Here is a 69,520-nt window from a genome sequence, read left to right as displayed (position 1 = left end):
ACAAGGACTCATGCTTGGACGGATGAACCCTTTGCTGAGTAACTCTTCAATCTTCTCTTTTAAAATCTCATCTTCCTTCGGACTCATACGGTAATGGCGCATGTTAGGTAAGCTTGCTCCCGGGATGAAATCGATATGATGTTGAACGTTTCTAAGAGGTGGTAACTTTTCAGGTAAATCTTCAGCAATGATTTCCTGAAACTCTCCTAATATTTTCTTTGCCGGTTCTGGAATTTGGATTGGCGGTTTAGGGGTTCCTTCTTCTACTGCTGCTTTAACGACTATGGCATAGACTCCTTGCGCCTCCTTTACATCAGCAAAGACTTCGTCCTCTGACCTGCTCAAAGTAAGAAAAGTTTCTTTAGGTGGGGGGGTAGGTGAAATACTTTTAACCTTACTTCCATGGGGCACCATGAGAATTTTGTGTCCCTGCCAGTCGAATGTATAAGTGTTGGCTCGCCCTCTGAATGTACAATCGGTATTCCATTGCCATGGCCGTCCGAGGAGGATATGACTAGCATCCATATCTGTTACATCACATACGACTTCTTGTTTGTAGTACTTTCAGATAGAGATAGGAACTCGACACGATTTGACTATTTTCTTAACATGTCCGGGCTCTATCCAACCAATGTTATATGGTGATGGGTTGTCCTCTACGGGTAACTGTAGATACTCAACAAGTTTTCTCGAAATAAAATTCTCGAAACTTGCGGAGTCAATAATTAACGAACACACCTTCCCTTTGATGGTACATTCAGATCGGAAGATCTTTCTTCGTTGACTACGATCTTCCTTCATTGGCGTGAGTAAAACAGGATGAATCATGCAAGCTACTCGTTCACCTTCTTCTTCGGCATACTCATAACCATCGTAGTCTTCACCATTTTCTCCGTCTTCTTCAGGTACCTTTTCTTCCCCATTCTCGTCTATGACATTCACTGTCCTCCTATTCCGTCCTTGAGGGCAATTGCTGGATGTGTGACCAATTTCTTGACAAGAGTAACACTTAGTTCCACGAAATTTTGCATACGGATTTGGGTTGGTTCCTGTGTTCGTGGGGGGTCTTTGATTAGTATTACTGGGATTGGCCTTTGGTGCACTTCTTTGGATTTCAGTGTTTTCTCCGAGAGTTCCTTTGCCTCGTTCAGTATTTAGTCGGGGTTGTTCTTCTCTACGAAAACCAGAATTCCGACGATCTTTCTCCCAAGCTTCAGCCTTCAATGCTAGGTTGTATGCATCTTGAATAGTCCAAACAGTAACTATTCCAATCTTTTCTCTCAAACTAAATTTTAGTCCGTTCAGAAAACGATCCACTAGAACATTATCTGATTCTGTCACGTTTTCCATGCTATTTCTCTGGGCCAATCTTGAAAACTCTTCGTAGTACTCACCTACCGAACGCAACCCTTGTCTACAATTCTGGTAGGTCCTAAACAAGTGTTGTTGATAATCAGGGGGTAAGAATCTCTCTCTCAGGATTTTTTTCATGGACGGCCAGTTATGGACGGGAGCCATTCCTTGTCCCACTCTTTGACGTTGCAACTGATCCCACCAAACAGCAGCACTACCCTTGAGTCTACATGCAATAATCTTCACCACCTGCTCGCTAGGAACAGTAAAAGAAATATCGACTTGTCGTTCAACCTCATGTATCCAATCAAGGAACTCTTCGATCGGTAAATAGCCATTAAAGATTGGTATTTCTGCCTTGATTTTATATTCATCATAGTCTCTACGTGGGTATATGTGGTTTTGATCATTGTTGCCTTCGTCTCCTTGGTTATTAGCATATTGATGGATTGGTGGTGCTCTTCCTTCGTGTCTATTAACAGCTTGGTTGTGGGCGAATCCCTCAACACGTTCTCTGTTAATAGGTTGCCTAGGGTGTGCATTGACATTAAGGTTGTTAATCATCTCCACCAATCGGTCTAGTCGATGATTCAAACCGTCAATGGCTACCCAAACAGCATCAATACCTCGTTCTTCGTCGAGGTTGGTGTTTCTTGCCTCGTCTTCTGCCATTAAGCCAGGAGAAACCTCGCTCTTGACGCCAACTGACGCAGCGGAAAACTAATAAAAGAGTCTTAGATCTTCGTCTAAAGACTATAGAACCGAAATTGATAACAAGAATACTAAAATACTGAATTTTATTGATTGAATGAATGACCGAAACAACTTCTAAGCCCTCTTTATATAGACCTAGGGTTTCCTAATCTTGGTCAAACTCCAATAGCAACTCCTAATAAAATAAAATACTAGAATAGTAGTAATCCTAAACTGATAACAATTCCAAAAATAGAAAAAAACTAGTAAAAGTTCGTTTTGAGGCACTAAACGATGGAATTTGCCCCTCAAAGTGGGCTTGTTGTGGCAAAGCCACAACGAATGACCGGAACGGTATTTCGCACCATCCCTCAAAATTTCGTCCAATTCCGACACCCGTAGCTTCGGTTTGGGCCGTTTTAGTCTGTCACCTTTGAATTTAGCCGCTTCTATTTCATCCATGTATTTCTCGGCCAATTCCTCTACATCACTCTCTCACTATCTATATCTCTCTCGCAATCCCTATCTCTCTCGCAATCCCTATCTCTCTCGCAATCCCTATCTCTCTTTCTCGCAGTCTCTCTCTCTCTCTGTTTGTATAGATCTCTTTGTGGAAATCACATATTTTGTGGCGAGGCAGTGCGAGAGAGAGAGAGAGCAAGAGAGAGAGAAAAAGATATAAAGAGCAATAAGAGAGAGAAAGAGAAAAGATGGAGATTAGGGGGCAATATTGATCAAGTCAATTTTTTGACTAAAAAAAATATGCCCCTGAATCCATATTTATTGACTAAAATCTTTATTCCTCGGAGAGTCTTTTTTATTCCCTGAAGCCACGACTATGTTAAATTCATGGGAAACAAAAATAAAAAACTTTAAGGTCAACTTTTTTTGCCTAAAACAAAAAAACCCACACTATTTTAAAAAAAATCAAAAAGTAATGAAAATATTATGAAAATAGAACATCACTAAATAAAATTTATCCTTAATTAGTTGTGGCCAGCGCTTTGGGGAAAGCTAAATATTTTTCGGGGTGTGAAATTTAGGGAATATGTAGAATTTTAGAAATTTTCCGGGGAAATAAAACAAAAAAAAACATTTTTTAGAGAGAGAGAGAGTGAAATTTTTTTTGTGGCCACCTCACCTCACTCTCTCTCCACCTCACCTCTCTGTCTTCTCAGACAAGTCGCCGGTCGGAAAATTTTCCGGCCGGCAACCATGAAAAAAAAAATCACTCTCTCTCTCTCTAGAAACTCCGGGAAATCCCTTCGTCGGAGTTTCTAGAGAGAGAGAGTGAAAATTTTTTTTTTTCATAGTCGCCGGCCGGCGTCCTGTCGGAGAAGAGAGAGAAGTGAGGTAGAGAGAGAGAGCTGAGGTGGAGAAGCTATTTTGCTTTCCCCAAAATAAAATTGTCAAACAAAATTGACCAATTTTTGACCAAGTCTTCACACCCCGGAAACTATTTTGCTTTACCCAAAGCGCTGGCCTTAGTTATATGTCATTTTGAAGTTTTATTATCTCCAAAAGACAGCTAACAAAAAAAAAGTAGTCAGCACCAGCTTGCCCAAGTGATCGATAGTGTTAACATAAACTCCAAAATTCTGGAGGTCCCAGGTTTCATTTCTGAGAGAAGTAAAATTCATGGTTAATGAATTTGGGTTATTAAATATATAAATAATGTTATAAATTTATCGGGGCTCTTTCGTGTTGTTGGGCTTTAGGCCTCTTTCATTTCTTGGTTTAACTTGGACGGTTATCGTGCTTATCACATCTTCATGATGTATCAATGTCTTCTAACGACTAACATAGATCGTAGTCGATTTCTCAAAACAGGAAATTTGCCCAAAGACTCAATTTTTAATTTTTTTTAAGTGAAAAGACAAATTATATTTTGTTTAGTTAAAAACTCCACATTAAAATTTTGATTTTTGTTAAAAAAAACAAAAATTTGTATTTTGTTTAGTTAAAAATCGAACACTTTTTGCAACCCTCTAGTAAGTTATTACAACCCTCTTGCAAATATCTTTCAAGTTGCTGCAAACTTCTTGAAAACGGTTGCAAACCAACTTGCAAGTTGTTGGGAATTACGGAAATACTTGGAGAGCAGAAGATTAAAAAAAACAAATGTTTGGTTTATGATCCAAAAAACAACACTTAAACCTATATTTTGTCCACCATAAAATTAATATAGGTTTTTAAACCAAAATAAAAATTATAATGGAAATGTAGTCTAAATGTTCCTATCTCTATAAAAAAACACAAATATCTATTATTTATATTTTATCATAATACCCCTTATAACCTTCTACACATGATAACACATTCTTTTGAAAACCAATCACAAAAAATTTCTTTCCTTTTTCTTCTCTGATTTTCTCTCTCCAATCAGAGAAAACCGAAACCCTCTCATATTTTCTCTCTCTAAAACGAAAAACCCTCTTCCATAACCGAAAACCATTTCTTTAACGATTCACAACCGAGTAGAGAAGACAATTGGGAATCATCTTCAACATGTTCTTTCCTCATCTTCATCAAAAATGAAAACTCTCATTATCTTACTTTCTCTCTCTAAAACAAAAATCATCTCTAATACGAGTCCCAACTAAGTAGAGAAGACGACTGGGAATCATCTTCATCGTTTTTCTTCACCATCTTCATCAAATATCTTTCTTCCTTCATCAGGTAAGTTATTTTGATTCGTGCTTTGTCTCCTTAAAACGGAACACCATTTCCAAACCGTTTTCATCATCTTCCAAACCCTTTTCATCATCTTCCAACATTTGATCAGTTTTAATGATTAAAATCTGTCATTAATCTCCATTTTCTTCGTCATATTCATCATCAGTTTCCTCCGTTAACCTTTTTCCCGTACTAACAGATTTCAGAATTCTGCATATTTATTAAACAAAACACATATTATTCCGTTAAGATATTTTTTGATGTATTTCAATTTTAATTACCGATTCAGAATATCAACATATTTATTATACATTACGTATATTGTATACATCAAAACACATCTAGTTATATTAACGACGTTTTGGGATGTCAGAGTTACTAACCGTTTTTGTTAATTATGTACTATATATATCGCGTTTTGTATATTTCAAAACACATTCTGTTCCATAATTCTTTTTGTTTTATAAATAACCTTTTATTTATCAGTATCATTTTATTGTATTTTGATACAAAACACATTTTTTTATTAACAATGTTATATATTTGGTCTCCATAAACCTTATAATGTATATCATGAAAACAAGATATTTTGTACTCTCAAAAATATTTTATTTACTATAAACATTACACGTTTTATTAAATATTTTTGTATATATTTTATGATACAATTTTCATTTGAATTGTTCATAATCCAGTCTGTTTCCCTCATAACTCATTTTTATATTTGCAGTTGCGAAAGTAGTCATGGATTTTCCAATTGAATCATCAAACGCAGCAGTAGAAGACGACTCTCAAACCCGATGGTTGGGATAATATCCGATGCAGTTCTCCCTCATTATCAGACCTTCAGCCAGGGCCTCAAAAAGTAAAGCCAATGGAGTGGAGTTGATCTCCTCTTTCATATGCTCAGTCATGTAGTTCCTCATGTTGTTGATCACTTCAATAGGTTGATTAAGTATATGTCGAAATTGAGTTATAGATTTGTAATCTGGAATGAATTTTGGTTCTCCAATTACATCAATTATTCTCCCTCAAATTTGCTTTCCTTTTCTTTTCTGTTTGATGTTCTTTGAACTAGCTCCAGCCTGCTAAAGAAAAAACTCATTAAGCTATCTGTAATTAACAGTCTCTAACCTACATTTTCCATTATGTATAACACAAAACAGGAAATGTAATGTAAATAACATATATTGTTTTGTCATAAATGAACATTTATATGGTAATTTCCCAAATAACCCCCAACTTTATGACCCGTTTCCTGCCTAGCCCCCTACTTTATCAAAAATACCCAGATGATCCTTTTTGAGTTTCCGTTATAACTCCGTTAACTAGTCATCATTTCTCTCTCCCCCATCTCATGTCCTCTCTCTGCCACCTCGTCTTCTCGCTGAAGGATATATTGCCACAGTCAGAAGGAATGGTATCCTTCCGAAGGAGTGTCCTTCGACCAAGGTTGCAATGCGTACAATTTGGCAAATAGGATCTTAATGACCTTAAACGGAAGATCATTAGTCCGGTCCAATTAGGGGTCGTAATGCTTAGCTAGAAGCCAACTACGATCGTCGGATAACTTCGGTAATCCGTGGCTAACATAGACCGAATCCTACAAGGGTTACACATAAGAGTAATGATTTGAACGGAGAGAATTGACTAAAAAGAGGATGGCAAATAAATGGATTGGATCCATTATTGGTAAGTCCACATAAGTTCAGAGAAGTCTGAAAAGAGATAAACATGTCTGGGCCCGAAAGGGAGGCCCGGAAAGGCTTTAGGTGGGCCGGCCATGTGATGGCCGACCTAGGCAAGGGGTCGACCATTACATGGCCGGTTAGGCCCTAAGTGGGCCAGCCAAGGAAGCTCATAAAGGGCTATGTTGGCCGGCCACTCAAGGGAACCTTAAAGAGGGTAATTTTGGAAGTTCCCTTGTAAGAATCCTAGTTTGGGTCTAATACCTCTTCTAGGGATTTCTATATATACCTAATTAGACAACCTAAAGTGAGAGGCTTTTTGGGGAAAAGATTGAATTATCAAGAGTCTGAGAGTTAACAGAAAGAGTTTCAGAATATACATCTCAGAGAGAGAGAGAAAAGGAGTTTTCTCAAGTATCTAGTCAAGAAGAAGGAGTTCTTCATCTCAACCTTCAAGAAGGTCCTAGCTGACTGAAAGGAGGGAGTTCAAGTCATATACTCGGTGTCTCAAGTAGAGGAGCTACACTTGGAGCTCTCATCTTCCGAATACTGGTCGGGATTTAGTTCGTGGGAAAGCGATTAAGAGGTAATCTTCTTTCCATTCTAGTTCATTGATACGTTCATGTATAGATCCTGGAAACTAGTGTTAAACATAGAGATGTTTGAGATTCCGCTAACAACACTAGACAATTAAGTGTATGAGATACACTATCAGAACCCATCAGTGCTATCAGAGCCGTTTGCATGAACTATCTTTGACTAGACGAATTAGATTCAAACTTGAACAACTAGATAATAGTGTTTATGATGTTTGAATGGAGATTCAAGCATATTTTGATTAGATCAAATTAGGGTTTTGAATATGATTCTATGACCTAAAAACACTAAAAAGTGAGTTTTATGAAAAGGGTTTTCATAAACAAGCTTTAGGTTTTAAGATTTTTGATAAAAATCATTAAAACCATGAAGATTGGTTGATGAATTGGTAAAAAAACAGTACCTAACAGCAGCTGGAACAAAGAAAAACAGAAAAGAATTCAGTTGGAACACTAGAGTTTCCAAAAATTTTGGAAACCTAGCTGGCCGGACCGTCCAGGACGCGTCCGGGCCGGACCAGCAAGTCTCGGACAGCTAGTCCGGGACCGGGTGGGACATAGACTGAAAATCCCAGTCCGTGAAGGACCGGGAATCCTAGTCCGAGCTGGACTAGGAGTCCGAGACTCTCCGGTCTCAGACATCCCAGAGCGTCTAGGACGCGTCTAGGATATCCCAGTCCAACACGGACTAGGAGTCCGAGACTCTCGGGTCTCGGACGTCCCAGCACGTGGAAGACGCGTCTGGGATATCCTAGTCCGAGACAGAATAGGAGTCTGAGACAGGAGCGTCTCGGACATCCCTGACGCGTCTGGGACGCGCTCAAGGGTATCCTATTAAGTCTTGGTCTAGGACCGGGACACTGGACAGAGGTCCGGACGCATCCAGATGCGAGTGGAAGCTTCCAGACGCGCCTGGGATGCGACCGGAGCATCCAGAAGCGTCTAGGACGCATGTGGACGCGTCTAGAAGGCATCCCAAGTGGGATGGTCGTGCCGTCTGTGCACAGAAGCGTCTGGGACGCGACTGTGATGCACGAGTGCATCTCGGATCAAACATCCGAGATGGCCTATGTGTTGTCCCAGGCCGAGACACGTATGGGACGCGTACGGATGTTCCAACACCTCTCGGACTGAGCATCCGAGAGGAGCAATAGATGACCCGATGGTCTGGACGCGTCTAGGCCGCGTCCAGGACGCATCCTAGACATCTCATCTGAGATGCCTATGGTCTGTCCTAGGACAGATGCGTCTAGCTAGGCTAGGACGCGTCTACCCGAGAGACTGAGCACGACAGGAACGTGCTATCTCATGGTCCGGACCTTGACTAGGCTAAATCAAGGGTTGACCCGAGACCAGTCAAAGGACTTTGACCAGGGTTGACTTAGGTCTTTTTGAGTATAATTCAAGGGCTTTTAGGGCCTTGACCTTAGTGGGAGTTTTTTCAGACTTTTTCTCCCGGTTCCGAGCATAGTTTTTCCGCGTTAGAGAAGAACCCGAACGGAGTTTTTCCTTCAATTAATTTAGGAAATGATTAAGGAAGAAACATAATGTGCTTCTAGTTTGAGTATTATGAATACAAACTTTAGAGCCCATTAGACATAGAGATGTCACATATTCCCACGATTAGCTATACGAGACATAGCAAACCTAGAACGAATCTAGGATACATACTTTGTTTATTATGAATGTCATATTATTGTATGTATGGATGTGTGTGATTGCGTAGAATAATATACCTTTAGATAAGATTATCGTTTCTTGATGGGCCTAGAAATAGGTCTTTTCCCCAAGTGTAGGGGTCAAGTTATAGTATTGAAAATAAGATCGAGTATCGTCCCAAGGGATAGGTAGGTAAATTCAGATATTGACGGCGAGTTTAGCCCAATAATCAAAATGTCAATAACTAACTTAGACTAAAACACACACACCCCACTCATAAATTTGATGATTGATTTGTAAAGAAATAAGAAAATAAATAAAACTAACTAAACCTATCTAAGAAAGAGGCGAGAAGATATCTAAGGTTATAAAATCTCTCGCAATTTTCACTTTATAAAACAAGCACTAATTACTTAAATCTCTTATGTATATACTCGGGATCCAATATAATGAACTATTTGGATTCCGGATGATGTTCTAGATAAAACACTTTTATGATTACTAATTCTAATTGTCTTCCTTATAGAGATTCGGATTGCTTTACTATTATTCATCATCTAAAAAGCATACTCCATCTAACAACTTAACGAAAGTATGAAATATCTAATTATGATGCATGAGTAATGGAAAGAAAATCCAATCCATATAGATAAACAATCAATAGACATTAAAGCACATCAAGGGATTTAATTAATCAAGAACACGTATTATAAAGATCCAACATGGTTCATCTACAATCTTAGATTGCTAAATTAACTATACATGGAATCTAGAGTAACATTCATTGACATTGTAAAATAAATGAAAATACTAAGAAATTAATGGAAAGAAATCACCAAGAATGTTCAAACTCTATATTCCCATGTATCTCCATTTTATCCAAGATTTACTCCATTTATGCTGAAGAATTTTACTCCAAGAAATCCAAGTAATAGCTATTTTATTGCCACCCAAATAAGAAAAAAAAGAGAAGGAAGAAATTAGATGTAGAAAGAAGTTGGAAAGAAGAGATGAAAAGGGATAAAGATCATAGAAGAATATGGAAGGAAGAAGGAGAAAACTATTAATGGAAGAATAATAGTGGTAGAGAAGAAGTAGTAGTGGTAGTATTAGTAAGAAGAAGACTAACTACTACTACTAATACTAAAAAGAGGGAAGAAGAAAGTATGGGAAAGAAATAGAAAGGAGTAGAGAAAGATGGATTGAGAAGGAGGAAGATGGATTTGGTAGTAGAGAAGTAAGAGGGGATTGAGAGGGTTTTCAAGTCTAAAGAGAAATGAAAGAAGTAGAGATTTATTTATAGATGGGTTGATGGCTAGGGTTTTAGGAGTTAATTGGGACAAAATGGGAGAAAGAGGGTTAAAATAGGAAGTTAGGGTTGCTTTCTACTCAAGAAATGATTTCATATTGGTTGAACATAAAGTGAGAAAAAAAGGAGGGGTATAAAAGTAATTTTTGGAGGGCTTAAAAGTGAAAAGAGGGACCACATGCTGCTGTCTGGTTTGTGCATTCAGGACGTGCCACGTCACCTGCTATTATCCCACCAGCCAGAATGGTGCCCGAAAGTGTCCCACCAGTCTACATTGTTTGACTCCAACTTTGATTATGCATATCTTACTCTTCCGGACTCCGAATTGACTTTCATTTTCTCCTACGAGCTCGTCTCGGACTCTACTTTTCGCTCATCATTGACCTTGTCCAAATTTCCCAGAATACCCTTGACTCCAAATGACCAAAATACCCTCAGTGTATCTTTTTCTCATTTTTAACCATTTTCACACCTAACTCCGCAAAACACACCTAATCAAGAAAACCAACCATTTTATTATAATAAAGGCTCGAAAAGAACTAACTCGGCTAAATTAAACGACTCAGATGGGGCATTTTCATGACCCATCAATAGGGTCTTAGAATCTATTGACGAACCGAACGATGAGATCATGGTTCAAGTGGGAGTAGTCAATAGAGGTTCCTGGATACAAATCCAAACGAACCATAGGCGAACAAGAAATAAACTTAAAGATGAGATCTTTTAAGGAGTAATACTAAGATTTAACAAATCATTACGCAAACCCACATAAACTTTTACATAATAAATCATGAATGGTTATGCAAGAGTTCACAGTAACGCAACTTGATAAATTACGTAATAAGTCCCAAAAAGAATTTTGAGTAAAGCCTACCCAGATTAAGACACCTGTTGAGCCCTTGTTCATCGATGGTGGGTCATGCCAAAGAAGGGTGTCATCTTTTACCTCGGGACAATACGGGTAGATCTATGAAGAGGTCTACATGTCTAAATGGTTATTCTCAACGAGTCATCAAAAGGATTTTGGATTTCGGGGCTAAAGGACGGTTTAACGTTTAAATCGTTAACCAAGAATCATAGGAGTATGATCAGTAAGGTGTTACTTGATAGGCCTAAAAATGGCCTTTTCCCCAAGTGTAGGGGTCGAGTTATAGTATTTAAAGAATCGTTCCAAGAACAAGCTATTTTACCTAAATCTAGAATTTAAAACCCCTTTCAATTTTTTTGATTGATTGATTTTGAAACTACTTAAAGAGAGAAAACAATAATAATAAACTACTAAGGATGAAATCAAGGAAGAAGAAAAATCTAGGGTTTCGATTTCACCACATAAATGGACTACTTAAGACAAGCATTCAATCAACAAATCACTTTTAGTTTATAACTCAAAACCTAGCTTAATGAACTAATTAGGTTTCAGATAATATTCTTTAATAACACAATTCAAAAATCAAGAGTATTTGATTGACTAACATATAAACCTAAATTCCTACACTATCATTCATTATCTAAAAGGCATATCTCATCTAATAATTCAATAAAAGCATGAAATATCTAATTATAATACATGAATGATAATAAGATTATAGAATCAACATGAAAAGACAATCATTAGGCATTGGAGCTCAAAATAAGGATTCATTGATTTACAACATATCTCAAAATAAGCCCAAGTATGGGTTTCCTCTACACCCTAGATACAAGATTAGCTACTCATGTAATCTAAAGTAATATTCATTGAATTTAAAAAGTAAATGGAATTACAAAAGATTAAGGAAAAGAAATCACCAAATGAGATCTAGATCCATTGCTCCATTGGCCTCCATTTTTATGTCAAATATTAGCTCCAAATATCACAAGTATATTACCCAAAACTCCAAGTAGTAGCTTATTAGAAGATAAAAGAAGAGAAATTTAGAGAAAAGATAGAAGAAGAAATTTTAGAGAAGAAAGTATGAGAAATTAGAAGGTTAGAAGAAGAAATTAGAAGTAGAAAGGAATTAGAAAGAAGAGATGAAGGTGGTAGAGAAAGTAGAAGAAAAGGATGGAGGCTAGGGTTTTTAGTTGAAAAGAGGTAGAGAGGAAAATAGGCTAAAAGAAGAGAGAGAGGCTAAGGGGGGAGAGGGTTTGGTTGGTTCTCAAAAAGGGTTTATATAGAGTTAGGGTTGAGTTGGGGTTAAAATTGGTAAAAAAATGGAAAGCTGAGGGTCAAAATTGGAAATCTAGGGGTTAAAAGCACAACCTGGTCGGCGGCTAGGGTTTATAATGGGAATTCGGTTTATTTGATGTAGCCGGATGCAAGACAATAGGTTGCGGTAGGGACAGCAGCCGTCTGATCTTGGCGCGCTCGAATCTGGACGGACAGGAGCCTACCACGCGTCCCGGAAGCATAGAAGTTAAGCTGCTTCGGCTACACGGAATAGGTATAAAACACGGGATGCACAGTAGCCGTCGGATCTCAAAAACGCGGTAGCGGACGACCAAGATTAAAACGTGGGCTCGGATGCACGGAGTTAAGTTGCAACAGGCTTCACTGGATCAAGCTTATAAGGGCTACTTCGCTGCTGAGCGCTAACACGGGAACCGCGTATACCAGCCTTTGCTCTGCGACACGTGTCTGTTCGAATCCCGCGTGCCAAATGCGTGCCCGCTATTGTCCCACAAGTCAACCCTCTTTGACAAAACTTTGACCTTGATTTATTCCTTCGTCCGGACTCCGATTTGACTTCCGTTTTCTCCTACGGACTCGTCTCGACCTCTACTTTCCAACCATGCACTGACCTTGACCAAATTTCCAAAATATCCTTGACTCCAAATGACCAAAATACCCTTTATGCATCTTTTCTCATTTTTAACCGTTTTTCACACCTAACTCTGCAAAAGACACCTAATCAAGAAAACCAACCATTTTATTACAATAAAGACTCGAAACAGACTAACTCGGCTAATTTAAACGACTATGATGGGACATTTTCATGACCCATCATTACTCACCCAGGACGACGAATTAAGGGCAGTGCCAAAGTACGCTTAATTTCGAAGGAATGGGATCTTGGAATTATATTATTCTAAAGGGACAATAAATATAGAATAATATAGGCCAATTAAGAAAATTGCCAGGATAACAAGTTTAATCACTTTCGCATTTCTTACATGTAGTTTAATTATGACAAAGAACATCTTCAACCTTTATACCATACTTGAGAAGTTGAACGATACCAACTTCGTTCAATGGAAAAGAAATCTAAGAAGGGTTCTAGGAGCAAGCGCAGAAGTATTGGACACTCCAATCCCCGTGCTTTCAGAAACCTCTTCTGATGAAGAGCGTAAGCAAGTAGACGACATTCGAAGGAAGTCAACGCTAGTAACCGGTTTAATGCTAATGTCCATGAAAAGAAAATATCAAGATATGTTCGTTGACATGGAAGCATACACCATCATTCGACGACTCAGAGATGTGTTTGGAACACAATGTCGAATGGAGAGATTTAGAATCACAATGGTGACACTGAGAAAACGACTTGAGAAAGGGAAAACCGCTCTTCACCATGTTTTGGAGATGATTGATCACTTCAAAGACATGGAATGGATGGGATCTCCCATGCCAGTCGTAATGGCAGTTGACCTCATCCTGAATTCGCTCGATGAAAGATTTCAGAATGTAGTAACAGACTTTGAAGATAAGTTTGGCCAAGTTTCCTTTGAAAGTCTGCTCGCAATTCTGGAAGTTGCTGAAAGGAAGATCAGCGCACCTGAAATTGTAGAAGAAATTCTAAGCATTCAGGAGACTGTAAATACGGGAACGGAAGACGTTAGAAGAAGGAAGGCATCTAACACATCAAGATCTGGTTCATGGTGAACCCATTTTTTATTTCTAAAACATTTTTTATTTCTCTATCTCTCTAGATCTGGTTCATGGTGAACCAGATCTAGATCAGTCGAACATTTTCTCTCTCCACGTGAGAGGAGGGAGAAACCTTTGTTTCTCTCACATGCACTTCAAGTGAGAGTCCCAGTAGGCGGGTTGTGTAGACTTGCTGTAGTAAATAGTGGTGTCCATATATAAGGGGCATTAGAAAATCCAGTTGAAATTGGCGACAACAATTTTTTTTTTTTTTTTTTTTTTTGAGATTGGCGCCAACAACTTACTATTATCATTTTCTAACGAAGCTTCCTTATCCTTCTCAAAAGTCTTCTCTCTCTCACTTCAATCTCACTAATAAATTCAAACAAAATGAACTCTTTTTCTTCTTCCTCTTTGATTTCTATTTTTGAGCAAAACCCTAGTTTCAATTTCCCATCATTTCTACTACAGAACCGACAATGCCGGAAACTTCTTCAATTTCTCGTTTTCGAAGAAAATTTCCTAAATGTTTTAAACCTTCTTCTTCTCCATCTCCGTGGAATATCTCTCGCACTTCTCCTCAAACACCGGTCAAGTGTGATGTGGCTATACTCGACTCTCATTCGATTTCAGTGACACCAATTGTTTCAGATCTTTCTTCTCATCTTAAAACACTTGGTGTTTCCGTTTCATTCTCTGGAGATGAAGCTATTTTTCTTGCTTCTGTTTGTATACTGGTTCTATCCAAAGATTTTGCAGATTCAAATCTTCGGCTTCAAGAATTGAAGAAGATTCATGATAGTAAGATAGATTTGATTCCTATTTTTTTCGATGTAAGACCATCAGAGGTTCGAAAAGTAGTGAAAGGTGTGTTTCAAGATGCATTTTCTAGGGTTAGAGATGAAAACCCTAATTATGATGATTGGAAAGTTGCTTTTGAAAGAACTGCCTTGCTCTCTGGCTGGAAATTCAGTGATTTCCTTGGGTATGTAATCCTTAATTTCTCCTTTTTCTTACCAATTCAAACCCTAATTTTGAAAACCCTAATCTTCAATTATGTTTTTCAATAGGAATTCAAGAAAATTGTTGAAAGCAGTGGTGCAAAGTGTGATGAAGAAGGTGAATTCTGCATCACTACAAGTAGCTAAACATCCAGTGGGTCTAGCTGAGAAAACTGAAAAACTGGAAAGACTCCTTGAAGCAGGATCCAATTTAAGCAAAACTAGGGTTTTGGGTATAGTTGGTATGGGTGGGATTGGAAAAACCACTTTAGCTAAAGAGTTCTTTAACACCATTAAAACCCACTTTAAAGCAGCTTGCTTTATTGAAGATGTGAAAGGTAAGGTAGAAACTATTGGCCTTGAAAGAGTTCAAAGTCTTCTCTTAAAGGATCTGCTTCAAATTGATCATCAAATACACAGTACCAATCAAGGTAAATATCTTCTAAAAAAGTGTCTTAATAGAGCTGAAGTAATTATAGTTTTCGATAATATTGATGATCCTGATCATTTAGATGCTCTCTGGGTACCTGAATTTGTTCATAAGAACAGCATTGTTTTGATTACGACCCGTGACATGAAATTAATCGAATGTGTTTCGAACTCTTTGATATACAATATGGAAGGATTAGAGAGGAAGTATGCCAGAGAACTCTTTTGTTGGCACGCATTTCTCATGCCTTCGCCTTCTCTTGGGTTCGATCCTTTGGTTGAGAGGTTTGTTAGTTATTGTGATGGACTTCCACTTTCTCTGGAAACACTTGGAGGAAAGCTTTTTGGAGAAGAGTTACCTGCTTGGGAAGAAACACTGAAGAATATCTCAGAGAGTTTACCTGGTGATATTGAGAGACAACTTAGAGTTAGCTATGATGCCCTTGACTTGTCGGAAAAGCAAATTTTTCTTGATATAGCTCTGTTTTTCGTCGGAGAAGATACGGAAATGACTATTAGGATTTGGAATGCAATGGGGTGGTTTGGATCCGTTGGTGTTCAGTCTTTGCAGCAGAAATGCCTTATTAAGGTAGATAAAGGTAAGTTTCAAATGCACGATCAGTTGAGACAAATGGCCGAAAAGATAGTCGATGGAGAAAATGTCAAAAATCCTGGGCTTCGTAGTCGTCTTTGGCGCCCAAATGATGTTATGACAGTTCTCAGCCTGCAATCTGTATGTATCTTTCAAATCACATCATATTCACCATTTGCTATCGCATTATTTTCTTTGAGTTTAGACCATCTCTCTTTTGAAAGGCTGCCTACTGTTAGCATAAAGTGTGGGCAATCTTATCAATTGAAGGTATGGAGTCTTATTGCTTGTCTTGTTGTGGTGGCTTTTACCCAGGGCTCTGAAAATGTTCAAGGAATAACATTGACGAAAAAGCAAATACAGGATGAAAGATTGGGTTCGATTATTGTCCCGAAGTCAGAGATCATAAGAGACCAATACGAGAGGTGGCCTTTGCAATCCTTTGCTCCTATGACAGAATTGCGCTTGTTGATTCTCGAAGATGCATGTGTCGAAGGGGATTTTAGTGTTTTGTCGAAAAATATCGTTTGGTTACGCTGGAGGCATTGTCCTAGTGGACCTCTTCCTATGGAGTTACCGTTCCATAATTTACGTATATTGGACTTGTCAGGAGGAAAACTATCGAGTCTGTGGAGTGATAGTCGTCAGGTATATTCCTAAAAAGAGCTTCATGTTTTTAAATTGTGCACAAGACCCGTCTATAGACCACTCGGCACGGTCCGTTAGTTAACTTTTGTTTGATTTTTGCAGATACCAGTGCAGCTTGAAGAGCTGAACCTGCGAGGTTGTGTTTCACTTCATAAATTTCCTGTATCAATCAAACTTCTAAATCGATTAGAGAAGTTGATTTTGAGTCACTGCCTAAGTCTTGTGGATATCCCTGATGGGTTCTGTGATATTTACACACTTAAGTACGTAGATCTCTCTGGCTGTACTGGTTTGCTTTCACTACCTGATCGTTTAGGAAATTGGAAGAGATTACAACACTTAGATCTTTCGGACTGTAAGAATCTCGAATTTCTGCCTTCAAGCTTCGAAGGGTTGGAAAAGTTGGACCATCTCAATCTGAGAGGTTGTTCGAAGTTATCTAAACTACCTTCATCATTTCACAAGCTAGAGGAAATAACGTATCTCAACCTGGAGTTGTGCTTGGCATTGGAGAGTGAGAAAGATATCAGTGTTGGTTTGAGCAAGCTCGAGTTTCTTAACATATCGTTTTGCAAAAGAATTCTTTTGCCTAACAAGATTTCCTTTCAACATTGTATTAAAACTTTGAAGATCTCTTGTTCACAGTTCGAAGTACTTCCTAGTTATCTTGGAGAACTCGAGAACTTGGAAGAACTTTCATTATGGAAAGGGTTTCAGGTAAAGACGTTAGACCCGTTTGTTTTTACGAAGTTAATTCATTTGAAGGATCTCGTAATCAGTCAATTCCCGTTGCTTGAGGGCTTAGGAAGTTCTCTTGGACATTTAAGGCAGCTCAAATCATTGTTCATTGCCTTCTGTGGAATACTAGATTTACCCGAGGAAATGGGATATCTGAATGGTCTAAAGTGTCTCATCATTTTTAAATGCTCGAAATTAGCCAAGCTTCCTGCGACTGCAAAAGGACTTTCAGGTCTGACATCGTTGAGTTTGACCGGGTGTTCTAGCCTCCAGTTGACAACAGGAGCTTTCCCTAAGATGTCGACAATAACAAAGATTCGTCTTGGTAATTGCGTCGTCACTGATCAGCTCTTCCAGTTTATTTGTGAGAAAGGTATTGCTCTTAAAAAACTAGAGTTGTTGAGTATGAGACTTCCTTCTTTGAAAGGCATCGGATCTGGACCGTTCAATATTGCTTCGTTTTCTATATCTTCATGTTCGAATATCAGTTCTTTTGAAATTCCGAGAGGGTTATCGTCACTTACAATTGAAGATTGCTCAGGTCTGAAGAAGGTTATTGTGCCTGTTCATAATACTACTCTCCAGACTTTGCATCTTGCAAATTGCAAGAACCTTCTTAACATTGACTCTATTGAAAATCTGAAGTATCTGAAAAGCTTGAACTTGAATGGATGTTTCGACCTACGAACGATTGCTGGTCTCGAGAAATTGAATAAGTTGTCTGAGCTCCATTTGTTTTTATCTGATTGGTACCTTTTCCAAGACACTGAGTGGTTAAAGGTCAGTAATCTCTTCGAAATTCTTTAAACACAGTTGGTCACCTGTTGACACTATTTACTTAACACCACATCGACTCCACGTAGGTGGGACTCTGGCTGGGCCAGGAACCACTGGGTGCTTAAGCCTGTGGGCTGGTCGGGCCAATCTACCGGACACTTGGGTGAGCTTTATCACCAGTGTCCAACTCTTGTATTCCAGCATGCTGGGCTCGAACTGCCCAGTCGGGCCCTCAACCCGTGGCCCACGACAGATCCAGGTTAACGAATTGAACTGCGTATTCATGGGCTAAAATCCCAGATGCGGGATAACGAATTGGACTGCGTATTCACTGGCTAAAATCCCATCCATACTTGTGCCAGTGGTGACCATGTAGCACATTTTGTTTATATACTCTTTCGTTTCGGATTAGTGAGTTCATTCATGTATGTTTCTGTTCTTTAATAAATACTGTTGTTTACTGAAGTTCATTTTTTGTTGTTGCAGAAAGCATTAAACACGGCAAAAATTCCCCATACAGTACATCTATCAGCAAAAGTGGAACTAGAAAAGTGTGATCTCAATCTTGTATCATGTTTTCAAAAGTTTACTCAACAACCACAAGATGAGTTTAAGTTCAAGATACCTTACAACTCCAGAAAATTATATTGTGGTATTGTTATATGCTTTATCGCGCGTCATTCCCTTTTTAAGAATATGGTATCAAGACCCAACGAGAGGAAAGACATTTCATATCAGTCCGTGAACCTGCACCTTGTTAATGGAGCTAATGACACTGAAATATGTCAATACAAGATTCCTGACCCGAGTAGTTTCTTTCATGTTAGTATTTTCATGGATGAGCTTCTAGTTTCAGAAATATTTGCAGATGGATCAGAATTGGTGATTCCTTCATCAAATGAACAGGTTTACGGAGCGTGGATATTTTTGGTTCCCACATATCAGAAGCACATAGCTGGGGAAGTTGCCTGCAAGTTGATCGACAATCTTAAAAAGCATAAGTCAGCCATTGGAGGTTATGTTCCAAGAAGTGATTTGGACCTGAAAAAGTTGGAAGATGAATTTGGCGATGTTATGACGGATATGGAGTTCAATGGAATTCATGCTCTTGGGCTTGCAAACTACTGCATGATCCGAACTTACTCATTCAATGAAGTTCCAATTTATGTAAGTCCAGTTTCAATATTTTTTTTTTTTCGTTTTGGTGAATGCAAAGATCTTGCGTTAACTTTTAAATTTATATGTGTTTTTCTAATTAATCTTCTTAGTATTGGAAACTAAGTTGTACCAACCTATACACTGTAGGTTGAGCTAATTGACTCCTTACTATGGAGAAAGCGTCAGCAAATTCTTTTCGAAGTCGTTGATACACTGGGATATTTGGATTTGGAATTGGGAAACGACTGCAGAAATTTAGTAGAAAATCCAGTTATCAATGGTTATGAGGCCTGTGTTCATATCGGGAACTCGAAAATATCAACAAATAGGACTTCCAGGAAACATATTTATCCTCCTAATGGATGTCCCAAGAACTATCTTTCCTTAGATCGGATAACTTTATCTCACAAAGTGGGAATCAAGTTAAAGCAAGTTCCTGTAATTTGGCTCGTCTAATATGGCTCGAAGTAAGTAAACTTGTATCAGAAATCTGGGAGATTTTTCTTTCCATGGGGTTTCTCTTCAACTTCAGGAACTTTAAACCATCTCTGGTGTGTACTTGGCTCATTTCCTTTTCTATTTATGATTGTCATTTTTTTACTGTATTCCTTGAAAATGTACTGAGATTCATATAGTTAGATTTCATTTTAAGAGTTCAACAAAAAGAAAAGATTTCATTTTAAGATCTCATTCAATTATGGATCTGAAGATGAAGAAGGGAAATCCCTCCTTAACCTGTAAGAGAAGTTTCATAGGCGCGCACTATTTATGCTAAAAGCACCCCAGGTACTCTTGACCCTAGTCAAATTGGATTGATTTCAAATCTTAATTACGCTAAAACCACCCCAGGTGCTCTTTCCAATTGTACTGAGTGGGACATTCAAATGACATAATTAGTATATAATTAACATATGATAAGTAATTCAGACCTTAAACTCTCCACCATTACCATTTTGATATTATGTTCAACTTTAAAGAAGAACATTCCATTATTGATAGACGAGGCAGAGTTATAGAAACATATTACCCTCCTAATACACCATCACCCGTTGTCGCCAAGATCGATCTCAATCCATTCCATTTCAGACACCATCTTCACACAATTATTTCTCAAACATTTATAACTAATATGGGTATCCATCCTCGCCAATTTAAGCATTACTCTTTGATTGAACGCATTGTCAGAAGTGCTTATCGAACTGCTAACGAAGAGCATATGAAAGGTTTAAATCAGATTGAATTTTACGTCGATATCGATCTAGTCGAGTTAGTGCGCACAAAAACATCATCCATTCAACAACAAGCAGCACCAGCTATTCATCATCAAGAAGAAGAAGAACAACAAGTGGAAGATCAACAGCAAGTGGAAGAACAAGCAGCTGCTATTCATCAACAAGAAGATCAACAGCAAGTCGAACAAGCTATTCAAGAATCAATGGGGATTGTTCCGAAAATGGTACCTGCTTCAAGAGATATAATTGATGCACTAAAGAAGGTTAAGTTCGAGGAAGAAGAAAAAGAAACAAATTGTATGGTTTGTTTGGAGGAATTAGAAAGAGGTTCAGAAGTCATCATTTACTTGCCCTGCTCTCATGTCTACCATGGAAACTGCATCATTCCGTGGTTGGAGGAGAGCCACTTCTGCCCAATCTGTCGATTCGAGATGCCTACTTCAACATCTGATTGATATTTTTCTTTTCTATTTTGTTGATTCTTTCTGATTGACGGACGTATATTTGAACATATAAAGTTTTTATCTTACTTTTATGAATATGTGTTAGTTTATCTCGACTGGCAAAACATTAAAATTCTTTTTATGTTTATTCTTCCATCAAATTATTCTTAGATAAGTACTCTAACTAGGACTTCACTCTGTTATGTTGGTTCTTTCTGTTCCAAGGACGGATATTTTAATATATAAAGTTTTTATCTTAGTTTTATGAATATATGTTAGTTTAGCTCAATTTGCGGAATTCGTATTATGTGTTTTCTTCAAATGTGTTGAAAGAAATTCTTCATCGTTTTCGCATTCTTTTAATTCTCCAACTTCGAAACTTTACAGATCTGAATTAGTTCCGTCAAATGAGTAGCAGAACTAAAAAGTTCGATCATCCATATAGTTCCACATGACAACTTGTCTTACATATTGTCAAGGTGTTTTTGGTGGGTTTCGCGTCTAAATTGACCAGGTGGGGAAGCCTGGGGTGGTCTAGGGAAGGCAGAGGCCGATGCCAAGGTCGAAGTGGAACTAGACTAGTGGGCCTGAGTGGTGCCTAAATCAAGGACAATATAGCACTCAATAAGTTGAAGAGGTTAAATGTCTTACATGACACAACAAGGAACTTTCACAACAGCACAAGCCTTTAAAAATGGATAGACACTTAGGAACCAAGTTTCAAATCCTTGCTGGTTCACTTTGGATCATCTCGATGCTCAAGTTAGGTCCATTTGTTCCATTTTATGATCGAAGTTCCCTTCGTGCTCCCGAAAGCTACAGTACAGTAGTATCCTTGACATTCTTCATTTATATGCAATGTTAGTAGCATACTTACATCTCTCTATCGGTTCGAAAGTCCATGTCAAAATAAAACCCAAATATGGACATAGTACTTTTCTTCCAATTTGGACTTCATGTGTCATTTTTGAAATCACTATAACACACTTATTTATGCTCATTTTGTTCTTACATCAATACAAAAACTAACAAGCCAAGAGCATGAAAACCCAACTTGAGAAGCTATGAACACAAGACCCTGAAATACTATCTCTATGATTGTAATCTAAATATGTTTTGTGATGGTGTATTTTTCCTTCTTTTAAGAATTATTAGTTTTGTGCAGGTCAAACGTTCTTCGAAGTTATGCAGAATATACACTTCGAGGTAGATCACAGAGTAAGTTACTTGTTAAACGCTTATTCTGCTCACGTTTTAGAATGGCTAACCAGTCAGTTTCTAGTTAGGCTCATCATAAATGGTTTTCTCTTTGAGTGGTAAGTGATGTTTAATCAAGTGTTACTATTGTGGTTTTATTTAAGAGATAAAAAAACCAACTTGGGTCCTCCCTCAATACAGAGAGAGAGAGAGAGAGAGAGAGAGAGAGAGAGAGAGACTCTGGCTTGCAACCTTGCATGGTGGAGGAAGGAAAGAGGCCCAGGAGTTCCTAATAATGTAATTAAATAACACTAAAGTGAGTCTTAATGGTTCATGTTTTCTTTGAACACCCATTATAGGCAAAAAAGGAAGTCAATAAGAATAGTTACTTTCCATAATACAATTACAACTTTTCTTAAAAAAGCAAAGTCAAGTGGCAAATGTTCACATGAAGACAACAAAATTGAGTTTTTCTACAGGAATAATCTTTCCTTCACCTCTTTCTTTTGTTTACCCTAATTGAGCTTTTGTTTTTTCGTTTTCATTCTTTCAATGATCCTATAGAACATCTTCACGAAAAATAGTCAAATATTACGGTAAATCTATGATCTATCGGAAACGCATAGATTTCGTCATTTCTTAGTTGGTTAGACTATAAGTAAAATCATATGCAACTCTTGTGAAAAGATATATATGTGTAAGCGTATGGAAACTGGGCTTTAGGTGCAAGCTCAAGCCTAGTGGGTCTCAAGGCCTTTTTGGCGAGTTTATGGATCAACTGTGAAGAACAAAACTCTGTAGCCATTGAGTTTGGACTTGGCTGGCTGAAGACAGGGATGATATCGATGACTACCGAAGCTTGGTTCATTACAACATATGACCAAAGAAATTAATCTAAACAACATTCCATAGAGAATCTCTATATCGGTGTGAAGACGAGTGTAAGTTGAAGGTAAGATAAAGTTGGGAATAAGAAGTATTATGCAAAATTCTACTTGTCGTAGTGGAGAAGAGAGAATCAAAGGCATGGGTTTCTTAGTTTACTAAATTAAAGTATTTAGAGCATCACATTATCACTAACTTGGGATAATGATTCTTTCTAGCAGTATTCTCCACTTGATTAATCTGATAATGGTTGTTTAAAATATTTGCAGGTCTTGATTCACAATCGATTAGATATGGAATCCATAATGATGATAAATATTACAGAGACGATATAACAACGATACGAGTGTGGTTTTTACCTCTATAAAAAGGGAGTAAAGTCGGAAGATAATGCCAGAGTACCTTGAATATCCATTGATGGAGGAAGAGAAAGTTACTTCACCAAATGAAACTAACATTACCAAGTACAGAGGGCTCAAAGCCATGCCTTTTATCATAGGTGAGTATACAATAATCTTTTCTTATTTTCATATGCATCCGTATACAATATTCGTCTTGTACTAAAAACTCAATTCCCTTGTGTATCTTCCTCAATATGCAGGAAATGAAACGTTCGAAAAACTAGGGACATGGGGTATCTCGGCTAACCTCGTGGTCTATCTCACATCAGTCTTTAATATGAAGCACGTCACAGCTGCCATACTTATTAATGTCTTCAATGGAAGCACATTTTTTTCACCAATGGTGGGAGCTTTTTTTGCCGATACTTATCTTGGACGATACAAGACACTTGGATTTGCATCTATAGCTTCTCTAATGGTATTTAGGCTACCCGTAATCAGTTTTATCGAAATTTTTTAAGAACTGTTACTAAAAATTCATTTGCTCGTTGTCTTGAAGGGGATGATTCTAGTGATGCTGACTGCAGTAATACACAAACTACATCCACCAAATTGTGGAAAGAACGACACCGGAATATGTATTCAGCCCACTGCAGCACAATGGGCTTTTCTTATGTTTGCGTTGATATTATTAGTGATCGGTTCGGGTGGGATTAAGCCATGTAACATGGCATTTGGAGCTGATCAGTTCAACCCGAAAACAGATGCCGGAAAGAGGAGCATTAATAGCTTCGTAAATTGGTATTACTTTGTCCTTTCATCTTGCTTCTTGGTGTCTGTGACTCTCATTGTTTATGTTCAATCTAACGTGAGTTGGTCTGTGGGATTAGCTCTTCCCCCTTCTCTTATGTTCATGGCTTGTATTCTCTTCTTCTTGGGTTCTAAAATATATGTAAAAGTAAAGCCAGAGGGGAGTCCTGTTACAAGCATAATTCAAGTTATTGTTGCTGCAACAAGAAAACGACAATTAATCCAACCGGGTAATCCAGAAACCTCTCTTTTCAAACATTTTACAAACAATTCCATCAACTCCAAGCTTCCCTATACAAATCAATTCAGGTACAGACACGTCCTTACCTAGTCTTGTTACATTATGCGTTTTAGTCTGTAACGACCAAGCCCCACCAATTAGTCATATCGTCCCCGCTTTTCAAACCCAGAACCAAGCTGGTTACAGAGGTTTGTTTTTGGTGAATGTGCCACAACCTACCCAGAAAGCCTCCACACTTACTAAGCTTGAGCTCCCCTATAGCCAAGACTCCAGACTAGCCCAAGTGATGTGCGAAATTACATAGAACTTAACTGAGAAAAAGTGATTCTTAAATGGATAAATATATAATTCTAGATGATGATAATGGTGCAGATTTCTTGACAAGGCAGCAATCGCAACAGTTGAAGATCAGATAAACGAAGATGGATCATCTGCTAATCCGTGGAAGCTTTGCAGTATGCAACAAGTAGAAGAAGTGAAATGTATAGTAAGGGTGCTTCCAATTTGGGTTTCCTCTGCCATCTTTCATATCCCAGGAGGACTATTACTTACATATGTAGTTTTTCAAGCTCTTCAATCAGATAGGAGCCTTGGCAAGAGCAAATTCAAGGTTCCTGCTGCATCTTACTCGGCCTTCACTTGGCTTACTGTGGCAGTATCTCTTCCTATTTATGATCGACTTCTAGTTCCGTTTTTAAGAAAAATAACAGGTCAAGAAGGTGGTATAACACTTCTCCAAAGAATGGGGATTGGGACTTTCTTGTCTATCATTTCCATGTTAGCTTCTGCATTAGTCGAAAAACGACGAAGAAATATTGCTCTTATGTACCCGACTTTAGGTATTGCTAAAGGGGGTGGTGCCATTTCGTCTATGTCAGGCCTTTGGTTAATCCCCCAACTTGCTATCAGTGGTCTTGCCGATGCATTTTGTCTTGTGGGTCAAGTTGAATTCTACTATAAACAATCTCCAGAGAACATGAGAAGTATAGCAATATCGTTTTATTACATGGCAATCGCGGTAGCGAGTTATGTAAGTGGTTTCATGGTTTCAGTAGTTCATGAAACAACAGAAGGAGCTACAACCGGGAACTGGCTGCCGGAGGATCTGAACAAAGGGAGACTGGATTACTTTTATTACATGGTTGCTATTGTGGACGCTATGAATTTTGTATATTTCTTAATGTGTTCTAAGTGGTATCGGTACAAAGGTACTATTTGTGCAACCAATGAGATAGCCACAAAAGAACCTTGTGAAAAACTATCTGTATGATTTGTAATATTTTCCTAATAAAATCATCATCAACCTTTTTATCAAAAATGAATCTTACGAAAGCAAATTGGAGAAGATGTTTTCTAATTTTCCCTAATAGACAATAGGGAAATGATAAAGTTACAAAAGATTTTGACAAAAAAAAAGTTCCCAGCTGATGTGGCGGGTGTGGTTTCAAACTTTGACCAAATCTAGGCCGTTGAGAGATGAAAATCACAACCGCCACATCAGCTGGGAACCTTTTTTTGTCAAAATCTTTTGTGATTCTAGCATCTCTCTAGACAATAATGTAGAAAAATATCACTTAAGGTGTCACAGTACTAGATTATGAACGCGCGACAAACTAAATGTGAAAGATTTTAGTTGAGTGGTTACATGTGTATGTCTTTATTAGGGAGAAAAGGAATTAGAAACAGACTCCTTTTAGGAGGAATAACATTCCCCTTCCGACTGCGAGTTTAGGTTTTTCCCTGCGTACCAAACATCATTTAGGATACGATTTCTACTAATCACATTCCATCCTCACGCGCTAAACATGGCCTTATGGATTGATGTGATTAGGAGCATCTTATATTCCTCATTGTTTCTTGTGAATTCTGATTTAAGGTTGAAATTCATCTTCCTTATCTCTTCTACCTTTTTCTTCCTAAAAAAGAACCTTAACAACATTCATTTCCAAAACCCAAGTAAAGGTCCACTACCACCGACATTCTTCGGCACTGACATTTGCCAGCGAAAACTCAAATTCACAAAACGATAAATCCGAATGAGGTATTCACCATTTAGTTGTGTTTTAACATCTAAGAATATAACCATGGATGAAGGGGGTTACAAAATAATGAAATTTACGTGGAGTGGCACTTACCAACCAATTTCTGGGCAAATACAAGTTTGTAATGAGGTATACAAACATTTCCCAACCCATTATTTGATGCTTGAATAATAATGTATAACTTGGTTCACAAGTAATTGGGCTACGGGCTGGGATTGATTGTATCCAGGACCTAGCACTCCAGGACGAATCAACTGATCTGTTTGGACATGTTAGGCCCAGTCTGACAAATCTGTTTGGATATAATTCTGATGTTTTGTTTTTCCTGTTTGACAGATTTCGGACCTTAATATTTTTCAAATTGATTTTGGAAACTCTCTTAAGGAAGACGATCGCCATGTCAAAGAAGAAAATCTACGTTGAAATGAGGGATGCCTATGTTAGTGAAAATGTGTTCCAAACTCGAGACTAGTTCAACAGAGATGCGAGTCATGCGACCAAGCTGCGATCGGTGAGGCGACCCGTAAGCGTTGAGGGTGTCTATAAGAAAATTTGAATTTCTTTGAAACCCCAACTGTCAAAGCCCACTGGACTGGTCTTAGTTTGAAATCACTTTCTCTCTCTACCCTTAAACCCTAATGGACCAAAAACAATAGAGAGGGGACGAACCGAAGAACCCTCTTCTTATTCAGTTCTTCTTCGAATCAACAGTCATCTTCTTCAGTTCCAAGGTAAATCTTCTTCTTTTCTCATCTACCTCAATTTGTTCTGCTGAAAAAATACAAAATAGGGTTAGGGTTTATGTAATAGTGAACCTGTAATTTTCTGCTTCATCAGTGTATGTTAACCTCTTTTTCAGAATCGTTCGGTTATTGATTTTCACTTCTATGTGGTGATCAGAATTCGTTTGTGAATATTTTTTTTTTTAATTAAAGCTTCAATCTTTTCAAGTTAATGTAAAGATTTAACCTTTGTTGAATTCTATCCACCAGTTATTAAGATGTATGTTTTGGTGATGATTGCAGTTAGTATATTTGGGTGGAGCAGAATGATTTCTGCTATTTCTTGGGTTCCTAAGGGGGTAGCAAAAGCTGTTGCAGTTGAGGTTGAGCCACCTTCTAAGGAGGAAATTGATGAGATTTTGAAAAATAGTGCTTTAGCAAGGTATGAACTTTTTCGTATCAAATTCCATCTTTTTCTTTGGGTCATATTATAGACGTGTGGGAAAGTCGGAAAGTTTGCGATTACTGTGAATAACAATCTTGTATTGTGCTTCCTAGTAATTACAAGACCATGGTTTGGTAGGAATAGGATTGGTAGAGATTGTTTTGTTTGTAGATTATTTGGTTGACGATTCTAGGAGCAAAGGAATCACAAACACACACACTCCCTTGGCTTAAGGATTCTCCCTTTAGGAAGAATAACATTTCCCTTCAGAATCGAGTCTTGCTTTTTTACTGGTTACCAAACATCATTTGGGAATTATATTTCTTGTGATCACATTCCATCCCCACGCGCCAGAAATAGCGTGACAGTTTGATGGGTTTAGGAGCATGTTATATTCCTCTATTGTTTCCAGTGATTTTTCTAATCAGGCAATATTAGTTTTCTATATGTAACTGAAGTTCTCGACCCGACCCTTATACTAGTCAACTTAATATTTCAAATATCCAGCGTAACTGTCAAACTGTCATTAATCCATGGAGCTGCTATGCCTAAAGCACGCCAAAACACTTGAAACAAGTCAACAACCATCATGTATCAAACATGGGTTTAACATGTCTTTAGTGGATCCTTGCTTCTTATTTTGGTTGAATCATTGCATCATGTTGGTTTTGAAAGTTGAATCTTATGCAGCGGAGGGTCGGACGCTGATGACGGTGATGAAAGTGATGAAAATGGAGAAATGGATATTGATGCTAAACGGGCTAATGTAGTTTCCCAGGCAAAAGCTGCAGCTGAGGCACTTGATAGAACTTCTAGAAAGACAAGTACGCAAGATGTCACCGATGCGCTAAGGGAGCTTGACATGGACCATTATGACGACGAGGATGATGGTAAAATCCGTACTTTATTTACTAACCTAATTTGACAAAAGAATCCATCTTGTTTACTTTTTCATGAACGAATATAGTATTTCTCTTTAGTTGCGAACGTAACAAGTGTTTGGGAAATTTTGGAATGTCACTTGCAAAGTTGATTTCCAATTCCTCGTCTTTATTGTTTCATGAACAAATATAGCACTTCTCTGAAGTTAGGAAGAGAATAAGTGTTTAGCAACTTTATGGAATACCATTTGCAAAGTTAATTTTCTATTTGGTTATTACAAATAATTCCTTCTTCTTGGATGACCTAGGCGTTGAAATTTTTAGCTCTGGACACGAGAACATAATCCTTCCTGACATGGACCCATATCTGAAAGGTAAGGCAGATGATGATGATGACGATGACGCAGAAGAAATTGAGGACATGACTATAAAACCAACGGATGCAGTTATCGTTTGTGCACGCAATGATGATGAGATCAGCCAACTTCAGGCATGTACTAGTGGGTTAGACTTCATTCAAGGCATAACTATCCTATTATTTTGGCCTACGTATGCTTAGCTATTTTTGGGATGAAATTTCAACTTCAAATGAACCACGTTTTTTTTTCTTGGGTGAAGTTATGAAAGATGAGTTGGTCTCACTTGTCCTCTTTTTGGTATACTTGGTTAGGTGATCCTGTTTTTTGTTGAGTTCTAGAATAGTGTGATAACTGTTGCGTTTAGATTTTTTGATAGTCTAAATTCACATCCATTATATCACTTTTGCTGCTCATGTTGTTTGTTGAAAATATAACGAAGATACTATTTTCAGTAACAATCAGCTGGCTAAGTTTTTGAAGCATAGAAAATATACTTGACAACTTCTGTCCTATTTCCAGACTCGTCTATCTATTGTCTATTATTCACTGGTAGTCAGTTAACTAGTGTGTTCATGGTTAAACTGAGACGAGAAAGTACAGCTGACCAAAGTTACCTATTTTGTAGGTTTGTATCTGCGAGGAACTGGAAGATGGTGATTTTAACCTGTATTCTCATCACGATATTATCCTTCCTGCATTTCCACTTTGTACAGCATGGCTTGATTGTAACCTTAAAGGTGGAGATAAAGGTGAGTTATTTGATCTAAGTATTTATTAGTTATAAATGGTTGTTTGTTTTGAGCTACAATTCTACATCAGAAAACTTATTAATGGTTGTCAATTTGTCATGATTTTCCTTTGTTTTGTTCGGTTTGCAAATGACAAGAAACAAGCTATGGTTTCACATACCATTTATAATTTTTAAGAATGTTAGGATTAAGTTAATAGCCTATGTAACATCGATATTGAAATGGGTATCAATATCTGACGCAGGTACTGGGTGTCGAATACGACAACTTGGAAAGTCCCAGTAAGGGACACAAATGCATATTTTCTTGAGTTAGTTATTAGTTCCTTTCCTTTTCCTTGCAATACTTCTGAAGCAACCATTGCTAATTAGGCATGAGTGACATTACCCAGAGTAATGTTTTATCGACCTAACACGATACTGAATGAGTGACTTAGTATTCAACAAGTAACTTAGTTTTAAATAAGATAATGCCTATCTTACGCAGAAAACACTATGTAGAATGAGTTTCCATGGCTCCATACCGTGAAGCTATTGTAATCAAAGAGTGACTTAGAGTGCTCACTAACTGCATAGATTATGAAGTCTGGATATGTTAGGATTTGATGAATCTTTGGTGATTGATGGTCGGTTTGGAGGGAGATAATGATTCGAAGTGTGTAGCAGCAGATCAGTTGGATAGTGATAGATATTTCTGACACAAATTAGCCGATGACACCCTTGTGTCGAGATTTAACACCTTGTGGTTTATATGGTCTGTGACATGTGAGAAACTACCTTTTCGTTAGAAACCCATTCTTACGTCGTTATGTCTTTACAGATGCAGTCATTGTTTGTAAAATTATGAAATAAATATTAGTTCCTAGTACAACCTGTCTTTGAGACACAAAGAAGATTAGGAACGACATTTTAGGTGGAGAGGTGTTCACTTTTCTCTAATGTTTTTGACTTTTCCATCCTCAATTCGGCAGGAAATTTTGTAGCCGTAGGTACAATGGAGCCTGCTATCGAAATTTGGGATCTAGACATTGTAAGTGAATCTCAATTCTTCATCATGTTGGTTGGGGCAACTTGATCCTTGATTACTCGTCAGGTTTTCTGGATCTTTAATGTTTAATTTACTCCATCTAATACCTTGTTGATTTGATATGAGTTCTTTTTCAGATTGACGAGCTCCAACCATTTATGGTATTAGGTGGTGTCGCCCAGCAGAAGAAGAAGAAAGGAAAAAAGGTTAGCTAAGTTAATTTGTTTCGCCTTCGATATCTCTTTTTCGTTTTTCAAAATTGTTTCATTATATAATAACTCCCGAGTCCTCTGCCACAATAATAAAGGCGGAAGTTCTGCTTGAAACTGTCAGGGAGCTCCGAATTTCACCAATCTCTTAGAAATAAATTTACAAAAAACAGTATATGGTCCGCGTATACAAGTTTGATTCTTGTGGTTTCTGCCGTTCTTTGATGTTTGTGCTCAAAAGTGGGTTGCACTAACTCAACTTTTGGCCTTTCAGCAAGGTAGCTAAGGGGAAATTGATCCATCATAAAAACTATAGCTGTCATCCAGCTATATGCCCTAATAGAAAGCATATATCTTCTGGTTGTGTCCTTGCATAATGGTTAAGTATTATGCTTGCAGGTGTTACCTTACTATCAGTCTATATATTTCTTATAAGGTTTACTTCCCCAGTTTGACAGCTTGATTACCTTTTCAGACATCAATCAAATACAAAAAGGATAGCCATACTGACTCTGTCCTCGGTCTTGCATGGAATAAGGAAGTCAAGTAAGCTACCGACTAGTTAAAATAGTAGTTGCATTTTAAGTAGTGGTTTTACTAATATTGCATTGTCTTTGTCTAAATCCAGGAAATACCTTGCTAGTGCAAGTGCTGACAAATCTGTTAAGATTTGGGATTTGGTTACTGGAGACTGTTTCCACACAAGAGAACACCACACTGACAAGGTAAAAATATGCATGATATATGATTCGGTAAAAATACTCAAAACATACTCTAGGAAACATAGGCTAGCATATTTCTTTCCATGCTAATGAGTATATAATCATATAATTTGTATGTTAATCCTGTGGGGAACCTGGCTTACTTCTAGTTAGGAGGGATTTGGAACTCAGGTGTTCATTCGACTTTGCTTTCAAAATGTTCTCTAACCGCCTCCATGTGCTCTCACGGGTCCACGACTCAAAAATTTTTCTTTGATCCCCATAGTTTCATACCTGTGGTGATACTGGTTTTCATAATAAGGATAAGGACTGCAGTAATGCCGAATTCTTAAATTTTGATTTATTAGAAAGATTCGGACTTTGAGGATTAATGTAGGAAGACCAGGTTGTATCTTCTCCTTTCAAGGAAAAAAGAACAATCTTGTTGCAGATATTAATTAACCATCATATTATTTGTATATTTTTGTTAAAAAGAACTCCTGAAAAATTAGATTCATACCTAATTCTGATCTAGTATTGCATTATTAATAGTCATTCATTCGGGTTCCTTTTTTATTCAGGTTCAAGCTGTTGCATGGAATCAACACGTGCCCGATGTTCTTCTTAGTGGATCATTTGATCGCTCAGTTGTGTTGGTAATGGAGATAATCATCCTTGCTTTTATGGACAAGTTTTAAGCTACAGCGGATAAGCACAAGAGTCATGTTTTCTGTCATAACTAGCCATATTCAAAAGCTAGAATACACTGACAAGGGTTTGAAATGGCCATATTGAGAAGCTAGAATACACTGACAAGGGTTTGAAATATGAGTCCAATATAGCTTTCTTGTGGGAGAAATATGCAACTTCTGAAATTTGTAGTTTATTATTAGCAACTGATCCCTTGCATTTGTACAAGTGATTGAAAAAAATGGTAAACCCAGATTTGTTGCAGCCCTAGTGTTAGCCAGGTCCTAGTACAATATTCTTTTAACTGATCCAACACTGTTTTATTATATCTCTGACACTTACATATGTAGGAAGATATTGTGGGTTTTGAATTATTAGCATGTCTTCATGGTAACCTTGCTTCCAACTGCAGGCGGACATGAGGTATCCTTCACATACTGGTATCAAGTCTTCAGTCTCTTCGGATGTTGAAAGTTTAGCTTGGGATCCACATGATCAGCACTCATTTGTGGTGAGTTTCTGCCTAAATGCCTTAACAAAGATAAAGCTGATGCTGGGAAATTGACAACTGATGAGCAGAAATTTTAGTGTCTATTTCCCTTGTTTCAGTCAGTTTCTTATTCCAGATTTTCTGCTGGTTGAACCCACGTTTTGGGATTTGCTTGATACATTTTTCCCATTTTGTTTCCAGGTAAGTCTTGAAGATGGTACTATCCAAGGTTTTGATGTCCGAGCCGCTGCATCAGATCCGTCAATGGGTTGTAAGCCATGTTTTACTCTTCATGCTCATGATAAAGCTGTTAGCTCAGTCTCCTATTGTCCTACGGCCCCTAAGGTACGTCTATTTCAATACAAATTTCTAAGAATCATGATCCAAGAATTCTTTTTTGCGCTCTACTAGTATTTAATGTATCAATGTCATCTTTCTTTCAGTTACTTGCCACGGGTTCTATGGATAAAACGGTACACCCTCGTCACCCTTAACTTCAAGTATCTTCATGTCTTTCGATTTTTTTCTTGGCGTAGTTGATCATAAACCTACCCATCTACATCTCAGGTGAAACTATGGGACCTGTCAAACAACCAACCTTCATGTATTACAACAAAGAATCTTAAAGCTGTAAGCAAGACTCTTTTTTGTATTGTTGGTTGATTTTAGTTTATTATTGTTTGCTTGTTTATCGAGGAAAATCTTCTGCTCACTAGAAAAGTATTATACAAATAATTTTGTCAGGGAGCTGTATTTTCAGTATCTTTCTCAGAGGATAGCCCTTTCTTGCTAGCAGTAGGAGGGTCTAAAGGAGATCTGCAAGTAAGTGCACCCTATGGCTCGCCCCCCCTTTTTTTTTTAAATTTCCAAAAACACAAAGTTTCCGCATAGGGGAAGGAAATGATATGAACATGTTCCCTATGTATAACTTTGGCAGATATGGGACACTTTGGTTGAAACTGGAGTTGCTCGAAAATTTGGAAAATACTGCAACCGGAAAGTGAAGCCTGCTGAGCCTGAACAGGAAGATCCGAAACAGAAAGATCCACCAGAACAGTAGAAAGCAGTCAGAGGTGATAGGAGAAGATTTGCGTGAGGTTCTTCCCTGATATATTGGTGGGTTTTAGAAGTCACCGAGGTTTGAATCGAAACCTTTTCCTTTTGGAGGAAGAAAGGGATGAGAGTTTTCCTTATATATATAATATATGACAAGTTAATGGTGTGATCAAGATCTCAATCTTTCCGTTTTAACGGAAATCAACATAAAATAGAAGCTGAGACATATTTTTGTTTAATTATTCATTCTTTCTGTTGTAAACTTTGGTTTTTCTTTATTAAAGGTGATGAGGGTTTTTTTTAGTTTGACAAAAAGGCCTTCCTGGATTTCATTCTAAAGATGAGTCTTACACATGGTTCATGAAGCTTACGCAAGTCAATTCGGGGCTGATTTTTGGGTGCTAAAGTATATCTATATTGTTTTCATGTGTAGGAGGGCAAACTGTGATCTTGCAAGTTGCTTATGGCTTTAGATTTTCATTTGTAGATGTTGCTATCAGAGTAACGACCAGCAGTAGCCGATATTCATTGGCAAAACCATCGGTCAAATTTTAGTTTAGTTTATATAGTTTTTGTCGAATATAAACCCCAAGAAGTAAAGGTTATTTTAGAAGCGCTCCGAAAGTGTTAGCGGCTACCCTTTTTTCCAGACGCCTTATGAAATTTACCTTGTCTGGAACAAGCACTAGAGTTATCAATTAATATTCATATCGATTATATAAAAACACTATCTTCTATTAGCGCAAATACAGGTATTCCCACAGGTAAATCTTCTATTAGCGCAAATACAGGTATTCCCACAGGTAAGTACTTTGCTAATGGTGTGATCTTCTCTGATGATTCAGCCTCTGGTTCTCATGGCAGACCCTTTTCTCTTCTGTATCAATATTAGTACTATAAAAACCAAATAAAAACACGGGCCGGTAATTATAAGGCCCAAAATGGGGAAGTTAAAGAGAATCAGGCCCTATACTAAATAATAATGAGGAAAAAACCCAGTAGGTAAAAATACAATTTTACCCTCCAAAATGAAACTTTCCTCCCAAATCAACGTCAAAAAACAATTTTGAACATTTCTGAACAATTCTTGGTTTGCTCTCGACAATTTTGTAAATTTCTGAACAAATCTTAGTTTGTCTCAACAATTTGTAAATTTTTGAACAAATTCGTTCTTGCTTAGACATTGTTTTGCCAAAATATTTCGCATTTTTTTCTTTTGCATTTTACATAGACAAACTAACACAAACATTTTGGCTACAACATTTTTCGATTTGTCTTGTGAAAAAATAAATGGTTTCAGCATTTTTTGTTTTGCTTTCAACATAAATGTAAAGACTAAAGCATTTTTTTTATTTGTCCTTTGCAAAAATTAAAGGGTTTTTTGGGCTTACCCCCTCGTCAGTAATTGGTAATTGAGTTTACCCCCCTCAATAATGGATAATTGAGCTTACCCCCTTGGACTTACTATTAGTGACAAAAACACAAAGGCTATGTTTGGCGTACATGAAATAATTGTCACTACCAAGAAGATCTGTTCTTCAATATGATTTATATTAGGGATTCTACCTCATTTTATTGTTTGATTTGGTCAAGAATATGATTAGTAAAGATTGATTTTGTTTATATATTATTTACTTTCTGATTTTATGATCACATACCAAACATATCCTTACTAGTTTTGACAAAAAATCTAAATTCAAGGGGGTAAGCTCAATTACCGATTACTGAAGGGGGTAAACTCAATTACCAATTAATTGTGAGGGGGTAAGCTCAAAAAACCCAAAATTAAAATGTTATGCATATTATCCTTTGTATTTAACAAACCCGTTAACGAACAAATAATATTTTGACTAATACATTATATATGTTGTTAAGAACATAATTATATATGACGCCAACATTTTATAATAAGTTGGGACATTATTATAGATATTGTCAACATTTTATAACAACACAATGATATATGTTGTCAACAAATAAGGGTAAAATGGAATTATGAAAAAAATATGTTGTCTTGTTAACAACATAATTACATATTTCAAAATGTTCAAAAAATGGGCTTTTTTGACATTATTATTTTTGAGTGGGTTTTTTTCTTATTAGGGTCTAGATCTTTGGGTTTTTCACTCATTTTTTCTAAAAACACTACCCATAAGCTTTTTGTGACATGAATATAGATATTTTCCTTTCGGTGTGTTGCTGCTTTATATTTTATAACATTGCCAACTAAGTAATCGTGTAAAGTGTTCTATTTATAGCGACAGAGATTGATTGTATATCGACCCCATTGATCTTCCAAAGGAAATAACCATGATATCTTTTTTCTCTTCAAGGTGTTTTAGCAAATTTTGTCTTCAGCTTGATCCAACTTCTTTGATTCCTTCCTGAATTTGCATTAAAGCCACAACACCTACATGAACAGAAGATAATAGACTAACTACACTTAAGTCCAACGGCCAACAAAAACTAGACGGGGAAGAATTGGTCTCTCACACTCAAGAAAGGGAATGCCACCGACAACTGATAGTGCATGTACTCCTAAACCCTAGGGTTCCTAAGTTCATTTCTCATCGTTTGTGAAATACATGATAATTACTATCGTACTTAATTTCCAAAGAATCAAAAAGAAAGGGGATGCCAATAAGCAGGCATGAGCAATGGCTAGGCTGAAAACTGATTGGTTTGATATGGGCGAAGATTTTTGAAAACCGAACCAACCGATATATATATATACTTACATATATTAATACTTAATATTATAGGGATTGTAAACTAAGAAATAAACTACCTGATCAATGTCAAATTGTATTTATGGTTTCAAAATGGGGGTGTTGCAGTCACTTCCCTAAACAAACTATCATCCTAACTAGGGCTGCGAAAAAAGTCCGCAAACCCGAAACCCGTCATGGGTACCCGAATCCGTTAGAGCCCGCGGGTACCTGAAACTCAAAGGACGGTTTAGTCCGACTGGCCCGATGAAATCATTGGATCGGGCACGGGTTTTGAAGCGCTTCCCGGCATCCCGCACGAGCCCGCCCGATAAACTTTACCCGACATAACCCGCTAATAATGTTATCCATTTAAACGATAATACCTATGCACATTATATGTATACTTGCTGTACGTATTTATGTATGCATGTATAACATATATATAGATATATTTTTAAAGTATTTGAAGTGTATAATATAGTTATATATACATATATTGTTGTCCAAATGCGGAGTGCCCTTGACACAACATTGTTAAGAAAAATTTAATTAAATTTTAATTTCGATAGAAATTTCGGTACTATTGAAATAGAAATATTTTGGTCATTTCGACTGAGATTTTTTGAAATTTTGGTGAAAACCCGATACTCGACCGCCCGATACCCGAGAAACTCGAAAAGTTTGACGGACTCGGACGGGTTTTGGACACTAAGATTTTTTAAATTACCCGCCCGATTATACCCGAAAGCCCGAATGGACAGAGAGTTTCAAAGGCCGACCGCCCCGACCTGATGAATGACATGAATCCGACTGGCCCGACCCGGACCCATTCCCACCTCTAATCCTAACTTGTTGGCTTTTGGAGATTATCCATAGATTCAAAACGACAAAGTAAACTAATATTCCTTCTCAAAATAAAATAATCGTAAACTTAGAAATAGTGAATTAGATTTGACAAAGTATAGGAGCAGCTCCCCAACTATACCTATTTCAAATTGAACTAACACTATCACCTAATATTCCATATTTTGGTTCCATACAATCACATAAAAACATACAATAAAGTTAAAACTAATCAAGTTAGATATGATCTTAGGTAAATTCCATGTTGTAACATTTTAGGTTGACAAAATTTTTAGTTTTATACAACTTTTTGGGAGATTAATTAAGAACCTAGTTTCTAACTAAATGTGGTATTAGTACCTACTCTTTTGCTTTACTTTGATCCTTCTTCTATAAATACTTAACCCCAATTCTCTCATTATTCATCAAAAACAAGCTCTCTATTCATCTACATTTTGAAGCTTTTGTATTTTTAAGTAATGGGTTTCTCTTCATCAATGTGGTTTGTCATGATTTTTTCACTACTTGCCTTTTCTCCTCTCTGTTCTTCTCATATGATTAAGAAGGATGGTGGTTCCCTTTACCCACAATTTTACCATCACTCGTGTCCGAAAGCTGAAGAAATCGTTAGGTCTGTCGTTGAAAAAGCCGTTGCAAGAGAAGTTCGAATGGCTGCTTCATTGCTTAGACTTCATTTCCATGATTGCTTTGTTAAGGTTTGGTCTCATTCATTAGCTAATAAAATTAACTAGTACTATGTACTTTCTACCTTAGTTTTGCTTCACTAAGTTAAGTTCTTTCTATACTTCGGATTCGTAGGGTTGTGATGCGTCCGTGTTGTTAGATAGTAGTGGAACACTAATCAGTGAGAAGCGGTCGAACACAAACAGAAACTCGGCTCGTGGATTTGAAGTCATTGATGAGATCAAATACGCATTGGAGAAGGAATGTCCTCAGATAGTTTCCTGTGCTGATATTCTAGCTCTTGCTGCTAGAGATTCTACGGTTTTGGTATTTAAAAAACTACATATACGATTAACAATTTTTTGTCCTATACGAAGGAATTAAGAAAATGTTTTAAGGTTTAATAATATTTAATTTGTGTATATATTTTAGGCTGGTGGTCCAAATTGGGAAGTCCCATTGGGAAGAAGAGACTCAAGAGATGCAAGCATTAGTGGTTCTAACTACAACATTCCTGCACCTAACAACACATTCCAAACTATCTTAACAAAGTTCAAGTTGAAAGGACTTGACATTGTTGACCTAGTTGCCCTCTCCGGTAAAACACCGCCTTTCTTTTCTTTTCTACGCATGCTTATCAAAATTTTAACGAATTATCAAAGGGCAAAATAGTCTTTTTCCCTTATACGTTTACGTGAATACAGGAAGTCATACAATTGGAAATGCTAGATGCACTAGTTTTAAGCAAAGGCTCTACAATCAGTCAGGAAATGGGCAACCCGACTACTCGCTTGACCAATCATACGCTGCGCAATTGAGAACCCGGTGCCCGAGATCCGGTGGTGATCAAAACCTCTTTGTCATGGACATTGTTACCCCAACAAAATTTGATAATAACTACTACAAGAACATTTTAGCTTCAAAGGGTTTGTTTAGTTCTGATCAAATACTGTTTACACAGAGCAAAACTTCAATGGAATTAGTGAAACAATATGCCAAAAATGAGAAACTTTTCTTCAATCATTTCGCGAAATCCATTGTTAGGATGGGAAATCTTTCACCATTGATAGGTTCAAAAGGTGAGATAAGGAAAAATTGCAGGAGAGTTAACCAGTATTAAGTGTTCAATGCTAGTTATTATGTCACTACTTTGTTGATATATGTAATAATTTACGTGTGATTTGTATCTTTGGGCTTATATATGTTTTTCTCTTTTGAGTATTAAGTATTTGGTTTTGTTGAAGGTGGTGAAGTTTGTACTTGACTTTAATTTGAGAAATTTAGTCTTTTTAATTTAGATCTATCTTTACTATAATTATGTAAGATGGGTTTGAAAGTTATATATTTTCATGTTTTATGAATATTTTATTTGACTTATATCTCTGTATTTCACTCGCTTATCCAATTTGAGAAACTACACTTACATTTTAATGCATCACTGAAATTCACATTGTGTATTACGTTAAAACAAAATTATTTGACTGAGCCTTATATATAGATATGTTCACGATAGGATAGCTTCTTCTCATCCGTCTCCAAGAAACGAAGAATATTGACAGTTTCCAACACCAAAGCAAAAAAGAAAGGAAGTACAAAACATATACATGCTCTCAAATCCCACACCCATATTTTCAATTTATTCTCATCCATAAAATGAGATTTGGTACCTCTTTCCTCACCAACTCATCTCCATTGTTCATTTCTTTTATGTTCTCTTTCTCCTAGCCAAAACTATTAACCAAAATGGTTGGTGTATCCACCAGCAATTTAAAGACATCAACAAGTAAAGTATTTGTAGAAGTCATGACCCATTCCAAATGAAGTAGTGAAGAACAAGACCAATTATTACTAACCTTACCCTCTAAACTTATAATACATTTTTGTGTGTATTTTTTCTATCTAAACTTTAGAATCTATAAAAAGAATTATTTTTCTTAGATTTCTTCTTCTTCTTATCTTCTTAGGGCCTATGTGGGTCAGGGGAATTCTTTAGAATAAACATTTTTGGAAAATAAGTTTTATCATTTAGAAACGATACTCAAGTCTCAAACTCTAAAATTCAGAATACCTCCTTACCTTATAGTGTCATATAGACACTGTAATGCCTCTAACGGTATATCAGCGGGAGATGATCGTTGGTGATTATCATGGAGAACATCTTCAAACTTAAAAGACAACGACTAGACTTGTTCTCCAATATATGTGTGTAGTGTAGATTTTTATAGGATGTAGGATGATGATACACGTATACGACCACAAATCTTTTGGTAATCACTAGGTTCCAGGCCTATACGGTGACTTAATTTGTGAGCGTCTACTCCAGACCAATACGGTGTCTATTTTTAGTCAACTCTTCGCACCGCACCAAATGGGTTTAGCCAAACAAATCAGCACGGCACCACAAAAAAATGAAAAAGCATAAATGCGTTTGCCGGGAGTCGAACCCGGGTCTATTGCTTGGAAGGCAATTATCCTAACCGTTGGACTACAAACGCTCAGTGAGATATTTTGAAGCAATGACCTATTTGTTGGGTTAACAATCAAATCATCTTCTTATCAGTAGGGATTTTCCTTCCGTTCTTACTTGTCCACCCCTTCCTGGCGACAATGGCACTGGTGGTCGGACCAACAAACCCACCACTTCCTTTCCTCTCTACCACCACCACCACCACCACCAGCACAACTCCAACCACCTCTGCTCCTTCATCCCTTCCTATCCACCACCACCATAGCCACCTTCTTAATCTCATCAAGAACTGTTCAAACATGTCCCAACTCAAACAAATCCACGCTCAAGCTATAAAAGCTACCTCCCCTCATCATCCAAATACCCTCTTCTTATTTAGTCGGATTATGCATTTCGCTGCCTTCTCTGATCTCAATTACGCTTCTCTCCTTCTTCATCATATTCATAACCCTAATTCCTTCATTTGGAATACTCTCATAAGAGCTTATGCTTGGAGTCATGACCTTAAACATCACTCCATTGAACTCTATCACAGAATGTTAATCGAAAGTCGAATTTCACCTGATAAACACACTTACCCTTTTGTTCTTAAAGCTTGTGCTTACCTTTTCTCTTTATTTGAAGGTCAACAGATTCATGGACAGATTCTGAAACTTGGGTTTGGATCAGATGTTTATGTTAATAATAGTTTGATTCATTTTTATGTTAGCTGTGGGTGTTTAAATTCTGCTCTCAAAGTGTTTGAGAAAATGTCTGAGAGAAATCTTGTGTCTTGGAATGTTATGATTGATGGGTTTGTTCAGTTTGGTGAGTTTGTTACTGCTTTAGAAATGTTCTGTGAAATTCAAGATTTGTTGGTTAAACCTGATGGGTTTACTATTCAGAGTTTAATTAGTGCTTGTGGTGGGTTAGGAGCTATATCATTAGGGTTGTGGGTTCATGCTTATATCTTGAGAAATTTTGATTCAGTGATGAAAAGTGATGTTTTGATGAACAATTCTCTTCTTGATATGTACAGTAAATGTGGGTCTGTTGGTTTAGCTCATCAAGTGTTCGATAAAATGCTTAAACGAGATGTAACTTCGTGGAATTCAATGATTTTAGGTTTTGCAATGCATGGGAAGATAAAAGAATCATTAGATGCATTTGATTTCATGTCTGAGAATGAGATTTTGATTCCGAATTCGATCACATTCATTGGTGTTTTGAGTGCTTGTAATCACGGCGGTTTAGTAAGTGAAGGCCGAAAGTATTTCGCTTTGATGGTTGACACTTACAACATTGAACCGCAGTTAGAACATTATGGATGTATGGTTGATCTTCTTGCTCGAGCTGGGCTCATTGAGGAAGCTCTAAATTTAGTTTCGAATATGCGTATAAAACCCGATGTGGTAATTTGGAGAAGTTTACTTGATGCTTGTTACAAAAGAAATGCAGGTATCGAGATAAGTGAAAGAATCGCCGAGCGAATTCTCGAGTCCGAGAACGGTGTTTCTAGCGGCGTTTATGTACTTTTATCGAAAGTTTACGCATCGGCAAATAGTTGGGAAGAAGTTGGACTTGTTAGAAGATTGATGAGTGAGAAAGGTATAGTAAAAGAACCTGGTTGCAGTTCTATAGAAATAAGAGGTGAAGTTCATAAATTTCTTGCAGGAGATACATCACATTCTCTCACTAAAGAGATCTACCAAGTACTAGATGTTATTGAAGAGAGATTAGAAAATGTGGGTTATGTTCCTGACTTATCACAAACATCTATGGTCGACGAACTTGACGAAAGAAAAGAAGAATCGCTCCGATTACATAGTGAGAGACTAGCAATTGCTTTCGGGCTCCTTAATGCTACTCCTGGTATGCCGATACGAGTGTTCAAAAATCTTAGGGTTTGTAATGACTGTCATAGAGTGACTAAGTTGATATCAAAGTTATTCGATGTAGAGATTGTTGTGAGAGATCGAGTTCGATTTCATCATTTTAAAGATGGGTTATGTTCGTGTAATGATTATTGGTAAATACATACACAAGTATTTTATCTGTAAAGTCATGTAAGTGTTAGAAGTGTATAAAATGAAGGAGGGTGTTAAGTGAAAAACCATAATATGCAGCCTAACCACGAAATTACTTTATCACTCAATGTAACTAAGCATCTGCCCTAACCCCATTGTTTGACGCTAAACGAAAATGAAAGATGCAAGAAGAACACGCCCGGCACCACAATATTTTGAAGTTCAAATATTTTTGGATGATACAAAGCCACCACGTTCGGACTTCTCCTTTGAATGTAGAGAAATTGAGTTTGAGGGGGAAGATGGAATCCTGGTCTGGTTTTTAGCATCTGAAAGTTGGACATATAGGTGCGCTATTCTCCTTGTGCTAGGGAGGATAATGTCAGAGATTTCCAGACTGATAAAATGGTTAATAATAGACTTTTAGCTCGAGTTTTAGTCTAGATTGATTCAAGTGAAGTAGTGAATTGATCGAAATTAGACACATTAGATGTTCCATGATCCCCAAAATGTTCTAGCCAATCCGTTTTGTGTTACCTTTCATCTACTGTCTTGAAGTGGGACAACTGGTCTTCTTCTGTAATTTTTGTACATGTGAAATCACGTACGACAAAAAATTTTCTGTAATTGGTGTAAAAGTAGAACCAAAGTTGATTTATATATTTTTTGAAGGCCATGATTTCAATGTGGTGCAACCGTTACAATGTGTTTTTTAGATTTGGAAATTTCTTTTGCGTTAGATTCGTATATAAGTTTTTCTCTTTAGCATTTTAGTGCTTGTATGACCCAGTTCAACAATAAACTAAAACTGAGAAAGGAAAACTTCTTAAAAGGGGATAGATAGGAAGCAACCAAATTGTATTCTAACCAAGACTTAGTCACCAAGAATCAAGTGTGAAAGAGAGGATAAAAATTTGGTATTTCTCCATATTAAGATAAATAGGCGGTTTATGTTAAACAAAGACTTAAGTCTTTAGAGCATCTAAAATACAAGACTCCAAGTCTCCAACAAAGTCTTTGAAAAATATGTATAATAAAAAAGTTGTTTAATTTAAATATTAAAATTTTATCATATTCCCAAAATTAGTTATTCTCAAAGTTTATTTATACCACGACATGATTATGTATAATCAGTTATTCTAAAAATTTATTTATTATACGTCAAACAAAGACTTCAGTCTTTATAATTAGCTATTCCCAAAAGTTATAAAGAAGAGTTGTTTAATTTAATATTAAAAATGTTGGACTTAAACAATTAGCAATATATTGTAATTCTTGAGACCTCCGAGATTATCTATCCCTATATTATCTTCAAGATCATTAAGTTGTGTATGAAAAAAAGTTTTTTAAAATAAAATTCTAAACCGGTTAATTTCAGCTCGCACCCTAAAGATGATCAACTCACCAAAATGGCCTCCAAATATGACTAGCTTCCAATTTAGACCCCTTGTTCATTTTTATGTTCTTTTTCGTCAGATGTTAGTGAGCTGTCTTTTTTAAACCAAAGTTGCCCCTAAACCATATCTTCCTTGTTAGTCAACTTTTTTAATGGCATTGGACATGTCTATAAGTGGGTTAAGTAGACTTGTTCATGCCATCTTTTTCTTCTGTGTATTGACCATCTTGGCGGTTGCCATTGGTGTTCACATTTATGCTATGTTTAACAATTCAGGGTGTAAACCAGATCTTGTTCTTCTCTAGAGAGAAAGTTATGAATTGAAATCAAAATATACCCATGACTGAGTTTCATGTATTTATTATCCTTTTTGGTCTGAAATTTTATCCACACAATTCATCTATGGTTTAATTAGTAGACGCTCAGTTTAGGTATTCATTCAATAGCATAAAAAATATACAAAAATCTCAAACAATTTTGAGAAGATGATCAGAAAAAACAAGAACTCATAATCAAGAACCCATACAAAGATGGGCTTTAAATGGCCACAAGAAGATCCACATTAGACTAAAGTAAATAAGAGAGTGAACCAAAACAGATGTACCATTTGTATGGAAATTCCCGAACTCAATGAATCTGTTCCGACCCACTAACTTAAACAGCAAGCCCGGGGATAACAAGATGAACAACATCCATGATATAAAGATTGGGCCCCAGTCTGTCGTTAAAGCTTAAACTGTGAAACTGAAGCTAAGATTGATAAGATGTTTGTGAAAAATACAAACAGGAAATTGGGCTGGAGACCCAATTTTTTGTTTTTTTTGGTCAAAAAGACAAGTTATCTTTTTTTCCTTCTAGGCACCATGAAAAGTTTGGAAATAGGCTTGAAGGACAATTCTAAAAATCCCTTAATTTTGTATACCTGAATTGCCCTTTGTATAAAGGAAAATTTTAGAAACACCCTCAGATTTTCCAAAAACCCTCACATTTTATATGATCTTACTTCTTAGTTACTTATTTTGTTAGGGTTTGATTTTGCGAAGCTTTGCAAACTAGTTTGCAAACTGATTTGCAAACTGGTTTGCAATCTGGTTTGCCTTGCAGAGCTTTGCAAACTGATTTGCAAACTGATTTGCAAACTGATTTGCAAACTGGTTTGCAATCTGGTTTGCCTTGCAAAGCTTTGCAAACTGATTTGCAAACTGGTTTGCACTAGTTTGCAATCTGGTTTGCCTTGCAAACTAGTTTGCAATAAGGTCAGTTTTGTCTTTTCCCTATATTAGATAATTTACAAAAATGCACAGGGAGCTGAAGCCTATAAAAAATTGTCCAATCCTTTTTAACCAAAGGCCAAAGTTTTTAGGGAGTTTTGGCCAAATTTCCCAAATACAAAATGGTATGTGAAAGAAGAAATTGGAGGGATGATTTTATAAAGGAGTGCCAATTCGAGAAGTGGTGATGGACTTCGTAAAGTGGTCTTAAACGATTAACCATAGCAAGTCTCATGGAGGTGTGAAGAACTAATGTAAAAGTTTTGGTGTTTTTAACGGAGGTTTTGGAGTTTTAATGCTGAGTGGTTAAAGTGAAGAGAGAGAAAACTTTTGACAAATAATAATGAATTTTGGGAATCAAATAATTTTAGCGGACAACGAAGTTATGGTTAAGGGGTAGTTTTGGTTAAGGGGTAGTTTTGGTATAAAAAGATAGCTCTCTAATGTATGGTGGCAAAGAAAGCGGAAAAATGAAAAGGAGACCACTTTCGAAACGAATCATCTTGAGGGGAACATTTTGGTGAGTCGGTTATCTTTAGGGGACCCAAAATGTAATTAACCCATTTGGCATCTACAATATTTAAAATTGAATATTACTCCATATTTGAGATATTCTAACTAGACCTTCACAAGAGAAGGCACAAAACTTAGTAGGTTGGTCATTGGTGTTTCAACAAAAAAGAAATGCAAAAGATATTTATGAGAGTAAGTCAAATGGGGTCCTTTTTAATTCTTGTAAATTATAAGGAGAGAGGGGGGGGGGAGAGAGGGGGGAGAGAGAGTGTATGTGTGTATAAATGGAGGGAAGAAGCCCCTCCATCCTCATTGTGTCTTTGACTTGTTTTTTATTTCTCTTTAAGTGATTTATTAGTCCTTTCATATAAAAAGAAAGATGGGATCATTATTCTCTTTACCCTCGAAACGTAATTCATCATCTCCAGTTCTCAAGTTTCACTCTTCTACGCAATGGAAAACTCACTTTGCATCCGTCAAAAATTCCAATCAATTGGTAATTATAATATCATTCTCTCTCTCTCTCTGTCTCTTATTTGAGCATGAGTTCTATTTATGCACCTAAAATAAAATGAAAAGATTTATGTACACTCACCTGTAGCACCCATCTTACTGACTGTCTGTCATATGTGAATAATAGCCTAGGAGAAGGGGTATGATAGACTGTACAAGGTGGATATACTCCTATCTGTTTGAAAATAAATAACATTAAAATGTTGTGAATTTGTAGCTAGTATTTTAGTTGTATAAATAAGATGTTTCATTAGTTTGACGGGTTTTACATTTTTCCATTGTGTTTGATTAGATGGTGATTGATTTCACCGCATCTTGGTGCCCACCGTGCCGATTTATGGCTCCAATCTTCGACAAGCTTGCCCAGAAATACACGGATGTCATATTTGTCAAAGTTGACGTTGATGAACTCCCAGTAATTACCCTCTCTTCTTATATATAAAACCAATTTTAACTTCTTTTATATGTTACAATTATTTCTAGTAAAGATTTAATTTTGGGGAAAAAATGTGCATTCAGGATGTATCCCAAGAATTTGAGGTTCAAGCCATGCCAACTTTCATTCTCTACAAAGAAGGAAAAGTAGTGGACCAAGTTGTGGGAGCTGATGAGGATGAGCTTGACGAGAAGATCGTCAGGTACAAAACACCTGCTGCTGCGGCAACAACAACAACAACAATCGTATCTTAGACTTGGGATTTCAACTGGATTATCGACAACCCTCTCCGTTTCTCCCTCAGTGTTTGATTGATGTATTTTTATTTCTTAATCTTGAATACTAGTTCGACCGTGTCAGTCAACCAAATATTCATTTCACATTTATATTCTGGTGCGCTCTTGGTCTCATTTCTCTACTTTGTATGTTTTTAAACATAATAATGTAAAACTACTTGAAGACTCCTCCACCTTTTAGGACTTTGCTTTGTTAGGTGATAACTTATTTCAAAAAAAAAAACTATCACAATAAAAGTGTTTTTAAAAAACGAAGTTATCTTTAGTTAGTGATTAAAATTTTTTAATATACTATTACGTTGAAAGTATTTTGAATATGGGTTGATATTTAACCGGGTTTGTGACTAGTGAAACCCGTTTTCATAGCTTCGACACGAAATTTTGGATCCCTTAAGCATGGTTGATCACAGAAGCAAGGTTGATTTTAGATGCAAGGTTGATCTCATAAGCAAGGTTGATATACTGAGACAGGGCTTCTGTGAAGGCGGTTATCAATGTGAAGGGTATCCATGTATATTTCGGAATTAAAAAGAGAGGCGGTGGTCGAAGGGTTTGCGGTGGGCTATATATAATGAAGCTATAGAGATATCTTTGTGTCGATTTAGGAATTCTTTCGTAAGTTATTATTCTTATCATATTGGAAATCATTGCTCCGTTGTTCGTAATGGAGTAGGTTTCACACATCGAACCGCGTAAACCCCATGTGTTTTATGTAACTTTTACTTTCTTTACTACTTTTCTTGGTTACTTGTTCTTCGTCATAACATATCGTAACACAAACTTACATTTGAATTTTCAAACCGTTCTTTTTGAATTGTGGGTTGTAGTGATGATGACATAGTTCACTATAATCCTTGTAAACCCGATATCTATTCACTATGGAAGATTTAAAACAAAAACTATCTTTCCTCTCATATATAGGAAAGAGAAAATTTGATTTCCAAATCTGTTTAGAGGAGAGAGAAATTATGATTTGTTTCAATTCATTTTTTGCTAATAAATCCCCCAAATCACGCCCAAATCTATCTTTCCAAAACGCGCGAAATTTGAGCGTGAGACATTGACGGTTCTGTGTTTAGAAAGTGAGGGTTTTTATGTCCATAATGTAAAAAGACTAAATATCCATATTTTGGGAGATTTGATCATAGTCCTTTTTTGAACATTATTTTGGTCTATATACTCATGGACCCTAAACTTTATTAACAATAAACTCGATTGATAATATTCTAAGGTGTAAAATAAAGATAGACTCAACTCCCTTGTATAGGGTTTAGATATTTCTAGATATACTTGAACTAGGAAATAATAAACTTCTAAACTCTTCTTGATAACTATTAACCTAAATAGACTTCTAAAAATAAGGAAACTTCCTAAAACTTGAACTCGGTAGAAACTTGTCAAATAACCTCATTTGGGCTTGGTCGTGTATGGTTGGCTGGTCCATTAGGTAGATGGTCTCCACCATAGTTAGTGAGACGGTGTGTCGGTGGGATGAGGGTTTTAGTGGCTATATAAACTAAAACCCCAGGGATATCATTAGGTTGAATTACTTCTCATGAATCTCTTGTGTAACTTGTTTTGCTTATGATTGTGGAAAGCATCACGCTGTTGTTGTCGTGGAGTAAGACCGAATCACAAATATCTTGTGTTCTGTTTAATTGTTTATTTTCTATTGCTTTTATTGGTTTACTCGATTCAGTCACAACAATTACTCGCATCAATTCACAACATAATCAACCCCACGATTGTGGTAAATATTAATAAATCCATTATTAGTTTCTCTATGGATATAGGTCGAGATTATGGAGGGGATCTTCCGATTATTACATAATCGTGAATTTAACAGGTCAGCAACTTTTCAATCTACTTTTGCATCAACACCAACGTCTTTCGAACAATACCTAACACTAATGTCCAGCTTCCAAAATGTCAACTCTCCCCCATAGATATGTTCTTCTCGTTCTCATTATTTGTTTTCTTCTCTCCATCATCTTCAATATATAATTTCTAACTTCCACTTCCATCACCATTATCTTCAATAATGTTAGGTAAAAAAAATATTTCACTGTTTCTTTTTCAGTTGTGAAAGATCAAGATTGAAAAAGAAAAACTAATTAAAATAGTTACGCACATGTTTTCTACCTACCCAAGATTACACATGTTTTTCGCATACCCAAAAAAAACTAACACGCGTGTTTCACACATGCACAATTTTTAGGCCTGAGCCCCTTCAAGGTCGAAATTGATTTTTGGAATAGACCCCTTGATTTAATTGTAATAAAGAAAATGTGCACTTTTAGGCCTTACCCCTTTTTGAGTTGTAGTTGCTCTTAGATCATTATGTGAAAGAAAGACATTCAAGAGAGCTTATATGGTGATCAATTTTCTTGATGATATCCCAAATGCCACTTTTGTTTATCTTTAAGGCCAGCGCTTTGGGGAAAGCTAAATAGTTTTCGGGGTGTGAAGACTTGGTCAAAAATTGGTCAATTTTGTTTGACAATTTTATTTAGGGGGAAAGCAAAATACTTCTCCACCTCAGCTCTCCCTCTCCACCTCACCTCACTCACTCTCCACCTCACCTCACTCTCCACCTCACCTCACTCTCTCTCCACCTCACCTCACTCTCTCTCCACCTCACCTCACTCTCTCTCCACCTCACCTCTATCTTCTCCGATTAGGTCGCCGGCCGGAAAATTTTCCGGCCGGCGACCATAAAAAAAAGAAAAAAAATTCACTCTCTCTCTCTAGAAATTCCGGCGAAGGGGTTTCCCTTCGCCGGAGTTCCGGTATATTCTCTTCAACAGACCGGAACTCCGACGAAGGGAAACCCCTTCGCCGGAGTTTCTAAAGAGAGAGAGAGTGAAAAATTTTTTTTTTTTTTTTTTAATGGTCGCCGGCCGGAAATAATCGGAGAAGACAAAGAGGTGAGGTGGAGAGAGAGTGAGGTGAGGTGGACATAGAGTGAGGTGAGGTGGAGAGAGAGTGAGGTGAGGTGGACATAGAGTGAGGTGAGGTGGAGTGTTTTTTTTTTATTTCCCCGAAAAATTTCTAAAATTCTACATATTCCCTTTAAAATTTCACACCCCGGAAACTATTTAGCTTTCCCCAAAGCGCTGGCTATCTTTAAGAGTTGTTTGGGCTTGAATATCTTTGACATGCCAACCCATGAAAAGAAATGAGCAACTCAACATTCTTTTACCTAATTGGGTCAAAGGGAATTTTTGTACGCGCCCTTAAAAGCGTGATAGACGCCTCCTTCACTCACAAACTATCTTTACCTTAAAAGGGAGACAGACACCTTTAAACTTACAGGGATCGTCTCGTCGTGCTTGCTTGCTCATAGAAGAAAGATGGGTTCGTTTGTCTCTTCAATGTTCACTCCGCCAACAGATAATTCATCCACTCGTGTCCTCAAGTTTCACTCTTCCAGCGAATGGAGAACTCACTTGGAATCTGTCAAAAATTCCACTCAATTGGTAACCCTAATAATCTCTTTCTCTCCTCCTTCAGTTGGGTGTTGTTTAGATTTTTCAGTGATTGAGTTGTAAAATTAGGGTTTGTGTTTGTGTTGATTAGATTGTGATTGATTTCACTGCAACATGGTGCGGACCATGCCGAATGATGGCCCCAATTTTCGACGCACTTGCTGAGAAATACACTGACGTCATCTTTGTCAAAATCGATGTTGATCAACTCCCTGTAAATAATCTCTCTCTCTCTTCTTCCTTTATCTGCCAACATTACTACTAATGATAATCATAAAGATGGACTATAAAATTGTAATGACCTAAACTCTCTCTAATACTAGTGATATTGTGATTTTTGCCACTTCAATAATGTGGTTCTTCTTCGACACTTCGATGCGTCACGACTTTAAAACACTTCACTATGGAAAGAGTGTATGATCCCTTACAAAAAGAACCACATTTTGGTCTCCAACCTTTGTGGGATTAGTTGACAGTGGCTATCTTGCCGAGCACGTCTTAAAGAGCCCTCTGAGCTACTACGTGTCCACTTCGCCACTTCAATGCCTCATAGTCTTAAAACACGACTTTCATAAGCGGTGCCACACTTCTCTGGACGATGTCGGAAAAGTTTTCAACAAAATATTGAGTTTTGAGGATTCATTATAATGTCATTGCAGGATGTATCTCAAGGATTTGGGGTTGAAGCAATGCCAACTTTCATCCTGTACAAAGAAGGAAAAGTAGTAAACAAAGTTGTTGGAGCGAAAAAAGATGAACTCGACAGAAAGATCGTGCTGCACAGAACTGCTGCACCAACAGCGTGAAGGTTGAAAATTGTCCAACAGCTTATCTCTGTTTTATGCCGCCTCTGTCAAAAGTTATTCCATTTCAAGTCCTGTTCTAACAATTTGGTGAACAAAATAATTATGAACACATATGCTTTTAGGTTTTCTTTTTTTGCTACTTCTGTGTACTCGTGACAGGCTTGTTTCTTGTGTTAAGTTTTTAGAAATAGAAAAGTAGTGGAAGTACTCTTCTTTTCAAGCAACTACAGTACAGTCGGGTAGAGAAGTTGAATTTTTCATTTATTATAAAAACAGAAAGAAAATATGACTCAGAGTCATTGACATATGCCCTAACATGTTAGAAAAACCTATTGAAGAATAGTAACACAAAAACGCCGTTAACACAAGAACCTATCTAACATGTTTGTTTTCTATTGGAGAAGAGAAGCACTTCCCAGTACAACCTCACCTGAAGAATTCAATACTTCAAGAACATTTTCAGCCACTATCAAAACCTAAACATGATTGAGTGAGCGAAAATTAGAGCGGAAGAGAGAAAATAAGTTATTTCGTGCTGGCGTTAACATGCTTTTGGAAAGGCCACAGACTTCCAAGTCGCTCAAGAACCGCGTTCTTGGAGAAGTATCCTGAGAAGCCTTGTGGGGTTGAAGGGGGTGGAAAATCCTCAGCTGGCATAGCGAACGGTCTAATCATCTTCTCCGTCTTCTCAAATGTCATATATGATCCCACTTCTTGTAACCTTTCCGGTCCCATTATTGGCAGAGTGTGCTCTTGATGCAATGATGCTGCTTCACCGTCATTGTTCTGCCAAACATAACAAGTATACGATTTTATGCCCAAAGCAGACGACTTCTTTTTTCAACTTGTTTTATAAACCGAAGTTCTCAAAATCGACAATGAGAAAAGTTATATACCTCAAGAGGACTTAAATCTGCACCACGACTGAATGTCATCTCTATGCGATATCTCTTTGGATCCTCTAGAGGTACCTGTAAAATCAGTTCCAACGACATTTAAGCAGACAGTGAGCAAAACTGATAGCCATGAATTTGTGATAATTTTGAAATGATAAACATGATATGCAATTGGTTCCGTTATAGAACTCCATGTTCTCTAAACGGAACTAATATAATGAACGTAGAAATTACCTCAGTATTCTCAAACATCCTCAATACGATATAACTCATGTAGTCAAGCTCCCTAGTTTTAAACAAACGTTCCACAGAGCTATCACAAACAAGACCCTCCTCTCCTTGTAGAGATTCATCCAAGTTACCGTAGCGAAGCACATTCATTAGAGAATGTATATGTGACTCCTGACGTTCAGAAACAATATAAAATATAGAAATTGAGGGAGAAATAGATGATCGATTGAATATCTGATTAAAAGTAAATACTCAAAAAACACCTTGGGAAGTTTAACCGTAGAGCATCAAATTTCTTTAGGGAACAAAAAACATGGAGAAGATCTTCACTTACGGAGGTGAAGTACAGACGAGTTCGAAGATGTCGATCAGGTGTTTTGACATTGGCGTACCTGAAATAAGATAGTTGGAAAATGTAAGTATATAATTATATTGTAAAGTAAATAACAAGTCAAAAGATATGGATGGGTACTTTGGATCCAAACGGTATTTCGTTTCTTTATCATCATCGTCATCTAGGTCCAACGACATTTCACTAGTGGATCTTCTCGAGTCTTCACTCTTGTGAGGCTTCATTAGGAAATCACATGCTTCCTTTTTAGTCATAGTTAATGGTGCAGTTTGGTCTTGATTGCTTTTCAGTTCGGCAACGCTAATAGCTTCTTCACGAGTGTTCCTTAGATCGATAAGAATCTTACCCAACAAACGACGCGCAATCTGATGTAGCAAGACGGATAACAAACTTGATCATGAATAATTTGATATTTTAAATCTTCATTAATATTTGATCATGTCAACCTTTTCATAATATAAAACCCTTTTTAAGTTTCAATAACCCTTCAAAAAGGTTCTATGAGATAGCTTAATAAACTGTCGTTTGATGAGTTAAGAAATGGTTTTCAAATGTTCCTACTGAGGGCAGTGACTTAGTGAGCACTAACCTTCGAGCCGATTTTTAGCTTCTGCTTCGGATTTATCCCATACTCATTTGGGATGACCCCGTCTGCAAGTACCTGAAATTAAAGGAAAGATGCTCAGGCCGTTTTCATGATGATCTAACAACCAAAACTTGCAATAGAGCACACAGACAATTAAACCCAAGTTCTATATATAATTCCGAGTAGAAGAGATGTTGCTTCAAGTATGCCAAAAAACAGAACTATCTCCTCCAACTAACTATCAAAAGAAATGCAAGAGAGATATCTGTGTTCTGTACCTGAGCAACTTTGAAGAGCTCATCCAATCCTTCCAAATTAAGATGCGCGTTGTGCAATATATCATATCTATTGACCACAAATAAAATAAAAATCCGAGAATGATAATCAATGAGCGAAATCAAATGAATCAACTAGACACGATAAGCTTGTGAAAAAAACATTTTAGGAACTGAATGTATTAAATCCCTACAAACAGAGTTTATCTCTCTCTCTCTCTCTCTGCATACACTAAATATGACCACATCAGTTACCGAGTCAAGGTGAGACCAAGGCTATGAAATAGTTGTTAGTTTTTGGTTCTCTTCAACGATCCGAGGAATGAAGTAGGAAATTGACAAAACTAAGGTAGTGTCTGTTTTTCCCATGTCAGATCTGAAATCTGAATCTAAATAGAATTCAGAACATTTCTTTTGTCTGACTCGCCCGAATGGCTGATTTGGGCTGAATTCAGGTCCATTTGAGTAAGATGATTCAGATTCATAATCAGAAGAGCAGATTTAGAGAAATGAGAAAACAAACACCACCTAGGATAATAGTTTTTTTTATTTCCAATATAATATGAGTAAGTGTCTTACTTGCAAGAATCATAAACATCTGGAATTTGTGTTATATCGAACCGACTGCAGAAAACAACATAAAACCACGGAAGTTGAATATTAGTCATGCTATGGAACAGAAAAAACACAGCATTCTTTTTGAAACATTTTAAATATGCATGAGGTGGAGATACTAAAAAATGACAAGCACATACTCTTTGCGTTCATTATACAACTCTCTCTCAAGCTTTTTCCAGCGAGCAAACATCAAAAGGAAACCCTCATTACCACAAGGCAAGCCTGCAGCAATACGACCAACATCAATGTTTGTCTTCCCTAGTGCCTTTGCTTGGTCATATGGAGGAATAACCTCATATGAGCTTGTCTTTGCAAGTTCCTCGTCCTCATCTTTCGCAAGTAGTTTTACTTGTGCAGTTACTTTCTTCACAAGTTTAACCTGTCCACAACCAACAATTAACAAGGATTCAATTAAGTCAAGTGAAACATAAGAGTACCTTGTGAATAACAGGCAAGCAGCAGAATGAAATACATGGTTCAAAACAGAGAAACAATATAGAAGTACACTGCTTTCATCAAAAAAAAAAAGTACACTGAAGTTGACAAGATCACGAGACGTTTTAATTCAAGCTCTCTATTTCTAATATTCAACAAGTTACAAGGGATTGGTGATTAATAGTCAAACACCCACTCATATGAAAGTTGAAGGGACAGAAATAGAGTTCACAACTATTTAATTGAACTGCCACATGCTGTTTTACATACGAGGATGAAAGTGCACATACAAGATTAAATAGAAGAGGAAAATACATATTAAATAAGGTCACTAACTAGTGCAATTACCAAAGTTGGCAGAAGTTGACTGGCATTGGGAGGTAGCCCAGCACCATCATTCATCCAAGGAAACTCAGTACTTCCATTGCGTGTCCCGTTGACAGATGATTTCTTTCCACCAGAAGTTATAATCTCATTCAACCATGTCTGCAACAGATACCAAAGCAGACTTAAGTCGTATATATAATCTGAATCTCCTTAGTTTAGAAACAAATTTGTACCCAAACCAAAAGATCAGCCAATATTGTTTGGGAACAACTGATTCCACATTTAATTGAATATTAAGTTACAAGGTAAAAGCACATAATGAGAATTTCATCAGTGAAGGATTACATGAGCTAATCCTGCATAACTGAACATTTGAGCACCCTTACACGGGAAGCAGGAAATTATTATTAGGGATATTTAGCGTTAGGGTCAAAGAAAAGTACCGACATTAGCATTTGGGTCAAGAGTTTATCCATTATAGGGTCTGGGTCACAGACTAACCATTGACCCAGTTGACTAGAGACAATCGTTAACAACCGTTAGTTTGTGACCCAAATGCTAATGTCGGTAGTTTAGCATTGACCCTAATACTAACTTTACCTTTAAATCATTGGAACATGGGCGTCTTAAGGGAAATTGGTGAAAGATGTGTGGGTTTTAGGGGTGTACATATTTCGATGGAGAACTTGTTAAATTTGAGAACTTGTTAGATGTAAAGCGGAACCTAGTCCTAAGCTAGCTCTTCCACCATCTTTAGTGTTGTGAAAGACACAAACCTGACCGACGAACCCGCCAGTAGAGAGTCATGGACGTTGACGCCCTACCGTTGGTAGAAAGACAAGTTGTGATAACATAGGTCACTTCAATGGATCTACTGTTGAGCCTAGGCCCCCTCCAATGTATCAAGAAAATAGTCGTAAGAACTCGTCCGACGAGATTCCCAGAGGGCAACTTTATCAAACGCTTGGAAAGAAAATTAAGTCCATGTGATATTTGTGAAAAAATAATTTGGAAAGTATAGAGAGTTCCACGATATGAAAGACGAGTGTCATGAGAACAAAGAGAAAGTGATCTAGCGAATTTGTAGGGAAAAGAATCTCATATTTTGAGGCACTAGAACAACAATTTTCATATCGGAAAGACGCAACGATTTGAGGGTGCGCCTTAAGTGCAGAATAAAGCATGTTCCCTCTACGATCGACATATTGAGTTCGACGAACATTTATGTTTTTGAGTTACATTGTAGGTTTGCTAGATAGATCAATATGCTTTTATTTTGGCATTACAATTTACTTATGAGATATTTAGTGTTAGGGTTAACGTAAAGTACCACCATTAGCATTTAGGTCACAGACTAACGGTTGTTAACGATCATCTCTAGTCAACTGGGTCGGTTAGTCTGTGACCTAGACCCTATAGCGGACAAACTCTTGACCTAAATGCTAATGTCAGTACTTTTCTTTCACCCTCACACTAAATATCCATGTAATTTAACGATTTCTGTGATAAATAACGGGGTAGAGATTCAGAAGGTTGTTGGTGAGCCACTGACAACATATACATCGAGTTGGCAGAGATGTGCAACAAAACCCGAAATGCCTCGTTTGGATTTTCTTACCTTCTAGATATTTTAGCTTATCTTTACAAAATAGATATGAAGATTTGGTAATTGGCATTAATCTCGCAGATAATATCTAACTAACTCGAATTCTTATCCTCACATCAATGTAGATAACCATTAGAGAACATGAGCATTTGATGCAACAAATGAGGATTGAAAGCTTTCGAAGTTGATCATATTAACATATTTCTCATGCATTTATAACTAACGGGAAATATCTAGTGACTTATTAGTTATAAGTCATCCCCGTTGAATAAAATAAATATATTATCGTGACTGTTTTAGGGTTCTACTTTAAGTGTGTTCAAAGTTAACGTCTATATCTGTAGATTACCTTCAGATATCAATAAAATATGAAGAGAGATAAATTGCTGGGACCAACCTTAGCTCGTTCCATCTCAGTGCTGGCGTTTTCTAACCCATCCAACATAGAAGAGTCTTTGCTAACAAGTGAAACCTTGAAATAGAAACCTCATAAGTACACAAGACTACATTATCAATGAATGTTCAGCACTTGATAAGAACAGAGAATACAGACCAGAATTGGTGTCAATTGGCCCTCCAAATCAAGAAGGCCTTTAGCAAATGCAGCAGCAGACATCTTCACAATAAAAACAAAGTATCACGGAGTGGCAACTGGGAATCCAACCAATAAGAATAAATATAAAAAATCACCTAATTGGCAGAACTTATTATGTTTTAACAGTCATCTGATACCTGGACACGGCCCTCATCTGAGCTGTATATTTTCAAATCATGACGGTAAGTACTATGGAGCCGCAGCAGGCCTGTACCTTCCCCTGCAAAAAATTAAGAACAAAAATATATAATAAAACTAACGAGAAGCAATTGAAAGTAAAAACACCATACCAGAAGGCATTAAGGTGTTGGAAATGACATTTTCAGTCAGCTACTATCTATTTATCTGATTTATAGACATCCCAAATGTTTAAATTTTCAATGCTTTAACCAAATAGAAGAGAGATTATGAAGGAATCGGAGATTATTTTTGTAGAAAAAATTGCAGCCAGCCTAACACCAGCCAAGGAAGTTGGAAATCTACCAGCCAACAGTCAAGGTACCATGTGAAGTCACATTAACAAACACATACACGTACAACTAGCTGTTTTCAGCGACATCACTTCAGTTGAGCGGTCACCTATATATATCTCAACTAGAGAGACCAGGTTTTAGATCTTACCATTTCAAAAAAGAGGATGTAAATCAGACTTCTAAACTCGTCCTTGTCTTGGGAACAGGACCCCAACAAACTAATATCTTGAGCATTTAGAGTTTGTCAGCATAAGCCTTATTCGTATAGTTAATAGTCTTATCTTAATTACTCAACCTAACAAATAATCAACTGAAAATTTCATGCAGCACCTAACACATACTATGATACTGATATGGAGCCTTAATAGAGGGTTCTAGGATCTAGATTCCTATCCCGCACTAAAACTAAAGAAACTAGTATGCATAACGTATATATCAAGTCAAAGATTGTAAGTGAACCAGGTTTGATTTAGAAGATAACCTGGGTACATATTATTTCTGAAGTATCTACCCAGTTCTTCGGCCTGGAAAAAAAATGAAAAAATCATGAGAGGATGAAAAAAAATAGAGTCAAAAACTAAAACTAGAACTGGGAAGGTTAAGTAGTTGGGAATTGGGATAGCGAGTTGGCCTAGGCTCGGGGATATAACCTGATTCATTCCCAGAACAAGGCTCGAGTTTTTGGCTTACACGAGGAATTCACGAGTTTAAACCGAGTTTACGAGTTTAAATGGGGCCAAGGTTAAAACTAAATGCAATCAAAACTATATTGTCCAATTAAAAAATAACGCGAAGTAACAGATGCACTAGGTAAGAACCTTTTCAGATTTGAGGATGTAATTAGCTTGGAAGTAGTTATACACTTCCACAAACACGCTTTTCAAAAATATTTCAGAAAACTTTGAGATAGGGTCTACCTGCTTTCTTCCAGCATGTGTAAGAACACCTCCATACTTAAGAACCATTAGAGCTTCGACTGGGCGCTCCTCTTCAGCTTCACCATTACCTTTTGAAACTTTCTCCCACTTCAAAGGCTTTAGTTGGACTTTCCTATAGATACCAGAAAAATGCCCACCCTGGATGCAGAAGATTTTCGCACAACACGTAAGTTGTAACAGATGGCTAAAAGCATTATGGGGATAAATAAAAATACAGCTTGCTACTACAAAATGCAAATCCCTCCGCGGGAGGAGGAAAAGTGCTCGGAGACTCAAAATGGTGGCAGCCCAACATTCAGTAGATTCTTTTCAAACTCTTTCCATCAATTGCCTAAAGCTGCTGAACGATAGGTAGACATCATCTTTGACCTCATCTTTTTTCAGAGTCCTCTAAAACTTTGGAAAGAATAAATGGCTCATGTGATACTGGTTAATTAATGAACCAGTAACATATCCTGTTAAATTTGAGTTCCATTATCGCTCCTGCCATAGCTTCTCGAAAGTACCAACAGTTCGTGCAATGTACTAACCCACCCTTAGATATTAAAAAAAAAACGGAGTTGCAAAATAAATAAGGTGGTACACAACGAACCTCCTCCAGCACAGCTTTAACTTGGAGAAGCTTTTCAGCATGCTCAAGGTCCTCAGCATCACTGTCACTTTCACGACCAGACCTGAGTCACTTCCGAATAAAATCAGCTAAACATACAGATACCATTATTTTAAAATAGGTATATCAATCAATGGAAACAGTAAAAGACACCCATCCTCATTAATGAGTGAATATAATAAAACCAGAGTTGATCAGGCTCATCTTATATCGCTATCTAGAAAAGGCACAGTAAAACAAAGAGGAGGGGGGGTGGGGGGTGAGCAGTTTAGATGGTTCGAGGAAGTTCAGAGGTTCTAAAAGGGACAACAACTGCCAAACTGCAGTGTACAGATATGGTTAAAGATACTTCAGATCGAGAATAAATTACCTAAAAGCAAAGGTAGATCACAGCAACTTTATGACTACAATGATCATGAACTAGCCTTCTTGATGCTACGCATCATCTAACGCTTGTTATACCAACACCAAACTATAGTAGATGCCAAAGTTGGGTGAAGCTCCACAGGACCACAACTATCATGTTCCAAAAATTGCAACTAAGACTTCACAACTTAATAAAGAGCAGAAGATGGACTTGGGATCACAAGGAAACTATTATGTTTCAAAACTACTTCAACAAGAGTAAGCAATGCCAGCTAAAGATACATCAAGGTACCTTCTTGGTTACTTTTGTTACACTTAAAGAACTAGGAACGATGAATTCAGTGGAAATACAGAGAGAGGTTTTGGGAAATGAGGCATTCGAGTAGGACGAACAACAGAGACAAGACATCCACTATTACAGCCCACACCCATAAAGCTAATGTATTGGAGGACAAATGAGATTTTGAACCATTCCTGGACACACTGATAAAAGTAAACAGAATGTCAAAATCCAAAGAGCAGCAGAGACCACGCCAATACGAACTATAATTTGAGCATTACAATGATTATCTTGTAAACTTATCTCGATAGTGGGGAAGCTGGGAAAGAAGCAGCTATTGCATTCTAATATAAGTGTTCAACTCTATCCAAAGCTAAACCGCTGATATCTCGTATGTGGTGCCAAACCCCTATTTCTAATTCCTGAAGTGGGGGAGATGAGAAGCAACAGACTGACAGAGTACTGATCTTATAGCAATGGCCCTAAGTTAATATAAAAACCTCCGAGCGAGAAAGGAAATGATGTAAACAACATAACCAAATAGTAATTCCATAGGATATTATGTACGGAATTCATGCCTTGCTCGTGGTACTAGAAGTCTTGTAGCATCCAACAAGTCTTGCAACTGAACAGCACTCTTGAGTTTTGTCTGCAAGAGGCAAAACAAATATGACATTATAACGTAGTAAAATCGAATGAGAAGTACATAAAAATGAAAAAAAAAAATGCAATAAGCTTAAGAGAAAAAAGAGTCACCTCAGACCTAGGCTTCCCACCGTTATACTTCAACATCAAATCTAAGAGCTTCTCCTCAGTGACCTTCAATTTCACTTTCTGCTTTGGAGTCCGATCCCCACTTAAATTGTAAGAAATATGTCAGGTTAGTTATCATGATGATATAAGCTTACATTGCACGATAAAGAATTGAGTAAGTAAACCTTACTGGCGTATAATAGCAATTACACATCTCAACTCCTCTGACTGCCCAAATGTGCCAATTACGCCACTTCCTTGGCGTGTAAGTCCCTCAGATGGTTGAACTGGTTCATTGACCTTCCATGGCAGAGTTGGTGGAATTGTTGAAGAAAGATGAGGAGCCTTGGCATCTAGAAACATTTTCCTCAATACACAAGCAGCATCATCATAGTACCTATGTTTGGAGACAGGGAGAGAGAGAGAGAGAGAGAGAGAGAGAGAGAGATCATGAGAATAAAATTCCATCTAGTGATTCCAGTGACAGCATCATGTGAAATAGCAAATGGACAAAGGGTCACAATGCGAGATGAGGATTACTTGTGAGAATTCTTCACGAAACTCCACCCATTCACATCACAGACATATGATCTTCCCTCGCTGCGTAAGAGATCAAACCCACAAACCTAGGAGTGACATTTAAACAACCCACGTATCAATTAATAAGAACTTTTCTAATAAACATGATTATGTCGTAGATTGAAGGTAATATTTCATGTGCCTCTTTTCTTCCTTGTGTCCTCAGAAATACGTTGTTCATGCTTGTGCTGCTGTGTGATGAGAAATATCAGTGTTCCTAAATCCTAAAACAGTTATCCAAGGCAAGAAGCTTCACTAGTTCAGCAAAATTTCAACAGAGTCTACTTAAACCTCCTTAATCATATCTCATAATTCCTAGTCCGTAAGCATCACTTCAAGTTCAATCCCTAGTCTAGTTACTTGGACCAGAAAAAGAAGAATGTCATATTGACACGTGTACAATTACCTCTTGCCTGAATGCTAGGCAGACCTCCCTTGCCATTTGCTTTTCGCCTGGAGTCAAAAGTACAGGATATCTCACCTACGTAGAAGTTTAAATATTCAGCTCATACTAAAAACAAGAGAACGTATATTACATGAAATGAAAGACATCTCAAATACAGGTCTCAGTACAAAGTGAAAAATTGAAAAGCAGAAACTCCAAAATTCAAATTATATATGCAAGTTTTATTGGTAAGAAATGGTAAGTATATTACTTCTTTCCCGTCAGGATTCCTCATAACAACACCATCAACAACAGGGGATTTCCTTGCCTCAGCATGTGCATATTCAGGACCAACTGTGTACACCTAGAATGGCATGAAAATACGCCTTCACAATTAAGATCGTCATACAGAAAGAAAAGTAAGCATACATGCAGAAACAGAAACAAATGCATAAAAGTGAAGTAGTATTTCCTACTATCATTGATAATCTGAAGAACCAAATTAAGTATGGATTGAGAAAATATAGGAATGTGGAAACTGGATCTTTCTCGAAACAACCTTGACATCTGTTCCTCCTGTTGGCATAAACTCCTCGTATATATAAGAGCCTTCGCGTCTTACATTTCTAACATCTGGATGAAAGTCACTTGATCGATTACCGACCTGCAAATATTAAAAAGGTCTGTGTTTCTCAAATAAAGAGAGAAGCGTACATATCCTTATCTACAAGTATGTCATGAATCAATTTGAGGATAACATTGTTTTAGCAAAAATAAAATCTAACTTCTAAGTTGACAAAGTTTTATTTAAATAACATGTAATGAGCATAATATTTGACAACCATATACTTAAAAAAAAAAGCAAACAAGCATCTCGGTGACAGATATCAAATACTGAAGGAAAACTGCGGAGCTTTGTTGGACAAGTATTTAAAAGGAAGAGCCCTAAAGATAAACTCGCCCTATGAACTACGGTGTAGTAGACAACTGATTAGATGGTACTCTAAATTTTTTTATACTATGAAGAAATGGAGTGGCGACGTAATTTTCTCTTTTATCAATATATTGATCATTTTTCAAGTTCACAAAAACTGAAGCGAAGTGAAGACAGAACAGAGAAGTTTATGTACTACTATAGTACTATGTCCAATAAATGTGATGAACTGCAAAGAAAACCAGCCACAATTTAAAAGTAAGGATAACAACATGGTGAGATCACCAAAAAGATTAAAATATGAGAATACACAATTTTGTTTCCCCTTTTAAAACAACCCTTTGCCTTTTGGCTTCTCAAAAAATTGGATCTTCTTCACCAAAAAAAAAAATATAACAAAGCAGAAGAAGCTAAACTAATCCTACAATAGGTAAGATAACCTTAAAAACCAAAAGGAAAAAATTGTAAAGCTGCAACAGCTCCCATGTACGTTACTTGCAATTCCCATGGGAGAGGAGTTAAGCACATTGTAAGACTAAAAATCAAAGAACTAAATATCCTAAAAACCTTCCTAAGAAAGTGAACTCTTGGAATTGGAAAACCATGAACTCTAGTATTTCCCAACATTTGAACCCTACAAATGACTATTTAAAAAAAATTGAATGAATATATATATATAAGAAGTTCGAAGACACAGGTCACTATTTACAAAGTTGATTAGAAGATTTTATGATATTACAATTGTCCCAACTAGAGACAAAATCATGAGTTCATGATATGAATGTTTTTGCTCCTACTAAAATGACTATCAGTCTACATATATATCATATTTTCGAAGATGAATAATCTAACTTCAAATACGTGCGATTCACTACCCCAAGTGAATGCTGAAGTCTGTCCGCTCAAGAACAAAAGTGTTACACAGGATAGGATCATTACCACTAAGAAATTAGACAAGAAAAAACTAATTGTTACCTTTCTAAATAATTCTTTCATTCCACCGCCTGCAGAACTGGGATAGTATATCATGATACTGTGATCATCCCCTTCAAAACAGCAAGTTGTGAACTGTTATTGATGCTTAGTGCTACTAATGAAGAACCAAGGCAAATAGTTGTTTGATTCATCGACTGGGATATTTTCAATGTAAAAGAGGCATTTCACTACACACAAATCCTAACCAATGCCATAAATACTAATCTAACAGTCTTGATGATTTGTAATAAGTCATTAATGCTAAAAAAAAAGATCATGCAATGACCCTCTCAATTTTAGTTGAAACCGATAGTTGATCTGTAAAACTGAAGTACTACAACCATTTTCTTTTTCAACTCCTCTAGAATAAAAATAAATAAACTGTATGTCATTTATCAATAGTGAAAAGAAGGAACTAAATTCCGAATGCTGTTATTTTTTCGCTTTCCCGTTTTACTATTTCATTTCTTTTTAAGTATGAGTTAACTCACCATGAATAGGTTTTTCCACAAAGGGCTTCAAAAATCGCTTTCCGTGAACCTCAACAAAGTCATCTTGCTCGACAAAGTAATCTAGCTCTTGATTTGGGAATTCTCTGTTAACAAGAGCATATCTTGGAACAGGAATGCCGAACATTTCAAGACACTTAATTCAAGGAAAGAGACGAGTTAGTACTCGAGATTCGCAACGAACTAAGACATCAGAAGAATTTTTCCTACCTCGTATACTTTTCTTCTATCGTGGAGAAGGTGTTGCTCTTTCAACTCATTTACGAGAAAAGGCCTGCAATCAGAAAACATAAAAATGTTGTCATGCATGTGTATCGTTCATCCAAAACCATTGCACAGACAACATAGCATGTCAGGTTATTTCAATTGAAGGATGAGAAACTACGTTAGATGTTGAGGATAGCTTGAAGTCACACATAAACAGATACACAAATCTTTTAAGAGAATATAATTGGTGCTTGACAAGTTATACTTACTTCCGTAAAGCAACATAAGCCTCGGCCTTTTCAAGAGGATAACCCGATGAATGGAAAGCAATTAAGCAATCACATGTAGGCCAACTGCAATTAGAAATATATAGTCCAAAATCAAGTGGATAACTAGTAATAAAATACTCAATAATATTTTGAATTTACAGTTTTGCGTACATTCTTAATAACTACGGGAAACAAAAAGTCTGTCAATAATATACCAGTCATGTTATGACACTACTCCTACTCAAACAGGCAATCTGTTGAATTACAATTACGCACAAAAAAGTAACTAACTATACAATACAATCAAGACAAAGAAATTGTTGTTACCCTTACTCTCGTTAAATGGTTTTTGTCCTTCTTATTGTATCTTTACTACACTAGCTTGAACATAAGAGAAAAGCTCCGATAGTGTACTAGCTCATGTGTTTGAGAAACTACAATGACATTGCTGACTACAATTGAATCATATAAAGATCAGATAAGAAACTAGTGCCAAAATATAAAATTGAGGCGATGAAAAATTGGGCCAGACAAAGATCAGTAATGGCGAAAAAAGCCACTGGGGAAGAAATTACGAAGAAGGAAATAAGAAATTTAAAAATGACTTGTCAGTTCTGCCTATAAATCCCAGTTGCTTCGTCTTCAACCCTCCTCAACCCAAACAACATGATTTTTCTCTCCAGATTCTAGTTCCGGTGAACAAACCACTGTTTTTTCATTAAGATCCTAAATATATGTGTGGTTACTGTTCGATTTTGTTTGTCTTGAACAAACTACTAATTTGTCTTCAACAAACTGTTGTTTGTCTTGAACAAATTGATGCTTGTCTTGAACAAACAGTTGACTGTTCATTGTTTTTTTTCGTTTTCCCTTTTCATTAGTTTCCAACTTAACCTGTTTGTCCCATTGGCCCAACAGTTTGCATCGAGCAAACAACAGATTTTATATGCGAACTATTTTTATCAAGCACACAACATTTGCATCAAACATATTTAAAAACATCAACTCAAATATATATATATATATAAACAAATCAAAACATATAAAAAAAACATCATCAAACAAGATCGAAGCAGATGAAAAACATCATCACAAATTATGGCGGAAACTGCCATTTAGTTGCCTATACTGCCATTGCCCATTAGACTACATTATTTTGGCTTTCTTTGCCAAATATTGATACCCCGGTGGCTTTTTTTTGCCATTTGACCAAATTATTTTGACCCGAACCACCATTTTTTCTATAAAATTGTATACACTAAGATTTGATTCTTTAGTGATTACGAAGGTGTTAAGTAATACCTCTCTACTGGGTCTTCAAGAATAACCTTGTCTCCAAAATATAAGACCTGTATTATTGATATCAAAAGAAAATCAAACCAAAGATGATTGCAACAACAACCAGAGAATATGTTAATGCGAGAACACAAGGAAGCAAATAGCAACTAATCGAGGTAGCAAACAACGGTTTGCTCAGTTTGTTGCGCATCCACTCCGGAAACCCAGAGTCACAAGATCGAAACTTAGTGGAGGTGGAAATCCATCACTTATTGACTTTGTGTGATGTACATGTAGTTTATTATATGGCATTGAGGGTGTATGAGTGTCTTTACGACAGTCTCATGGCAGTTATAAGTATATTCCGTCTCCAAGCCAATTGATGTATGATTGTGTACTCATGTAATTCTATTGTTCCGAAAAAAAAAATAACTAAATTGAGTTGAAATTTATAGATGTGACACTGAACAATGCAGTTTGTAGAGTCAGCTCTTCAAATTCAGATGTAAAACTGGACGCTAAAACTGTGAGAACATTTAATTGAATGATTGATTAATACCTCAAATTCACCAAAAGCTTGAAGCCTGTCCAGGATTTGCGCCATTGGAGATGAACATGCCTGAAATGATGAAATTGATTACATTTGATAAACTGTGACACAGCCAATCTATATTTTAATGTATCCAAGACATAGAATTAGAGACTGAAATAGGTTTCTAAACGTATCCAATCAAAAAAATCAAGAACCAGGGAAAAAACCTCCAATCCGCTTTTCACCTTCTTTTCCATAACGCAGACGCCAATCTTGATCTTTCTATAGTCATTTCGATTTTCCTCGTCGGAATCCATCTTTCTTTCTTCGTTTAGAAAAGGCTTTGAATCCGAATCAGAAATAAATTTTCCTCTTAAGTTTGTTTACCTTCGCTGATCATATGAACAAAACAACATACAACATTAGAAACAGAGATCATTTAGAACATATATATGTATAGAGAGAGAAAGAGAGAGAGAGAGAGAGAGAGAGACGCCATTAACGCACTAGAGATGAGATATTTCTTACTGAACTTCTCGGGGTTATCACCGAACGAAGAAGACAATTTTCAGAGAAGCTGGAATCTGTAGAGTCTAGAGAGAGAGAGAGAGTAGGAGAAACAGAAATACAGAATGGAGAGATGAAAGACCGACTCGGCTTTTTATAAGTGTCAGTGAGAAAGCAAATTATACGGATCAAAACCCACCTAAGAGACACTCTATACAGCTACGAATATACGCACAATCTTTATGTAGTGTTTATATACCGCATGACCGTTTTGCCGACGTGGAAACATCTTCCCATTTCTTCTACCGAGAACTAGGGGTGGGAATCGGTCCGGACCGGTCGGTATCGGACTCTAACTTCATCGAACCGGTCGACTCGGACATAAACTGTTGGTGACCACCTATTTACTCGGGCGGACTCGGACGGTCACTCTCAAGAATTCTTTGTCCATTGACCGTCCAAGACCGTTTATTTTACCGGTCCAGTCGGACACCGGACGGTCTCGGTCCGGACTTTCCAATAAATTTACTTAATTCAGAATTTTATTTTTATTACCACAAACAAAATTACTTACAAATGAAGATGTTTAGCCAAGAAATCAAAAGTAAATATATAAAAGAAAAAACATAGTGGATCATCATTTGACAAAATATAATTAAGCCATGCACTAATGTTTGGTCTTCCAGAGGACTATATGACTATAGCCAACGATCATCATATATTCATATGTCTATAAAATTCAACGGTCAACTTCTAAAAATGAGGACAGTTTAGTCGGTCAACCTATTCGGTCACTCGTACCGGTCGGTCAGCGGTCGGTCCTTCGACATATAATTTTGACCGTGACCGTCCGCCAATTCTTTCGGGCCGGTCGGACACTGACCGTTATGACCATCGGGTGTCCATGGACACTTTTTATCTCTTTCGAACGGGTCGGATAGCGGTCTTCCGGATCTTTTTCCCACCCCTACCGAGAACCTACCATTTCTCTTCTTTTTTTCTTTTTTTTTTTCTTTTTTTTTTCACTATTCGACTAGGATCATTACAAAACATTGATACATTATGAATATGTGACAAGCACGATAGCTGGCTAAGTTACACTGATAATGAAAGAGGCCTAAAACACACAAAATTATTTTATTTATACACAAATTCAATATCCCTGGATTTGCACTTCAATGTAATCGAATTTGGGACTCCCGCATTGCTGAGTATATGGACTTACCAACTAGGCTACCCGTTGTCAGCCTAATGTAACTCCTCTTGAAATTAGAAATTAGTGAAATCTTTTTTTGTTGTACGTAAAAGTAAGAAAAATAGTCATGTCTTTATGTTTTTTTTACTTTTTTCTTCGATTCTCATATTCTTTACTCCCTCTCCATGGTTGATATTTTGTCGACGAATCTTCTTTTTTCATACTATATATTTCTTCTCTCGTATCCATCTTTTTTCTACCTTACCAACAATATTTATCTAGCATTTCAAATTAATAAATCACAGAAATTCGACAAATAAAAACTGTAAAATTCTAAGAAACAATTTTGACTTCTCAAGTGTTATTTGTTTTAGGTTAAAATTGATGTTTTTCGGTGTAACCAATTTCGAAGAAGACTTCTTGATATTTGTTGTTCTTTCTATTAATTATAACTCTTGTACATTCAAACAATGCAAATACAAATGCAAACTGAAATGATAAACTGAAGAAAATTTAGAAATGTTGGAAAAATAATTATTAATTGAACTTACAAATTAGATAGCAATTCATGAGAGATCGAAGTTGGAGTGTCATGTCGATTGGATGGATATGAGAAAAAAGAGAAATTAATTTCCAACAAACACAAGGCTACTTTCGTACTTTTAATTACAAAACAATTCACTAATTTCTAATTAAAAAAAGAAGTATCCTAATTGGACATTACTGGGGAGAGGATAATGCTAAATTTTCCCTCTTTTTACGTACATGTACCTAGTAATCATACATAAGCATACTACATAGTGATTTTTTTTTTATGAGAGGAATACTACATAGTGATTGAAAAGTCCAAATAAATCAGCTGAAAACATGGCCAATTTTTTTCAATTTGTTTGTATCTTTTATTGTATAATGCAAAACTCTTCTTGACAAGCTACGCCAATTTTCAATTAATTATTTTTGCGTTATTTCTCAAATGACTTCCTACTTTATGACCAGTTTCATGCGTAGTTCCTTATTTTATCGAAAATATCCTGATGGTCACCTTTGACCGTTACCTTCCATTTGACTGTTAACTTTTCTTCTGTTTTTTCAAAAATACCCTCCTTTTTAAATGTGCTGTCAACTCTCCCTAAAATTTCTCATTCTCTCTCTCTAAAAACTTTTTTTTCTCTTTCTCTATAAAATCTCTCTCCCCCGAAAATCTTTCTCTCTTGTAAAATCTCTCCTCTGTGAAATCTCTCTTTTTTCTCTTCTGCTTCATCAAGAATCAAAACTGATATAGATCATCAAATCAAAACTGACAATAAGAATCGTTCTGAATCAAAGTAGTTCTGAATATATCCCTAGATTTTCCCTTTCTCAAAGTGAATTTCAGGCGAGATATGTTGAGATTTTTAGTTGATTCAGGTTTCAGTAATGACTTGCTAGAAATTCTAGGGTTAGGTTTACAACATAGAAAGAGATGATGAGAGAGAGGGAGATTTTCGAGAAAGAGAGATTTTACAGAGAGAGAGATTTTCGAGAGTGAGAAAGAGTTTTTCTAGAGAGATGGAAAGTTTTCCAGGGATAGTGAGATATATAGTTTTTGACAGAGAGATAAAGTTTTTAGAGAGTGTGTGAGCGATCCTAGAGAGAGTTGTCTGCACATTTAAAAAGAGGGTATTTTTGGAAAATCGGAAGAAAAGTTAACAGTTAAATG

The 69,520-nt window shown here is 36.9% G+C and overlaps 7 protein-coding genes and 1 non-coding gene across 18 annotated transcripts; 6 read left to right on the top strand and 2 right to left on the bottom strand.

Moving 5' to 3' along the window:
- The first annotated feature begins 14,067 nt into the window (after positions 1-14,067).
- On the top strand, positions 14,068-21,105 carry LOC147547758 (uncharacterized). Of its 6 annotated transcripts, XR_015237597.1 has the most exons (8): positions 14,193-14,803; positions 14,889-15,250; positions 15,332-15,981; positions 16,156-16,488; positions 16,591-18,006; positions 18,490-19,170; positions 19,309-19,712; positions 20,347-21,105. XR_015237597.1 is itself a non-coding variant. In XM_086669122.1 (7 exons), the coding sequence occupies exons 1-7, from the start codon at positions 14,298-14,300 to the stop codon at positions 19,615-19,617; spliced, it is 4,257 nt and encodes a 1,418-aa protein (XP_086525248.1). In that variant the 5' UTR covers positions 14,193-14,297; the 3' UTR covers positions 19,618-19,831. The 6 variants fall into 6 exon arrangements, 3 of the variants coding, with proteins under 3 accessions (XP_086525246.1, XP_086525248.1, XP_086525249.1); XR_015237595.1 differs by having other exon boundaries at positions 14,068-14,803; positions 14,889-15,981; XR_015237596.1 differs by having other exon boundaries at positions 14,068-14,803; positions 14,889-15,981; positions 20,350-20,982.
- Positions 21,106-23,238: 2,133 nt separating this feature from the next.
- On the top strand, positions 23,239-33,995 carry LOC147547757 (protein NRT1/ PTR FAMILY 2.9-like). 2 transcript variants are annotated; one of them, XM_086666588.1, is made up of 18 exons: positions 23,239-23,417; positions 23,520-23,737; positions 23,819-24,378; positions 24,683-25,518; positions 26,835-26,840; positions 28,775-28,890; positions 29,385-29,508; positions 30,479-30,537; positions 30,672-30,740; positions 31,219-31,289; positions 31,372-31,468; positions 32,026-32,100; positions 32,547-32,645; positions 32,826-32,969; positions 33,068-33,097; positions 33,192-33,254; positions 33,369-33,446; positions 33,562-33,995. In XM_086666588.1, the coding sequence occupies exons 1-18, from the start codon at positions 23,309-23,311 to the stop codon at positions 33,682-33,684; spliced, it is 2,877 nt and encodes a 958-aa protein (XP_086522714.1). In that variant the 5' UTR covers positions 23,239-23,308; the 3' UTR covers positions 33,685-33,995. The 2 variants fall into 2 exon arrangements, with proteins under 2 accessions (XP_086522714.1, XP_086522713.1); XM_086666587.1 differs by lacking the exons at positions 23,239-23,417; positions 23,520-23,737; positions 23,819-24,378; positions 24,683-25,518 and adding exons at positions 27,378-27,516; positions 28,210-28,409 and having other exon boundaries at positions 26,734-27,083; positions 28,709-28,890.
- A 3,506-nt stretch (positions 33,996-37,501) lies between these two features.
- Positions 37,502-39,295, top strand: LOC147547756 (peroxidase 72-like). The gene is made up of 4 exons (XM_086671999.1): positions 37,502-37,950; positions 38,054-38,245; positions 38,351-38,516; positions 38,623-39,295. Exons 1-4 carry the CDS (start codon positions 37,714-37,716, stop codon positions 39,036-39,038), a joined length of 1,011 nt encoding a protein of 336 aa, XP_086528125.1. The 5' UTR covers positions 37,502-37,713; the 3' UTR covers positions 39,039-39,295.
- A 1,046-nt stretch (positions 39,296-40,341) lies between these two features.
- Positions 40,342-40,413, bottom strand: TRNAG-UCC (transfer RNA glycine (anticodon UCC)). The gene has a single exon. It is a non-coding gene; the product is annotated as a tRNA-Gly (tRNA).
- A 53-nt stretch (positions 40,414-40,466) lies between these two features.
- CRR28 (Tetratricopeptide repeat (TPR)-like superfamily protein) lies at positions 40,467-42,425 on the top strand. Its single transcript, XM_086672063.1, has one exon. It carries the CDS (start codon positions 40,526-40,528, stop codon positions 42,395-42,397), a length of 1,872 nt encoding a protein of 623 aa, XP_086528189.1. The 5' UTR covers positions 40,467-40,525; the 3' UTR covers positions 42,398-42,425.
- A 3,392-nt stretch (positions 42,426-45,817) lies between these two features.
- On the top strand, positions 45,818-46,977 carry LOC147547753 (thioredoxin H5-like). Its single transcript, XM_086666455.1, has 3 exons — positions 45,818-46,067; positions 46,377-46,499; positions 46,604-46,977. Exons 1-3 carry the CDS (start codon positions 45,951-45,953, stop codon positions 46,772-46,774), a joined length of 411 nt encoding a protein of 136 aa, XP_086522581.1. The 5' UTR covers positions 45,818-45,950; the 3' UTR covers positions 46,775-46,977.
- A 2,970-nt stretch (positions 46,978-49,947) lies between these two features.
- Positions 49,948-51,331, top strand: LOC147547752 (thioredoxin H2-like). The gene is made up of 3 exons (XM_086666456.1): positions 49,948-50,295; positions 50,396-50,518; positions 50,964-51,331. Exons 1-3 carry the CDS (start codon positions 50,170-50,172, stop codon positions 51,108-51,110), a joined length of 396 nt encoding a protein of 131 aa, XP_086522582.1. The 5' UTR covers positions 49,948-50,169; the 3' UTR covers positions 51,111-51,331.
- A 19-nt stretch (positions 51,332-51,350) lies between these two features.
- LOC147547751 (inositol hexakisphosphate and diphosphoinositol-pentakisphosphate kinase VIP2-like) lies at positions 51,351-66,939 on the bottom strand. Of its 5 annotated transcripts, none has more exons than XM_086666452.1 (31): positions 66,627-66,939; positions 66,365-66,511; positions 66,147-66,206; positions 65,612-65,658; positions 64,310-64,393; positions 64,044-64,107; positions 63,816-63,969; positions 63,325-63,395; positions 61,975-62,079; positions 61,687-61,779; positions 61,437-61,511; positions 60,992-61,077; positions 60,642-60,848; positions 60,455-60,554; positions 60,277-60,347; positions 59,035-59,116; positions 58,422-58,580; positions 57,986-58,028; positions 57,169-57,251; positions 56,990-57,052; positions 56,834-56,908; positions 54,852-54,989; positions 54,206-54,447; positions 54,030-54,074; positions 53,454-53,520; positions 53,179-53,250; positions 52,710-52,954; positions 52,572-52,629; positions 52,241-52,408; positions 52,007-52,081; positions 51,351-51,896 (listed from the first exon to the last, which is right to left on the bottom strand). In XM_086666452.1, the coding sequence occupies exons 2-31, from the start codon at positions 66,434-66,436 to the stop codon at positions 51,636-51,638; spliced, it is 3,165 nt and encodes a 1,054-aa protein (XP_086522578.1). In that variant the 5' UTR covers positions 66,437-66,511; positions 66,627-66,939; the 3' UTR covers positions 51,351-51,635. The 5 variants fall into 5 exon arrangements, with proteins under 5 accessions (XP_086522578.1, XP_086522579.1, XP_086522577.1 ...); XM_086666453.1 differs by having other exon boundaries at positions 66,648-66,855; XM_086666451.1 differs by having other exon boundaries at positions 66,347-66,511; positions 66,648-66,853.
- Positions 66,940-69,520: the final 2,581 nt, after the last annotated feature.

This window comes from Eschscholzia californica, unplaced genomic scaffold (assembly GCF_041429995.1).
Source record: "Eschscholzia californica isolate CP2 unplaced genomic scaffold, dmEscCali1.0.p SCAF_3, whole genome shotgun sequence".
NCBI lineage: Eukaryota > Viridiplantae > Streptophyta > Magnoliopsida > Ranunculales > Papaveraceae > Eschscholzia > Eschscholzia californica.
The sequence above is the reverse complement of the archived record's forward strand: the minus strand, read 5'-3'. Positions and strand labels throughout refer to the sequence as shown.

Excerpts from the sequence above, each read along its gene's own strand:
- LOC147547756 (XM_086671999.1), top strand. The coding sequence starts at position 37,714 with ATGGGTTTCTCTTCATCAATGTGGTTTGTCATGATTTTTTCACTACTT. Across the intron at positions 38,246-38,350 it reads CTAGAGATTCTACGGTTTTG|GCTGGTGGTCCAAATTGGGA; the intron begins GTATTTAAAAAA and ends TATATATTTTAG. Across the intron at positions 38,517-38,622 it reads TGACCTAGTTGCCCTCTCCG|GAAGTCATACAATTGGAAAT; the intron begins GTAAAACACCGC and ends ACGTGAATACAG.
- LOC147547758 (XM_086669120.1), top strand. The coding sequence starts at position 14,298 with ATGCCGGAAACTTCTTCAATTTCTCGTTTTCGAAGAAAATTTCCTAAA. Across the intron at positions 14,804-14,888 it reads AAATTCAGTGATTTCCTTGG|GAATTCAAGAAAATTGTTGA; the intron begins GTATGTAATCCT and ends GTTTTTCAATAG. Across the intron at positions 18,007-18,489 it reads AAGACACTGAGTGGTTAAAG|AAAGCATTAAACACGGCAAA; the intron begins GTCAGTAATCTC and ends TTGTTGTTGCAG.
- LOC147547757 (XM_086666588.1), top strand. The coding sequence starts at position 23,309 with ATGCCAGAGTACCTTGAATATCCATTGATGGAGGAAGAGAAAGTTACT. Across the intron at positions 32,101-32,546 it reads TTGATCGCTCAGTTGTGTTG|GCGGACATGAGGTATCCTTC; the intron begins GTAATGGAGATA and ends TTCCAACTGCAG. Across the intron at positions 33,098-33,191 it reads CGGGTTCTATGGATAAAACG|GTGAAACTATGGGACCTGTC; the intron begins GTACACCCTCGT and ends TCTACATCTCAG.
- LOC147547751 (XM_086666451.1), bottom strand. The coding sequence starts at position 66,436 with ATGGATTCCGACGAGGAAAATCGAAATGACTATAGAAAGATCAAGATT. Across the intron at positions 63,970-64,043 it reads ATAGAAGAAAAGTATACGAG|TGTCTTGAAATGTTCGGCAT; the intron begins GTAGGAAAAATT and ends CCTTGAATTAAG. Across the intron at positions 58,581-59,034 it reads TTAAAGCTGTGCTGGAGGAG|GGTGGGCATTTTTCTGGTAT; the intron begins GTTCGTTGTGTA and ends TTCTGCATCCAG.
- CRR28 (XM_086672063.1), top strand. The coding sequence starts at position 40,526 with ATGGCACTGGTGGTCGGACCAACAAACCCACCACTTCCTTTCCTCTCT.
- LOC147547753 (XM_086666455.1), top strand. The coding sequence starts at position 45,951 with ATGGGATCATTATTCTCTTTACCCTCGAAACGTAATTCATCATCTCCA. Across the intron at positions 46,068-46,376 it reads TCAAAAATTCCAATCAATTG|ATGGTGATTGATTTCACCGC; the intron begins GTAATTATAATA and ends GTGTTTGATTAG. Across the intron at positions 46,500-46,603 it reads TTGACGTTGATGAACTCCCA|GATGTATCCCAAGAATTTGA; the intron begins GTAATTACCCTC and ends ATGTGCATTCAG.
- LOC147547752 (XM_086666456.1), top strand. The coding sequence starts at position 50,170 with ATGGGTTCGTTTGTCTCTTCAATGTTCACTCCGCCAACAGATAATTCA. Across the intron at positions 50,296-50,395 it reads TCAAAAATTCCACTCAATTG|ATTGTGATTGATTTCACTGC; the intron begins GTAACCCTAATA and ends TGTGTTGATTAG. Across the intron at positions 50,519-50,963 it reads TCGATGTTGATCAACTCCCT|GATGTATCTCAAGGATTTGG; the intron begins GTAAATAATCTC and ends ATGTCATTGCAG.